The sequence below is a fragment of the Dromaius novaehollandiae genome, chromosome 4, assembly GCF_036370855.1.
Source record: "Dromaius novaehollandiae isolate bDroNov1 chromosome 4, bDroNov1.hap1, whole genome shotgun sequence".
NCBI classification, from domain to species: Eukaryota; Metazoa; Chordata; class Aves; order Casuariiformes; family Dromaiidae; genus Dromaius; species Dromaius novaehollandiae.
The window spans coordinates 33,600,851-33,672,939 of record NC_088101.1 but is presented as its reverse complement, the minus strand read 5'-3'; the positions used below and the strand labels follow the sequence as shown (position 1 = coordinate 33,672,939).

At 35.8% G+C, this 72,089-nt stretch overlaps 1 long non-coding RNA gene across 1 annotated transcript; it reads left to right on the top strand.

The window, feature by feature from the left end:
* The first annotated feature begins 34,160 nt into the window (after positions 1–34,160).
* On the top strand, positions 34,161–50,744 carry LOC135328385 (uncharacterized). The gene is made up of 3 exons (XR_010389216.1): positions 34,161–34,261; positions 43,133–43,226; positions 50,564–50,744. It is a non-coding gene; the product is annotated as an uncharacterized LOC135328385 (long non-coding RNA).
* The last annotated feature ends 21,345 nt before the right edge of the window (positions 50,745–72,089 follow it).

Genomic DNA, 72,089 nt, shown 5'->3' with positions numbered 1-72,089 from the left:
CTTTTTGTTTTATCTGTAGTATGTGGTCTATTTTCCATCTTTAATCTTATTTCTGTAGTGGCCACTGTGCACTTGATATTTATGTGCAGTATGATATATGTGTATTTAATTAAAATTGTTAAAGAAAAAATACATTTCAGCTATTTTGTAGAGATAACAGGACTGAACAGCTGAACGCACACCACTAGGTATTTTGCTACTAATGCAGCACAGCTCTGGAACCTGATATCTTCTGTTTCTGGGGAGACTTAAGGCATATATCCATTACATCTTGCAGTTCAGTTCCAGGTTTAGAGATGCATGAGCTAAGCCTGTATTGGTTTGGAAGTCAAGCTGCTTTACTGCAACAACATGCAAGGAAATTGATTTATGTCCACTGAGTCAACTTAATTGTTCCTGTCTCTCACTATGTGGACTGTTCCTAATTCTTGCACTGAAAGAAAATAAATATACCCACCTAACTTACTGGGGGTCACTTCTCTGGTATAGCTGAAAAGTCCTATTCAATCTATGTCATCCCATTACTGTGTATATATTCCATAAAAAAAGAGTTGCTTCATAAAACAGAAGAAAGGGAGAGCTAAAGATTTGAATCTCATTGCACTGAATAGTGAATTAATCCCAGGTGAGATGCTGCTCTAGCTGTCCCCTAAAAGGGGATGTTGTTTTAGACAGGAGCACCTGCTGGTTAAGGTGCTGCGGGTGGCACCAGCAGAAGCATGTACAGAGCCTGGCCCCTGATGCCTTGCTGGGTGTGGGTTGGGTGCCCAGGTGTTTCTGAGTGTTTCTGAGCATTTCCTGACAGTAGTGAGGCATCTGGGAACTTTAAATGTAAAGCTTTGGTGCCTCCAGATTCCTAAATCTCTTCTTCAGCAACAGTGAGAATTCAATTCCTTTTCATACTCTGGGACATGTTTTGGTAGCAAATCCGGACCTGTGTTCAGTATGACAAAGACAGCTTGTGGAAGCCAAATGATAGTCACCAGAAGTGTCGCTTCATCATTGACTCTGGTGAATGTTTGGGAAACAGAAGAGGAAAACAACTCAAACTAAGCTTTTAACTAGAGCAGGTCTCAATGCTCACTGTCAATGAAATTCCCTCTTTACAGTTGATACTATAATCTAAAGCTGAAAACTGCAGCCACTGTGGCAAACCAATCCCACTGGAATTAATTTTGGGTGTTTTTTTTTGGCATTAATTGCTTTGTTTCTTGTTGTGATCAAAACAGATCACAATTAATTCTAGTAATAATTAGTGACTATTCAGATAGATAAAAACCTTGACATATGGGGATGTATCACTGCAATCCAGTATTTGTAAAGTGCTGGTTTTACATAAATAATGAAATGTGGTTATTCCCATGAGAGCTGTTTTATTTTTTTCCACTATAATGTTTTAATTAATAAACTTGAAATTGCAATTTGTTAAAATGCCAATAAATGAAAACTCTCTTTTTTTCTGATGAATCCCACCTGTTAGTAGATATTTCCTTGACAGCAAAGAAGAATTAATTTAACTTCCTTTCTGTAAAGATCCTGTCCACACCTTGAAAGCACTCTAATATTCATACAGCCCACTCTGCCTCTTTGCTCTGTCCAGCTTTTTAAAGATGGTCCTTGAAGAAGAAAAAGAAAATCACACTTTGAAAATAACCTGCATTTGTGTTTGGAGAATAGAGTGCTTAATACCAGCATTCCCATTTTAACTTGCATGTTCTTCTGTCGTAGCTTGGGTGTCTTAATTGGACTTTGGAGAGTAAAGAGTACATTTATACAATGCATTGCAGACTGATGTGAGCTGGCTTCTGAACCAAAATAATCCTGTTTGATTGTATTAGCATAGCACTGAGCAAAATGATAATAAGACCTGCTGAGAGGTTATTGAACGTGTTGCCGTGGTAGCTAGCATCAGGTCATGCATATACAACCCACCATCCCTTACAACCCCCCTCCTCTTGTGTTCCTCTTGCTGAACAGGAGAAATACTGTGGATTTGCTGCTGCATATTTTGGGGAGGAACACATCATTTGCTAATTCTTACCACCACGAGGCACCAATTTGGGGGGTCTTCCTAGGCAATATTTTTCCTACTTCTTAGGTTCCTTAAAGATCTTAATTCTTAGATTAGCTAAATTTTTTGTTGTGCCTGAAACATGCCAAGACTTGCTGTAGACACTTATACCCATGGAAATATTGGCACAAATTGGAATTTTCAAGGTATTTAACTACCTGCAGAGATTCAAAGGAATCAAAATAACTACATGAAAAGATATTCAAGACATGCATTATTTGTTTCTCCTATCCCCTGAGGTAAGGAGAGGCAAAAGTTTAGCTTCTGTTTTGGTTTTAATCTATGCATGACTGCAAATTCATGCCTATACCCCTCACACAGTTTTTTATTGTGTGCTTTTTGTCTGTTTGTTTTCATGTTGAATGCTAGGCAGCCCACAGACCAAGTTGCACCATAATGCTGGGTAATTGGGTTATTCATTTTAAAATCATTAGCTGGTAGGAGCAAATAATTGTTGTGCCTATATGAATTAAAAAGGTGCTATTCCATTGAAACCAAGGTGAGACAATTTGTCTCTGGAATACCAGTGAGAACTGAGCTGCTGGAGAATGAATGCCTTTTGAGATAAAACTAGACTAAACAGCTTTAAGCTTCCCTTACTTGGTGCCTGCAGTTCTGAACATTTTAATTGAAGTTTTTCTTTTGCTTCACGTAAAAGAAAAAAAGCTTTGTCCATCTGTTCAAAATGAAATGTTACTATGCTTAAAAGAATACATTTTGATGGTTAAACTGTAATGCATTATTTTAAAAGCATTTGGTCATATCCTGAGTTGGTGTAAAATCAATACTTAAGTTAATAAGAACTATTCACCAGAAAAGAATCCAATCTCTGCCTTTACCACCACACTAAATTTACAGAAGGGCTGTCATTTAATAATGTCTGTAGCTAAACAACACCATTTTGCTTATCGTACAAGTGCATCATACATTTTGATCTATGGGATACTGGAGCCTTATACACTAATTAAAAGGCCTGGGGGAAAAAAAGCATGGAATGAATGATCTAATGTGTTTATGTAGTGGCATTATTTAATGTCAAAGTTATTTGTTGTTTTGAGGGCTGGCACTGTCACAGTCCCCAAGTTGTAACATCTGTCCTGGGAGAGACGAGCTCTGGCCTTGAACATGATGTTTTTTTTGTGCTTTACATTCTCTGGTTTCAGAACAGGAATTTATCCAAGCTTCTAAACAATGTTTATACAGTTATTAAGGAGAGGACTCCATGAATCTAAACAAACACGAGGTGTTGTTAAAATACATCTACCTGAGTTTCTTCAAAGTCTGTCTAAACTTCACTGCATGTAGAAGAATGTAGACCACAGAAGACAACACTAATATTTAAAGCTGAACATCCGAAGATTGGTTTTATTACTAAAACATTCTTGATATAACTAAGCAACTGAATACATTTAAAATCATTATTCAGGTGCCCAAGGAAAATTATGAAGTCTGAAGAAAGTAAGATGAGGTTGTTTTTAAAATAACAGACAAATACCTTAAGGGATACGTTTCTATTTCCTTTTTGATGAGAACCAAGTTCTCGCAAAACTGTACAGCATATAATGGGCCATTGAAGGGTGTGTAATGTTATAGAAACTAGCTATTGCAGTCATTGAGGATATTTCCTTAAATGTGAGTTCTCTAATATTACGCAGAGTTGATCATAATCTATATGGTTAATCTTTGGCTAAGTGAATCTTTCTTTGGAGATGGTCAATACCCTTGTTGCTGTTGAATAATACTGAATATAAGTAGCTTAAGAAATAGAAGGAGACAAGGTAGAGGAAGAATAAAACCAAGAACACTGAAAAACAGAGACAAGTTTCATTAATTCAAAGCATAGTCACTGGCTCATTGGTGAGTTTAAAGAGGTTGACATTAGTCCATAATATTTACTCTGTTAAAGTGAGTGACTAGAAAATGAACTGTGTATAATTATTTAGTAATATGAATACAGTGTTTGAACTGTATTACCTGAGGGCTGATGATGGTACAGGGCACTTAACCCATTCATTAATAATTAACCCATTCATTAATTAAGGAGTGTTTGTAAAGCTGCACTTACCATTATGAGAAGAAAAATAGAGATGCTCTAAATAAATCTTAGGTAAATTCAAGTCTCAGATAATGTGTTTTTATCTCAGAAAATAAAAACAGAATATAAAAACACAAAAACACTGAGGCCCTCAAAGCTACATGCTCTGTTCATAGAAAATACTGTCTTAATTACAAATAACTTCTATTGAAAAGCAATGAATTCTAGGTATTGTAAATAATGTTAATAGGGAAAATAAGCTCTTTCTAGTACCTCATGGAATTACCACCTGCAGTATCAGTTAAAATACATTACATTTGTGCAGTTAAGCTTCTCTTGTTTTGGGTGAACTGCAAACCTAGCTTTCCATGAGTTTTGCCTCTAGTGATTATGGTTGGCCCACTTTTCTTGGCCTTTATGGACCAGTGCTGACTGTCGGATTCCTGCCAGCTAAAGCCTAGCAATCAGCAAGAACTGATTCTGTCAACAGCCTGACTTTGATTTCCAAAGTCTCTCTCAAAAGAAGAAAGCTGAATGGATAAATTGCTATGCATTATCAAAACTGAACCACCTGTGATGGAGAGTATAACCACAGAATTCCTCTCCCATTTGAAAACACAGAAACACTGGAGCTTCTGGAGGTAAGTTTTTTGTTTGTTTGTTTGTTTGTTTGTTTGTTTGTTTTAAGGCCATTTAAGAATTGTATGGGAACATCTCAACATGCAGAGGGACTGCAGAAACTGATATTCACAAGAGTTAAAGAATACATATGGTTATATATATGCAAAGTTATTGCCTAGCTAAATGGTTCAAAAAAACCTTTAGATCAAAAGACACTCCACTTTTTACAGTCTTTCTCCTACCACTGAAACACTCCATGCTGGTAGAGGTAGTTGGAAAACTGATTAACTGCGTTCAGTGCAAGGGATCCCAGAGCAGAGGAGAGACCAAATGTGTTTCACAGCAGCTGGAAAACATGCACCTTGCCTCAGGGACATTTATTTAATACAACTCTTCTTCATTTCTGCAAAATCTCTCCTGATCTTTTCTGCGATAAGAACTTTGATCCTATACTAAGTACAGCCTAATCTCACACCTCCAAAATTCATGTTTTCCCATCATGTGGCCTGGTGTGGTGGTGTGCTCCTTAACAGTCATTTGATTCAAGTCATCTCATCCCTTGGAAGCAGAGAGCACGCCATGACCATTTGCCTATGATGAACGGTGCAATTTTAAAACTTGGCAGAACAAATAAAATACCAAGGACTAGCTCTATTTTTATGTAAATAGTGGACCAAGACAAGAATGCAGTCGTCTGAATTTGTATTTAAAGATACTATTCTCTCTAGGATGTGCTAATAGAAAGCTTTCTGGAACAGATCAAAGGATTAGCTTTTACAATAGCTACTGCTACTGAGTGAGAGAACAGCAATTCTAATTCAGCATATTTTCCCCAAGCAGTTAAACACCTGTATCATTCAGCTTGACTCCCCATAAGCCTACTCTGGTTCCATTTTTTTTGAAATTAAGGAAACAACCTTAGATTAATCTAGTTTTCAAAATGTCTGAATTGATAGAGCTGGCTGATGAATCTCTTCCTGAAACTATATATACTTACTAATTTCAACCTAAACTAGAACAAAAAGGTATACATGCTAAATATATGTATATTAGAAAGATTTCCAGAAATTATTTATTTTGGAGAAAGCCAAAATGTTCTCCTTGCTGGCTGCTCACCTGGAAAACTTTTGCTGAAAATCAATGAGGTTAGGCTGTAAAGTGATTTGTATCTTTGATAAAACTTTTAAATGCATTTCCACTAGAATTTGTTCTTTGAGTGACTTAAGTATCAAGAAATACTGAAGTCATCTTTTGCATACACTTTACAATTTGTATAGCTTTTCAAGGCTTATGTCTTGCTTTCATGCTGTGGGAAGCAGATCGGTCTGAATTCTTGTATTGCATAGTAACTCAAAGTGAAGAAGTTACTGAATATTCAAAGAAACAATGTGAGAGACTGACTATTAATCTGAGAAAAAAAAAAAAAAAAAACCCTAGAGAGCTTGGTAGAGTGATGTAAGAGCCAGACTGACAATGACATTTAGTGGTTGAGAAAGATACTGAGACTGAGCATATCTCCTCTGAAAAGAGGCAATGGAGGAAGATAAACATTGTCATGCTACTGTAGTAGCTGTATGATATTGATTTGTAGTATCAAATAATTTAAAAATGGAATTATCTATTAATTATTTAGTGAAACATCTAGACTTCATAATAAGTAAAATTTATTGAAAAAACACAAGTTTGAGAAATATTGCTAAGATACTTAAACTTTCAAGATAATAAGATGAGGATAAAACAATATTGACTGCAAAATCCATGAAAATATTGAAAAAAGGAGGTGATGCTAATGAAGCTGGGATATTGAATTATAATGCTATTTTAATTTGTAACACATTTTTCTTTTGCATTTTCAGTGTTCAGAAATGACTGTGGCCCTGTTCCTATGAGAAATAGTAGCTTCTCTTGGTGCTCAGGATGGATATACCTATAAGGTCCAGAAATCAGTCCAAGGAAAGATCCTGAAGTGTATATATTTTCTGAATTCCTGTTCCCAGCCGCTCCCCTTATGGAGGAAAGTGAGTATGTATGACCACATTGCAAATACGCTAAGAGTAAATTTGGATGTTTTAATAATGTTTCACCATTACCTCTGACTGCCTGAGACCTGTAGGGTTACCTGCAAGTGTCCTCCTACAGAAACTCCCCTACTGCTTATGTGGTGTATGTGATTTCAATTATAAAATTCATATGGCTGGTATTAAAGATTCTGCAGAATCCACCTAGATCTGTAATGCAGTCTTAGATTGCTGTTTACCATTACAAAAAAATCACATAGTATCATGATATTAGGTTGCATCCATATTAAGAAAGCTTCCATAGGCAGGTAAGCTAGTGAAATCTAAGTTCCTGGGAATTTTTACCTCATGACTGAACTCCGTTTAGTATGCCGTGAATTCCAAATTAAATTTCCCCTTATTGAAAATTTATAGTTCCTCTTGATAACTCAGCATCTTTGATGGAGAAGCCAGTGAAAATAACTGTGTGGTTTCACAAAATCTGTAGAAATTGAGATCTTTTGAGAACTAAAATTTCTCCCAAATTAGACTAAGTGTAACAGTGACTTCAAAGCTATTAGGGAAGGGAGACGCACTTATATCTGAAGAGTGTGATCAAATATTCTATATCTTGGCCTGCTGTTTAATGTCTTGCATGTGCAAAAGTCCCACTGATTTCAAAACCTGTAAAATGGCCCAGGGTTTTAGATTCCTTATTTCCAATTTTAAACTTACCGTAAGAGATGAAAAATGGTAATTCAGTGCAAACACTCAGCAAAACATGGAAAAGTAACTTTAATTTAATAAGCCAATTATTTTCCTATTAATTAAATGTGTATTGATTGTTGCAAGAACAATTATTGAGTTTAGAAGTATGAAAGAGATTAATCTAGTTGCAATCTAATTAGTTCAGAATTGCACGAGCAGTGCAAGTGCATGATTAGACTGCTTAGAATGCACTACACTTTTAAGAAAGTTAAGAATTTATGAAAAAATGCTGTGATTGTTATGAGTACCTATTAAAGGATTTACACAAGAATTCAGGGAAGTAACTGTTTTAGAAAGCTGTAAGTATACCATCTCTCTAGATGCCTATGTGTTTGATCTACCTGTGAGGAAGACAATGATCAGGTAGGTCGTCAGGCTTATAGCCTAGGTCTGTCTCTGTGCTCACTCCCCTTCTACTGCCATTTATATATGATACTAAAATTAGGATTTTTGGGGAGGGGAGGGGGGAAAGGCTCCTTTACACCACAGAGCTAGAAACCTGCTATAAAGCAGAGCAAAAAAGCTGTACTTCTAGTAGGTAAGCAAAGGAGATCATTCTTTAAAAATTGCCCATTTTTGGAGTATTGTGTTCCCTTTTCCAGAGTGGTTGCTGTGTAGAGAAGGAAAGTCCAGGGCAGCCAAGGTCTGTACTGCCAGAGGGACTGTGTACATGGAAAAATCTCAATAAAAAACCCCCTGAGAATGCTTGTGGAACAAAGGAAAAAGTGGTGCAGGCTGAACCTGGTGAAAGACCCTTTTTTCCCTGAGATTATGTGCATGTACAGAGACAGCACTCATGAAAAAGGTTACGCTGCTATTGCTAAATGTTATTACATTGAAATGGTTTCACTGACAAAGCTGACAGATTTTTATAAAGGGGATTTTAAGGAGATGAACCATAAATTTAAGCAATCCTAGGCAATATTTTATAGCTCTATGGGCCAGATGAGGCTTGTGGGTGATTTTGAAGCCCTTGCTAGTTGAACAAGCAAGCAATGTGCTTAACTCCATTAACAAGAAAGGAACTGTTGAGACATGTTCCTTATAGTACTTAAAAAAAATTTTGAACGAATTATGTTTAAAGCAAAACAAAAACAATCGAGAAAGGATGAAGTAATGTGGTTGCTGCAGGATCACTGAAAAGGGACTTAGTGTCAGGTAGTTCAGAAGAACTGTAGTTAAGCATTTAAACTTTTCCAGGGGTATTCAAACAGAGCTAGAATTATAAGATATGTCTTGTTTTTTACTGATAGAATTAATTTAGTTGTCTAGCTATTGAAAGCAATATAAATAGAAATATAGAATTTTCTTAAAAAAAAGGGAGAGGGAATTCTTAAAAATGTAGAGCATATTAACAAAAGAAAAAGGCTTTTCTCAGATGCATGGTATAGAAAAAAAGTCTCTGTTGAAGACAAAATATAGCAGATGATTAAAAAAAAAAATTGTGCCTGAATCCTGGAAGTATTTTGTTCATGGGTTTTTTTCTGTTTTAAAATCAATATAGGCTCATAATGCTTTCCAAAATGTGCTACAGCTATTCATTAGCCCTGAAAGTAAGCCTCTTTCAGGGATATACAAAAATAAAGTTGCTTGCCCAAGGTCAGAGTGGAACGATAGTGTCAGTGATTATAAAATCCTGTGAACTGTTGTTTTAGTTCTCTGCTTTTGTTACTAAACTGTTTCCTGTCTATTGCTTCAGCTATAACAGTTCAAAGCCAATCAAACAATCGTGCGTATTTTACCTTTGCTTTTCTTTTGTACTCTCTTCAAACATAGTTATTTTGCGAAGTAGAGTGAAATTCCATCTGTCTCAATTTGTCTGAGTTTTCTCTCCTTCAAACACTTCCTGATTAAATATTCCAGGTCATTGGCTCGCGCTGTAGCTTGTGTGTTCCTTACCCACGTCTTTCTCCCTGTTCGCAGCTTCAGTGCTGTGAGAGCATTGGGCAATTAGCAGTCTTCTGCAGCCGCTGTTTCAGCTGCTGAAGACGTAGACTGTGCATTACTGGCTTTTAGAGTGAGAAACCAAGTAGTGACCCTTGACCCATTGCTCATGTGTCAGGAGAAGAAGCTGAAACGGCTGTTTCTCAGAGGACAGCAAATGTATCAACAAAACACTTTGTTGAGATAGCTACCTTGCACAAATCTAGTGTCGGTACCTAGATGTGGCACACAAAGGCTATTTTGGGTTGACAAATAGATAATAACTCATGTGCAGAGAATTGTAAAAAGCAAAGTTTGTGCTGCACAGCTTCAGTGTTTAGGGTCTAGGAAAAGTTGGGATTGCTTTAGGTCAAGGAGATGTGTTTTGCAGCAGGGTTATTTTGTTTGTATTTTTAACAGGCAAGCTTTGGGAAGGAAGTTCAGATCCCTGCGCTCTGAAGCTTTGTGTCCTGAAACAGTCACTGCTCGCTCTCTCCTGCTTTTTCGTCTCACTTGTGTTTTTATGTTTGTTTTTTTCTCTGTCTATGCTTTTTGTTGATTAAGCTAAACTACTCTTTTTATTTTCATTGATGCACCTTTCTGCTGCTTCTGCGTTGTACTTGCTTGAAGATTTTATGCTTTATGTAGGTGTAGACATCATGTGGTGGGCTTGCATTTCAACTTTGCACACCTGGGTTCATACATTTATGTACTTTACATTAGAAGCCCCACCAAGAACACAAGCAGAAAGTGTCAGCTTCCGAATAACTGATTATGTATTTACCAGTATTCTTATTCCTACCAATTGTCAGAATATTCCTGGTGTAAGCTGGACCTAAGTGCCATCAGCTTCCTTATTTGATTGCGTTCCCTTTTAGCATCACTGGTCTAGACTAACATCTGTTCCATACAAGCTACATTCAAAGAAGGAGAACTCCTGAATCATGCTATTTAACACTTGAAATGTGTGCATCTCTAAGAAAATGGATGAGAAAAGTGAGAGAAAATAGCTAAACAAAGTTTTACTTTCTAAAAACACTGTAAAGTATTAACCATAGCTAACACATTAGCTATTAACAACCCAGTGCAATGTATGTGTGATATATTTCAATGGAAAAAGAGAAAAGAGATCTTCTGAGTGTCTGTTTCCTAGACAAATACTGCATTGATGGAAAGAATATTTGATTATCTTGGCATCTCTTTAAGTAACTGCTTTAAAGAAATCACCTCTCAAACTTAATTGATGCTTTATGATATGGTAAAATAATAAAAATGTATGACCAACTGTCTTATTATTTAGAGATTCTGCAAAAATCCATATCCAATTTTTGGATCATGATTAATCATGGAATCTCTAAAATTTGTTTAGATAAGAGTAGGCTTTTTGATTCTTATGTGTTCTTGCAGATATTCATTAAGGGAAAAATCCAAAATTGGAGACTAAAAGGGGCATATTTCACAGTGGGAATGTCTTTTGAAGAGCTAGTAAACGCTGTTTTTAAGAATACAGGTAGTAAAAGTTTAGCTAATAGTAACAAGGAAACATGTATGTATTCTCATCTATAGGCATGGTAGAATTTGTAAACCAAGGTCATCTTATCCTATAGTACAGAATATAGATTACAGGAATTCAGTACGTTTCAGCTGGGAATTATTATAAATCAGCTATTGTTAAATGCAGTAGCTTATCCTTTCTGAAGGTCTTAGTTGTACTCCCTAGAGCCAGTAGTGCCAATTTAGACTAATTGTTGAACACCAACTATGCATATTTTTAAGCAAATTAAATTTGGGCTGTAAAGACTGAAACCAAATCTTTTACAAAGTAACTGGACAGCAGAAATTTGCACTTTATTACAGTTTTTCATATTGCAACAGAAGGTCACATTATGTCTGATCAATGCTGTATAAGGGCATATAGTGGTTCTGATATACCCCATCATCTGTCAAAACTTCATTTAACAAAGGGTTTAAAAGTGAGGGAAGCTCTCTATGGTAACAGAGCCTCTTAAGCATGAAAGCTATCTGCGATTGGGAGAACAGTTGAATATATAGAAAATTCAAGAACACGTGGAAGGCAGAGCAAAGCTCAGTACGTACATACTGGTGAACAGTATGGTGCCTAGCTATTCTAATCTGATCGGCAGCACACCCTGGGGGCTATAATGGCTGTACAGTTGGGAAGGAAGATTGAACAGGCGCATGACTGAGGTAGTGGTTGTCCTACCACTACCCACTTTACAGATAACCAATGTTGCCGGTCTGTTTCTCTGATACTATGGTTCGTATTTGCAGGATTTGTTCCATATCTCAAAAATGGAATAGTGATTGTATGAATTTGATTGCTCTTTCCTTGGCACGGTTATACTAACTTTGTTGTTGAATGTGGCATCATAAGGGCTACTGATTTTAATGTGTAGTTCAGAGCATGTTTTGATTCATGGAGGATTTAAATCCTCTTGACCATCAGAAGTCAGTCCACTGTTCTAGCGGTGGAGTCATCCAGGGTGACAGGACAAGAACAATTGCAGGAGCAGTGATGGAGCTGAGAAGCAAAAGGGGCGAAGGGAGGAAAATCTTTGGAAGAGCTGAGGGGAGGTGGAACATGCTGACACCCTTTGATATGTTTGGCTGAAGAAATCCTCACAGAATTTCATTTTGGCCCTGAAGGTCCAGGATACAGTCTCAGTAGGTCTTTTTCTTTTTTTTTTTTCTTTTTTTTAAGCAATGTGTAAAATGTAAATGTTCAATTATATGGAATAATTGCGTGTTGTATGCTCCCCAGGAAACAGCTTAGGTAAGAAGCAGAAAACATCAACATTGTATCTGTAGCTGCCACTGCATATTTGTGCCGCTTGTCTGAAGGGTATAAAATACTGAATTTATGATAAAAATACCTAGATGTATGCTGCAGTAAGCGATGTCAAATATGTCATTTAAAATTAAGAAAGTAGACCACACAGAGTAAAGGAGACAAAAAGAAATGAAATTTGTGACTTTGAAGATGATTACATCTGCAGTTCAAATTGTAATATCAGTGTTTTAGGAAATAAAAGCGTAAAAAGGTCATCATTAGTGAAACATACAGGATATAGAGTATACTCCCCTACATTATATGCTGACTACTATTCTCATATAAATTCAGTAACAGACATTAAATTCTAAAATCCAGTGATAGATAATAGTTTTAAGTACTAGAATGAGAGAGTTTTAAAACATTCTTCAGAATGGTATGATGAAAATATAAGAGCTCGGTATTTTTTTTTTTTTCTAAGTATCCCTCAACTTATAAATAGGGTATAAGAGTTGATTTTTACAGTTACTGCCCTCATTCATACAGAATATTTTCTTTCTTCTCTCTTGCTGTTGTATGGGAAATTGCAGCTTTGTTGCATGTCACTTCAGAAAGGTGAAACTTCCCAAATGGCTTTCCAGGCTCTCAGTGAGAGTGGTATAGTAGTCTGTCTGGTTGACTTTAGTTGCCATCAGGAGAGCAACACACATGGTAATGCAGTATACCATGTCTGAGAGTCCATCGCTACTTAGAGCTTCTGTTTATGTTGGTGAGATTATGGACAAAGTCTTCTGAGTACCCCACCTCTGGTTCACTACAAATGTTCAAAGACTGGAAATTCTTTATTTTGGGTTATGTTTTTAGCAAAACTATTTGCCTTCCTCATCTTTACTCTTGACATGCAACATTAACAAAGAGAGTATTTGTGATATCTATTGCCATACAAGTAGTTTTGAAAATAGATGCTGACTGGATAGTCAATGCAGCTAACAGATGGTCTTGTAACACATTCTTTTGCATCACTAAAAAAGAAAAATAGGTTCACTTGAGCTTTTTTCTCTCAACGGACGTCCTCTATGACAAATGCTAGATCCTGCTGGTTCTTTAGTCAATTGAAAAAATACATTCTCTGTCTCTAGAAGACAAAGAGAAAAACAAATTTCCCAGGAAACAGAGCCCATGGGTGATACCTGCCCTCTTAGTATAACTCAATTTTGCTTTTCAGAAACATTGAAGAGCACAGACCTGCAGTACACCTATGTTATTGCCATGCTATGTTGCTTTGCTAATGTTTCTTTTATTTGTGTTTTGAAAATAGTGATTATTTCTAATCACAGCCTGCACACAATTGATCATTGTCAACTGACAGATGGCAGATGAGTTTGAAAAACATTCACTTTATAAGCACTCTGGATACAGTCATATATTCTTTATATTTTATTGCCTTTTTCTGTCTTCATAAAGCGAATTAATACAAAAACAGGATCTTTTCTTTTTGGGGGTGATTGGGTCTTGATCTGATCTGATGTTCATAACCTGTGGGATTACAGCTAGTCACTGTTTTACAAAAAGGATGGTAATGAATCTGGATTAGCAAAAGGAGAAGATATGAAAATTCCCTGAACCTAATTTTCCCATACTAAACACATGAAGTGACCATTAAGCAGCTGACTTTTATAAATGAGTGAATGATACACTGTGCTTTGGGAATGCTTTCTACTCCCTCTGCATAAGTGCCAGCAAGCTCTGTAGTGACAGAATGCATTTATCATCTGATTTGTCAGAATATAAAATTAATGCAACATAAGGCTGTCCAGTTACTAAAATGTGCTCAGCCCTTAGTTCATGTTTGCCAAGTGTCATTTTTTCAGTTACAAAGTTAATAATTTGAGTATGGCTTAAGGAATGCAACATTTTGGTTTTTATTTTTGTATGCTTCTATTTTTAATAGAAGAAACAGGAACATTGAGAACTTTTCTCTTTCTTTTTTGTTAATTAATATAAGAGAAGCTTCAAACTTGATTAAAACAAAAGGGAAAAACAAAAATCAAGACTTGATTTGATTTTATTATTATTGTTTTTTAATAGTGGGAATCAATTTTAATTCTGCTCCCAGAGCTGTGGACAGCAACAGAGACTCTGAAGATGGTATATAGACTTAATAAGCAGGCCTTTCAATACAAAACTTCAGACTTTGATCTGAAAGAGGGAGATGACTTCCGAGTTAACTAAAACATCGGTTTGTTTATGTTAGTGGGTCATTAAAGAAGTCATTTGCCAAGGTAAAAGTGCTTTTAAAAAGCATTATTTTAACAAAACTACCCTGTTTCGCTTTGTGGACTTGGTCAGTGAGCTTCATCCATGTCTCAGCATAAATTGCCAGACTCAAGGGAAATGCAAGGCAAAATGTCTGTATTGATTGGCAGACTAAGCCTGTGAAGCTATTACAAGCCTGCAGTGAATTTCTCTCTTGGAGGCTGATTGGTATCTTTGCAGCCATAAGCAGCTTGATGAGGGCTAATATGGGGAGGGAGGGAGCATCCAGTACATGTCCTTGGTGATATAGGTTTATAGCTATTGATTTTGAAACAGGAATGACAATGTGAACATGTTCAACGTGTGCTATGTATAGCAGATTAAGGAGCTGTGTTCCTCCATTTTCTGCAGTTGGAGATACTTGTCTCTCTTTACTCATTTTGTCATTCATTCTCTACAGGCTTCATATTTAGTCCAGAGAATAGTTGTAATAGTGAAATGCTTACAAATGTAATTTCAAGAAACAAAATTTCATCTTGATGTTTGTCTCCAATGAGTTCTGAAACTGCTACTGCAAGAACGTAGTGTTCATAGTGGAGAGATACACATACCTAGTTTTCTGTCAGAAAAGATGCAGATGCTACAAATGTGAAACCTGTATCTCAGTGCCAATGTGACTTTGAGAGGAAAATGCAGAAAAAGTTAATTAAGCATGCAGTTCTGAAATTTTCAAATGAAAATTTATTCTTTTGGTTTTAGATTACTTTTCATTCCAGAAGTTTTCTCTTACAAAAAAGAAGCCTCAAGAAAGGATCAAATTGAAACAAAACACACGGATTTTGTCAAAATACTTTTTCCAATAATTCAGTATGATCATTGATTGATATTCTTGCATTGAAACCTGCATTCCAAACTGGAAAAAAAAATCTGTTGAAATTTTGGAATTACTAATAAACCAAAAAATCTGGGCTTTTTTATAGAAATAACCTAATATCAGTTTCTGTCATATCTCCACTGTGTAAAAAAAAAAAAAAAAAAAAAAAAAAAAAAAAAAAAAACCACCAGACTTTGAGGGTACCCATTTGTGGGTAGATACATCTACACCTGTTTTATTACAAAGATATGCTGCATGTACTGAGATAGTAGCCTTTTACCTAGTTTTCATTTCTTCAGAGTTGTTAGTTTCTAAAAAGGTGATCAGTGCATTAACATTACAACTTTATAGATCTAGACTACTGATCAGTACAGACGTGTATTATTTTGTGTCACTACCCATGTCCTTCTCCTGCTGTTCCAATTCTTCTGTCACAGGAAGAATGATCATCTTTGACATACTGTCTGTACTCTTTATTTCATCATGAATTTCAGCAGTTGCATTGAACGAGCAAAACTATTCTGCTCTATACTAATTAGGAGTCCACAGGACAAATGTCACAAAGCTGCAATGGATTCAGGTCCCCCTTTTTTGTCTGAAGTTCATTCATTTCTCCTTCAAGTTAAACTTTTGTCTTGGAGGGGAGGGGGACCTATATATAAAGAAAAAAATCCTTAATTACTAATCAGGGAGAGGAGATTCTTGAAGGAGATATCAGGGAGGAATAAATACTATGCAATAATAAATGCACTTAAAAATAACATTGCATAACTGATGCAAGGAGAAAAGAAAAACATCGTTAGGAGATTAATCAAGGAGATTCATGATTTTGTTTTTTCTAAATATGATGAGAGTAATGTTAACATTTATCCCAAACATTTTTTTCTGTTACTGCAACTTCGTTATAAAAATCCAAGCTGAGTGCAGTACTTCATACATTGTACAAAATATATCCCATTAACCTTCCTCTCTTTGTAGAAAATCAAAATGATCCTTAGCCTCCTCACAACCTCTGCCAAATAATAGCTCTGCCACAGAAGTTTGCATTTCATAGGCTTGGCCCCATTTCAGATGATTGACCCTGGAGAACTTGGCTCTGAGTGTCTAATTTATCTAAGAACTTTCTGCCATAGGTTTTATGGAAAACTCTAAGATCAATACTCAGATGACTCATTTTTCCGGATTCTCAACATATTGTAACCTTTAAAAAAGCAGAGATTTCATTAAAAAAAAAAAAAAAAAAAAAGCTGCTAATGATTAAGATCTTTGATTCTTACAATAGAGAAACCTGTTTTAAACTATTAGGAGATATATTGACATGTAATGTGAGAAAGTTATGAACAAAGGAGTGTGTCCAAGAAGTTCACTATTTGCTGAAAGTTATTCATGGGAGGACAAAGCAGTACAGAGCAGCAGCAGACACTATTCTAGATGCATCTTCTCAGTTATCTGAATGTCATATTAGTATCAAACTAACTTCTTTTCCTCATTTTTATGTGGCCCAAATTTGACTTGTGCTATATTACAAGTAGGAAATTAGAAAGGCATCTACTCCTGGAATAACTGTGGGTTTTTTATGCTGCTCTTGAAATCATTCTTACCACTTCCAGCACTACCTTTCCTTACTGTGCACACCATGAGAGTGGAGTAAAGAAGGAAGTGTTTGACAGTTCAGATACTACTGTCCTATCCCTTTAAGCAATTTTTCTCATTCTTCTTATTGAGTAAAATTTGCAGTAGTAGTCTGGGAGATCCTGCGATGTCCTAGTTGGCTCTTACTGATAAAATGGCACAAGTTATTTCCAGCTTTAACTATCATTTTCTTAGCAGTCTGGGAAATTGAAGTTAGTTCTTTTGACATTGGCTTCCACCCAGATGTGGAGTTTTAAAAGTTCTGCATCTATCTTCATGCCATGTTGGTTGTCACTGGCTTTCAAAATGGGTAAGTGTTGCAATCCTACTGCCCCCAGACTTTCAACCAGTTTTGCAAAATGTTCATAGACACTGTTATATGCTGAACTTTTTGAGGTTCTCCCATAATGTCAAAATTAATTCAGCTGGTAAATATTTCATCTGAACCTTTGCAAAGGTTAGGATTCTGATTTCAGAATACAAGTTACAGTAATTGGAATTTACCCTTTGAGTTATTGCTGTTCCCTTCTGCTAAGGTGCAGACTTTGTTTTCAGAAGGCAAAATATGTTTTTTAAGAAATCTTATTTTACTTCATCCCCCTCCCTTCCCCTAGAAAAACCCATCTTCCCAACACTTAAGGCAAGCTTGAACAAAATAGAGCTAACGAAATGTACTTTTAATTTCCCACAGAAAAAAATCATGACTTCCTGCGTAGAAACAAAAACTGCAAAGGTGTGATTGTGATTATTGCTCCTTATTGCTTAACATCTATCTACAACATATTGTTTCTCCCTTCTTCGTCTTAACCCATTTATTTATCTCATTTTCACATTACATCTTTCCTGTTAAGATGCTATGAGATATTGCTAATTGCCATATTCTCCATGTCAGTACAGTGACCAACATCTTGGGACTCAACCTGGCTGAATGCTAAATTACGAATCAAACCTGAGCTCCTAAGTGAATGATCAAATGAATATTTGGTTGCCACCCTCTGATTTCTATATCAGCTTAGGCAAAAGTCCCACAGATGACAGTCTCATTCGCTATGCAGCCCTAATTCATCCCTGGAGCACTGTCCGTCCTACACAAAATGTAATTAAGTAATTAAAAACTGTATCATAATGCATACACGCAGGGGTGCAGGGAATTAAAAATGCACAGGCAGTGTTAATTTTAGCATTTCTTCATTTTTCAGTGCTTGATTTTGCAGACTTAATGATCTTTTAACACAGTTTTTGCACGTAACTTGCTATGTTTGTTAAAAAGTAAATTGAAAGAAACTCAGAATAGCTTTCATGGGGGACCAGTATGGAGGCCCTCTAAGCAGCTTAGAGGGATTGGAGTCCTTAAATCAACAGTTCCGACCTCTTTTGCTGGAGCTAACAGAAATTATAAGTGGTAGAAGTTATAAATTGTCACCCTTTATGAAGATCAGCCGCAAGAGGAAGATGTGGCATGTATTTTGCCAGGGGGTTCTACACTGTTTGCTGATAGAAAATGACATTATGTAATAATTGTAGTTTTTATTACAGATATTTCCGGTCACCTCTTGCCTTCACACAAACTCCGGGTACTATACGCTCTGTTGGTCTTCTCTCTGCCACCTGAGTTCCTGTTTTCTTTTCTGACTCTTTAAGATTATTAATTTTAATGTGATTTTCCCTATGTTCCCTCATATTTTAATCTAATCACAACTATGCATGCCAGGGGGTGCAGTCCTCCTCTGATTTCACAGGTGCCTAAAGTTCTGAGGAGGAGACTAAGACCAGATTCAAAATGAATGGCATAGATGAAGCAATATAGTATGTGAATACATAAAAGTAGATGAAATCAAAGTAGATGAAAAGAAGCTACTTAAAGATCTGGTTTTATTTATAGAACTGTTAGAGCAAAGTGGCATGCGGTGAACATTTATCAACATGATACGTAGAATAAATCTCAATATTGTTAAAAACAATACAGTGAGACTACTGGGACTTTAGTGGAACATATAATGAAAGAAAAAAGCATCTACGTGCACTGTAATGGTAATGTTGCAAGCATCAGTCTATGACACAGCAGAGATTTGGACAGTAAGGCAAAACTATTTTTTGCTTTTTTCTTTTTCAATATAGTTATATAATTCTTGTGTCCCTCATAATACACACTAAAACTACTTGCATCAGAAAGAAATAAAAGCCTTTATATTTCTTGTCCTTGTAAATGCATTTGAATTATTTTCCTACTTTTTTATTCTGTTTTTGAAGCACAATATCTGACCTTGCTGTCCAGTAGAATTATAGTTTAAACAAAAACCCGTGTAATTTTTCATAGATCCCTCCAGGCTTTCGGTTAGAACTGTATGTCAGTGTAGAGTGCAAAGTGCAATTGCTGTGTAGTCCATCAGCTCAGTGACATTGGAAACTCTTTATTTTTAAGCTTCTTTCTTTTTTAAACAAATGATAACACTTGATTTAGAATCTATTGAATCAATAATTGTAAACAAAATATTATTGACTCTGAAAATAGTCTGCAACTAAGCATGAGAATTGTTTGCTGTAGTACACAAGATCATGAAATGCCTCGGAGAAGAGACATGGCTTCACAGAGTAGCTTTAAAAGAAAATAAAATCTAATTAAATAATTATGATGTCAACAAAGTATTTATAGATATAGCCTGTCACCTAAGTAGTCTAAAATATTGTAGGGGAAAAAAAGCCTTTTGATGTCTGCTGATATTTTTTTGTTAAAATATTGTTTTCCTGACCTAGGTCTTGCTTTGGAGATTTCGAAATATGTAATAGCCCTCCAGGGAGACAGCACTGTTCTTGATACATGTGAGTTTGAGGCCTGTAGCGATGTTAAAAGGAATAACAGACAGATGCCTCTTCGTATGCTTGAGTGTAATGCTGTTTAAAAGAAAATGCAACATTTAAATGGTCCCTGGTCGTCTTTTTGACATATTCAGATTGTAGCTGGCTCTGCAGGGAGATTTAGCTGTCTATTCTGTCAGACAGGAGACTGGGGACTGTACAAAAGTTAGCAGAAGCCACAGATGATATCTGCTTCTTCAATTACACGGTAAGTTCTGTTCAAAAGAAAATATTGCATTTCACTTTCAATTTTTAAATGTGAAATTTCTTTTGTATTCCCATCTTCCTAGACCCAGTGGGTAGCATCCCAGCTGGAGGCTGTTATCAATGGGAAAGGAGGTCTAAACACTGACTCCAGAAATGGGCAAAAATTAGGGACCCTAAAGGCATGAAGAAGGACGTTTACAATGTATTGAGTTTTAGAGGTTAAACTTAAGTACAAAATACATTTTTAATATGAATATTTTTGAGTGAGGAATTTTTCATAGCAGTGAGGATTATTCTAGGGCACTGATTCTAGGGCATGTGCCTCCTACACAGGTGTGCAAATATGGCATAAAATGACCATCTCTGTCATGTGGTAATAACCATGCAGCACTTCAGAGGCATTGCAATAACAAAAGTATTATGAACACTTCGTTTATATGAGTTGTATGTTAGTTATACGTCAATTGAAGAATTTGCATGCGGTTCTGCCTTGGAGTTCTGAAAGTGATGCTTCCCTAAATGTTCAGCACTTCTCTGAGAATATAAATAACTTGTTCCAAATAGCTTTTTTCTTTTCAGAAAACTTGTAGTTAAGAGATGTGCATCTTGAGGTAAATCCTAATATGGCAACAGTGAACAGAATGAGTGAAAGATGTTGCCTGGTTTTATTTTTGTATGCTTTTTTAAGATGGAGGTAGTGTTATAAGAATAAATGGATTGGTAAGTATAAAGATGCAACACCTGGCTCAGAAAGTCCCCAAGCCACACACTGTTGTGGTCTGGATAGTTTTGCTTGGGGAAGTAACACTAAATCCTTGTTTTGTTCTTACATTCTTAAACTAAGCAGCTGGTACTCAGTTAGGTTCATACATCCCAGTTTTTTGTTTTTGTTCGTCAAAGTCACAGCAGAAATAACTCCAGAAATGTTACATTTTGGATATGTATGTGAAACAGCATGTATTTGTTTTTATACATAAAAGAACATTGTTTTTATACTTAAAGGAACAGCAATTAGTTTATCAAGTTAAAAGTATTTCCATCGTTCTTCTTTTAAAGGAATATTTCCTTGCAATTAGCTATATCATCATTCATTGATAACAGTTAATATTCATAAAAGAACTGTAGATAGGTGTTTTTATCTCTCAAACATGCAAAATCACAAATGGAGGTTAAATGTTTACATATTTAAACTCAGGCATTCTTTCTTTACTTTATAGATTGTATCTTACATGGTGACCACAATTGTCTGCAGTGACAAAGAGAAGATATTCCAGCAATGAAAGAAACAGTGAGTTATAAGAACAGCAAAGAGCAGGGATCAAGGAAGAAAGAAGAAAGACCCGTAGTAAATTCACAGAGAAATGTGGGTCATGTGTGTCAGTCACCATTCAATTGAATTGCGTCAGTCACCATTTATATTTCTGTTACCTGATACTTTGTGATTGATTCACCCTATTTAACCTATCATCTTCAGTATTTGACTTGATTGAATTTTCTGTGCTTTATGAGACAGCAGCATGAGGAGCAAATCAAACTTAGAAAAATCTTTCCAAGTTGTCTGTTAGCCAGGAATGTCAGTAGAGCATTAACTAATGCATTTTTAAATGTATATAGGCTAAGCTGTGAGGTGGGATTTCTCTGCATTAATTATAAAGCAGGTTAAATAGTGTCTGTTTTAGAATGGGTGCAATCTTTAGCTTGTTGGCAAGAAAAGAGGTTCTAATTCTGCCTGTAAATGAAAGGACCTAGGGTTTGCCAATTAAATCAAGCAGCTGTTTCACAGACAGTACTGCTAATAGCTACCAACAAAACTCCAAGCCGTTAGTCTAGCTTGCTTAATGAACTGCTTTTAGTACATAGTAAATGCTAACCTCTGTCTCTCAATGTGTTGAGCAGGGAGGGATATTTAAAGGCACATCTCCATTCAAGCTTAGCATCATGCAACTGTGCCAATGAAGGACAGTAATCTTAGACGATTTCTTGAATTATGTGAATTTAGAAGAAAAACCCTGGAGAGAACAGTAGTAGTTAAATTGGTTTTGACAGGGTATGGTGAAATCATAATCTGATGCTTTCTAGTGACCATATTTTTCTTTCGTAAGGAAGTATTGTAGGCATGTTAGGTAAACTTGTACCTTTTAGTCTTTTATGTTAGCCACACAAGACTGGTGACAAAATCAAAATATCTCTCTTATTGGACATTCCCTCTTTTGAGTGGCAAATTAATAAAGGCATTGAAAATAATGTATGTTTTTCAGCCAGATATATTCAATATTTGAGAATATACCTGTGATATTATTGAGAACCTTTTTTTTTTAATGCATAATCACTGGTATTGTTTCTCCATTGTAGAGCAGGCCTCCTCTATTACTTTTCTGAGTACAAGGAAATGAAATGCCAAAGCTGCCTTTGCTTGAAGCACTAAAGTAACTGGTTCAGAGCTCTGCAAAGCAAAGAATTTCCTGTAATAGACATTACTTTGCTATCTAGCTCACTTGTACTGACGTTGCTAATAATGGACTTTTTGCCTCTCAGCTTATGGCTCTTAGAGTTTACTAAATTAGGTCACAATGGGTCATCATCTTCCAACCCTAAATATTGGTGGTAAGAATCTTTGTTACACCCACTTGTATGTATGTCTGCAGATGTTATTATTCTAGATGTACCCGTAGAACCTTTGAATAGTCTAAAATGCTAAATCGGACTATTCTATCTTACTAAGCTTAGATTGTCCAGGAAATAACAAACATCTCTTGAGTCAGTGTGATTAAAAGAGAAGTCTATATTTTGATTTGCAAATGTAGAAGGAACAGGAGACTGAGCTCAAACAAAAATAAGTACACAGAAAGTGAAAGCAGGAAAGGGTTACTCAGGAGGAATATAGAGACACTGGGCATGCAAGGACGGAGTTAGGAAAGCCAATGCTTGGCTAGCCTAGAAACTAATGAGGGATGTAAAAAGCAGCATAAAATGTACGTTGGCACCAAGAGAAAGGTGAAGGAAAACATGGACTCATTCCTCAGTGGGGCAGGTGGCTTGGTATTAAAAGATATGGAAAAGGTTGAGATACATAGTACCTTTTTTTGTGTTGGTTTTCACTGGTAAGGTCTGTCCTTTGGCCTCCTAAGTCCCTGAGCAGGAGTGGTGTTAACTGTGTTGAGGAGAGTTAAGCAGTTTAAATGTTCCCCAGCCTATGGGACCAAATGGGATGCATCCAGGGTGCTGGGGGAAGTGGCTGAGATTGCTGTGAGACCACTCTGTATCATCTTTGAAGGTTCATAGCAATCTGAAGGTTTCCAGTGATTGGCAAAAGGCAGATGTCACACCCATCTTCAAGAAGAAAGATCCAGACAACTACAGGTTATCAGCCTGACCCTGGGAGGATTATGGAGCAAATCCTTTGCACTTTCTCCTGTAGCATCCACACATTCAAAATCGGTGATAAGTAGATCTGATGGGCAAATGAGAAGGTGAGTGGAAAGTTGATTGTGCCACCAGTCTCAACGGCTTGTGATCAGTGGTGCAAATCCTGCTGGTGGCCAGTGGTGTTCCTTAGGGGCCAATATTAAGACCAATACCATTTAATGTCTTTATCAAAGACCAGGAGGAGGAGATGGCGTGCGCACTCAGCAGAGTTTGACAATACCAAATTAGGGGTTGCAGCCAACATGTTGGAAGGCAGAGGCTGCTATTTAGAGGGATCTCCACAGGCGGGAGAAATGAGCTGATAGGAAACACACAGAGTTCGACCCAGGCAAATGCAGAGTCCTGCGTCTGGGATGGACTAACCCCGCAACAAACCTGACAAAACACATCTTCATCACAGTACTGAGGAGCCAGTAAAATAATCAGTGAGATGGTTACTGTGGCTCTTTTGCCATCAGATTTTTTTAAAGAATGCCCAAACTCACTGATTACAATCCGTCCTTTTCCTACTAAAATATTTTATGCTTTACAAGTTTCAAAGTGAAGTTATTACCGTAGAAATTATAATTGCTGAGACTTCCAAGTCTATCAGCTTCAAAATCATAGTGCCAACACATAAAGCAGTCCACAGACTTTGATATCATCACACTGGCATTCTCAGAAAGTTTGTGGCAATTATCAAATTTGGGAGAGCCGCCCATATGCTGGGGGGCAGGGGCTGCTACTCAGAGGGATCTCCACAGGCAGGAGAAATGAGCTGGTAGGAACCACACAGAGTTCAACGCAGGCAAATGCAGAGTCCTGCGTCTGGGATGGACTAACCCCGCACCGCAGGGCACGGGCATTGCTGGGTGGGCAGAGAGCAGGTTGGCAGAAAAGGACCTGCAGGGAAGTCCCGGGGGGCACCAAGCTGAACATAAGCCAGCAGTGTGCCCCTGCGGCAAAGATGGCCAGCAGCGGCCAGGGCTGCGTTAGCAGGAATGCGGCCAGCAGGTCGAGGGCAGGGACTCTCCCGCTCTACTTGGCATTTGGCACTGCCCGCACATGGCACGGCGCAGCCAGTTTCAGGCTCCTGAGTACGGGAGAGGCATCAGCATCCTGGAGGGTGTCCAGCAACAGGCCACCCGGGTGGTTGGGGTGGGAGCATGTGGCCCGTGAGGGGAGGCTGTGGGAATGGGGCTTGCTCAGCCTGGGGAAGAGGCAGCATAAGGGCAGATCTTGCTGTCTACAGCTACCTGGTGAGACTGCACAGAGAAGATGGAGCCAGACTCTGAGGTGCACAGTGGAAGGACAAGAGGCAGTGGATGTAAGTTGAAACACAGCAAGTTCAGATAAGAGTTGGGGGGGGGGGGGTTGGTTTTGGGGGCGGGGGGTTGTTTTTTGTTTTTTGCCAAGACGGTTGTCAAAAACAGGAACGGGTTGCTCAAAAAGTTGTGAAATGCCCATCCTTGGAGATACTGAAAACTTGACTGGACGTGGCCTGAGCAACCTGATCAAACTTGAGCAGGGGGATATCTTTGACCTCTGGAGCTCCCTTCCAACCTGTATTATGATTTCGTGATTCTAAATCTGTTAATGTGGCCTTACTCTACATCCTTCTAAAACTAAGGTAATTCTTCTTTTAGAGCCCACTTTCTTCCAGCCAAAGTCGTCCTGTGAATTAGTTCAGAAAAAATGTCGATGCTTTGGTTTTAGAAGGTGGTGTGTGGAGCATTCAGTATTAGTTTCAGATTTATTCTGCTCATATCAATGCTTATTACTCCTGCAAATACAAGTTCACTAATACTAGTGCCAAGTGTTCGGCCTTTGATTTTTTTTCCAAGTGTCTTCAGAGGATTTCTGACTGAGTGAAACTGCCTACACAGAGCATCTCTATCCCAAACCTCACTTTTAATGCTGTGTTAAAAACACCTAAATGTGTTTTGATTCATTTTTCCACATCTTACAGACAGCTGTTACATCCACTTTTGCAAGCAAGGCTAAGGTCAGTTTTATTTCTATAGCTAGGCTTGGGCTTAGTATACACACAGAATTTAGAAATGAATGGCATTTTTTTCCTCTCTCAATTTTGAAACTCAAACAATGAAGCAATTTTGAAAAATAAAAGAAACTTTTGTTCCTGCTGTTTTTTTCATTTTGTGCATCTTTTAAGTGCAGTAGAGGGTGAAAAATATAAATATTTGTTAGAAACCTTCTTCTCTTATTCTGAGCTAACATCTGTCAGAGAAAAGGGTGAAACAAAAAAAGGAAAGGAAAGGAAACATTAAGGAAATTTCAAAAAAGCTGTTGCAATCAGCATTCTCTGTGTTTTCCCTGTTAACTGTCTTACAAATAAATCAGATTAGAGAAATTACATTTATATGTGGATTAGAAAAAAATTCAAACCAAAACAACAAAAAACAGAGATGCAAACTTCAGAATTTACAGATGGCTGTTTTTCTTAATTATATGGATAACAGTTTAGAAATACCTAATTGGTCATGCTTGACAAGTAATAGCGGTTTTTCCAAGATAAACAAATGTTCACATTTTTCATACTTAATCAGAGTTTATGTGCAAAAATGACCAAATGTATCATCTATTCTAAGCCTCCTATGTGATTTTGTAATAAACCACCATCTGCACTTTGATTTTAGGGAATCTGTGTGTGATGACCACAGAATCTGATTGTATGGCAGATGGTTTTGGGGAAGAAACTTGATTTTTTTTTTTTCTTAAATAAACTACAAAACCTCACTTCATTAATTTAGAGATACCCTGGAAGCAAGTTTATTTTGCTTTTATCTGGCTGGTAGTTCTTTGAATAGGCACTGTCTTATTTGTGCTTTCCTGTGTGTTCCAAACTCAGATATTACTTGATGAGTGTATTCAGCTCGTGATATTTGTATGTTTCTATATTGTATATTTAAACATTATTTTCTGAGGTATTTTAGTTTTAAGGAATGAGCTTGTCCGTTATGGTTTAGATATTAATTTACTCCTATACTGAGAGCTTGGCAATGTATGTTTCACAAAACTAGCTACCAGTTTTATGAAACTTCAGAATTCTGCAGGTTTTGTCCAAGTGAGTCAATATTCCTGAAATTACTCTTCTTAACCAGCTTTCTCAGTGAATGCTGCTTATTTCACACTAATAGTATGTCTGTGTTTTGCTGTTTAGGTGAATTTTGCAACATTCTGCTGGATGAAGCTGTGCCTGGATAGAGGCTTGCAGGGCCAGGGCATGCAGCAGTACAGCTGTGTCCCTGGTTTCCCCTTGGGAAACAGTGAGTGTGCCTCACTTTCCTTCCTCCTCGTAAGTGCTCTGGCCAAGACTCTGAGCCAGAGTGGGGCACGTGTTACACTTTTATGCTATGCTATGCTTTTAACCATTTGTGATTTAGGAGCATTTATGTAGGAAGGTAGTGAGGATTACTTAATGGAATCGAAAATCATGTGTTACTCAGTAATTTCTCGATTCAGAAAAAGCCTTAGATATCTCAAAGAACGCAATCTGATACAGGTCCTCCCTTTCCCCACTTCTCCTGACAGCAAAAAACCAAAAAAACAACAACAACAAAAAACACCTCTTCTTGCTGCATTAGAGTGGGAACAACTCCCTGGAAAATAGAGAGATGTTAATGAAATGGGGAGGATATACAGGAAAAAGTTTTCATATGCTCAGAAGAAACATATGGTGTGCTGAAAGTGACTTATACTATCTTTCAATACATCTTTTCTAGCCTTTCTTCTTGATCATCCTCAGTTTAATGTAGAAGAACTTTAAGGGTGGCCCTGCCTAAATTGTGCTGCTTAGGGTGCCCAGAGCATGCTGCACTCGGAACACTTTTACCACATATTTCTGGCATACTCTTCAGGCTTACAGGGAGGACAGCTAACACTGAGGTAGATGTTAATAAGATTCCCTGTGACTGAGAAATTGTGGTCAAGTGGGAGCTCCAAATGGGTATATATCTTGTCCAGAACGATCCTGAGAATGTAATGAGAATGTAGTTTTCTCCACTGTCATGAGCTAATTTAAGCTGATTCAGATAGTATAAAACAACAAGATTGGAGTGGAAAACTATTTTACCATGTTACAAGATTTAGAACAACTTTTAGTTGGGCTGAGTTTTGAGAAGCAGTCTATTTCCAGGGTATTGCAAAAGCATCTGCTCTTGAGTTTTATGCCCTACATATTTGCTATTTTAGAAATAGTGGATGTGAAGAAAAGAGGAAAACTGTCATTGAAGCTATTCCCAAAACAGACATGTCTGTAGCTGGTGATGCTTCATTTTTAACTGGTTTTACATACATATATGTGTGTGTGTGTGTATATATATATATATATATATGTATATATATTTTTTGCTTGGTTGGTTGCTGGTTTGCTTTTAGAACTGGGGTTGGTTGGGTCAATTAGATATTCGCAGCTCTGAAGAGTTGACAGGGTAGTGCCCCCTATTAGAGAACAGAAGAATAAAAATTAATTACACTCCCTAACATGCAAGAGAACAACTTCATTACTATTCCTGCTCGTGAAAGTCACTCAATCTGAGCTGCAGCTGCAAGTACCCGTGTCTGAGGGAGTAAGGATGAAACACCAGGAGAAGATCTCTAAGATCATTGTCTATCATACACTTCTCTCCTATTGCCTTGAGGTCAGGAAGCCTCTAAATCTAGGGAATGTACCAACCTGAAAAGGTTTGTTTCAGACTTACTCAGAGCAATAGAAATACATTTATTTGAGCTTTGAGTTTATTAGATGTTGAGAACTGGCTTGAACCAATTTCATGAGAATAGGCTGTTTTCCAAAACTGTTGGTACCTACTGTTCCAGGTCATGTTGGAACAGCTACAGGCATTAGCTTTGTTGTGGTATTTCAGCACTTTTACTTCCAATCTCAGTTGGAATCAGGGAGTATAAATGTATGCAAAAGGGAAACTGGCTATTAAAAACGTGTCTTGGTTTGCTTGTTTGTTTGAAAGCTTTAAAGTTCAGTTTGTACTAGTTTCAGTTTATGGGCTAGGATTTGCATTGCTTTTTATTACATAAAAATCTGTATGTTTCTTCCTAACAGGACAAAAGTAAAAACAAATCCTTTATTCTTTCTTTTATCCAAGAATATTCTAAGAAAAAACCCTCTAGAAATGTAAAAAATACCTACATACATGTTGAGCTTTTGTAATGTGAAATTTCCCAAATCAAACAAGAAAAAATACTAGGAAATCAATAGTAGGATATTAGGAATACTAGGAAAATAAAAATAAGATGTAGGAATGAAAAATCCTATATGGAGAATTTGCAATAAGCATCTCTTAGGCTAGTTTGTATGCTGGCTGAACTTTTATGAAAATCATTGGATCTTTCTTCAGGTATGAGGCTAGTTGCAAAGAATCTCCGTAGAACTGAAATCCAAGTTCTGTATTCATTTTATTCCATTAGTAACTGAAAAGGGGTTTAAACTGCAATTTAATCTAATCTTTTTAAATCTTCAGGATTAGACAAACTGCTCCCAAGTGGATTAAAACCATTGAACATAATTTAGATATTTATCAAAGATTGGAACACTAAGGAAAATGCCAGAGGACTGAGCAAGAGCACTGTTGCACTAATGTGTACTAGGAAAGCTTAAATACAATCAACTTGATGAAGATTGAACAGTTAACTTGACTTACTGGATAGAATTACAGAGAAAACCTTTTGAGATGTAATCAGTAAAGGAAATTAGTATGATTAATATCTGTCACAGTTTTCTGGGAGTAAGTCTTGTTTAACACATTTGTTAGTATTTTTTGATGAGATTGCAAGGTGATATGTTGATGTTGACTTCTGCAAGCCATTTGAGTTGTTCTTGCATGATATTTTGACTAAAAAGATAGCACTAGCGTACTTGCATTAAGTGGATTTTTTTTAAGTGTTATAACAGGAAATCTCCCTCCAATAATGTTTTCCAATTAGATCCTTCAACAATCTATTCTTAGACCAATTAAATTCATTATCTTTACCACTGATCTAGAGAATATATAAAACAATTGCTTACAATGTTTGTGAATGATATAAAAATTGGTGGAATGATGAACAAAAATAAGAATGTACAGGCTGAGCTATATTATTCCATAATATAGACTCATTTAAACAATATAGACAAATTCATGGTCATGTATTTTTAAAGTCTATGCGGTCATTCTTATGTGATAGACCATTATAAAATGGAAGTGATTTAGGGTATCATGTGTATGCATGTATATATGTGATTATATATATATATCTATACCTGATAGAAATAACATCATAATCAAGAAGTTTCTGAGAGCAAAGGGATGTGGTGGTGGTGGGGAAGGAAGACTTACCAAGATCCAGACAAGATCCACTTTTTGGAAGATGAAACTAGCCAAATTCAGACTAGACATGAACAGCTGTTTTTCTATAGTCAGGAAAATTAAACTTTGGAATAAAACAGGGATGCATAGAATATTTAGGTGTCTTTAAGACCTTATATACTTCCAAAGTGTTGTCCCAAGATAAAATATAAATTGTCAAATACACAGAAAATTTTGAGTGAGTAGTGTTAAGATTGTCAGGCCTTAACTGATGAATATTCTGAACTGGTAAAAACCTTATAGCGAAGTTGTTCCGAAAATGTAGAATAAGAAAGAATCACAACAATACTCAGAAGGTAAAGAAGGCATTATAAGGTTCTATTTTTCTCATGAGCTTTGAAAAATGTGAAAATATAGTTTAGAATCACAAAGTGAAAAATACAATTACAGACCAGAATTAAAACTGTACAAAACATGAAGAACATACTTCTGGAAAGAAACTAGTCTTGATCAAAAGCACTCCCGGTTACTTACTAGAGTAAGCTACATTCTGCAATGAGCAAGTATCTGTGAACTTGAATTTATAATTTTTTGAACTATATTTCCTTGGAGGAGTCTCTAATTTCCTGTTTGTTGTTTGATTTTTAGAAGTTGTGATGAAGCTGTTTATACAAAAGGTCCTTTGTATTTATTTAGCTTGGTATTTTTTGTTGGAGGGGCATAAATGAGGGTTAGAATGTGAATGAATTCTGGTTTCATGTGAAATCACTTGGGACAAGTAATTTTGCTTCTAAGAGTAAATTAAAAAAAGGTGTTTGCAGACTCCCCCTCTTCCTCTCTCCCTCAGTTTAAGGCCATCAATATTTGTTCCTTGCTACCACTGGCAATCTCTGAAAGAATTAAGAAAGAAATTCTGATCTGAGTCCTTCAGAGGTGCAATGCAAGTCCCACAGCCCAGGAAGATGACTCAAACCAAGGTTGTCAGTTGTATGGCAGAAAATCAGAACCCCAGGTACCTGTCTCTGAGACACACAGGAGGTGATATGAGCTGGCAAGAAATCTAGCAGGGTTAAATCTTCCTGTTACTGAACTTCCTGATCAGTAACATTCAATTAAATCAACAAAATCCTTAAAATTAAAAAAATCAATTTTCTATTTTCTAAAGGAAAGATACACTACTTGAGTCAGCTTTACCCTGAAACAGAGTTCTAGCCAGATAGAAGTAAGGTAAGTGGAAGCTGGCTCTTGGAGCATCTTTGCCCCTCACAAAGATGTATTGACTGTGCACGTGTAACTACAGGAACTCTGGGTTAAGTAATCCATGGCAATTAAGCAGCCTTTGGCAGCTTTTCATCATTTCATACATTTCATCAATGGAAAGAGCAGCAGTCACTGCCTTTTATTTGGTCTAGTCATACTAGTGACACTATTCATATTATTAATCATAACTTTGTTTTTAAAAATATTTTAATTTACCTGCTGGTTCAGAAACTTAAAAGGGAATAATGACTCTGTGTAGCATAATGCGAACTACAAGAAGGAGATCTCTGATTCAAAAGCCATATAGCTGTGTGCTACACCAAAGCTAATAAACCCTGCCTTAAGCAGTAGAGAATTCTCAGCAGCATGTTTCATGATGGGGAGTAAGGAATTTCATGGGGGATCCTAAATGCTATTTCTGTCCGTGGGATATCCTTTGTGTTTTCACAATAGGGAACAAAAGATGTCCTTTTTGTAGCTGACTATTAGCTATGTGATTGCACCGTACATTGCATCCATAGAATCTGCTGCTTCTCATGTTTGTCTGTGAGAAGAGCTGACAGTGCAATCTTTGGAGGTTTCCTCTGTTTTCATGGTTGCCATATTACATTCCTCATTTTACCCACTTTGTCAAAAGTTGTTTTAGATTGCTAACAAGTCTGGACGTGTAAACATGTCCTAAATACCAGCCTCACCTGCTGATGGTGTTCATCTGATAGTGTCCCAACTGCTGTTTTCAGGCTGATTTTTCCTGTGCTTCCTAAAGCCCTCTTATGTACTGTACCATGAGATCATGCCTAAAAACAGGTAGAATGGCTCACTTTTCTCAGTAATAGAATCACATAAGCTGAGGGATGCCACTTCTTCCTAATTTTTATCTCTGTAAAGAGTAAATAATAGGTCAGTAGACATGCCTGGTAGCTGCTCAGCAGTGTATGTTGTCAGAGTTTCTCTGAGTCCACAGGGCAATGACAGGCTCCCCAGGTGATGATCTGTTCCCATTAATGGAAACATGGCAAGTCATTTCCCTCTTGCTGTTCAGACTGGGGAAACATGGCCTACAAAAACCTGGCTGGGGTGTGTGTGTGTGTGTGTTTCCTTAAGTGAATTAGAGCTATTTGTTAGGGTAAGATTCAGTTGATGTGTAGTGAGTGGCCTTTCCTGGATGCCCTGTGGTGTCCAAGACATCCATATCAGGCTGGCCAAAACATCACAGGATCTACAAGGAACCCACATCCCTCTAGCAGGGCAGATGGAGCCAAAGTAGAATACTCTAGGATAGCTAAAAGGGCAAAAAATATTTCCTAGATTCATTTAAAATTAAATTCCTATAAAAACTTTTGGCTTTCAGATTTTTTTCTATAGTTTCTGTATTTGCATAGATCTATTCATCTGTGCAAAAAACCAAAAGCCATGAGAAAGCAAAATTGTGGCCTTTCTCCTACCCTTAAGTAGCATGTTCAAGACTCCGGAAAGTAATGGGCTAAAGAGAAAACATTTCATGGAAGATATTTTTAATTTGTAAACTGCAGAAACCTGCACTATCACAGATCAGCCTTTTTTAGTTATTAATAACATGTAGGATTAATCTTTGGCATTCAACAGAAGGCTTCTGTCATTTTATCCTTTTTTAGCAATCTGAATATAGTTTCTTTTGCTTGGTATTTCTAATACTAGTCTCAGTTTTTACTGCTATGGGTATTACTGTTCAGTAAAAATGTAGCTGTTACTAAAAAAGCTGCTCCTAGGCAATTTTTAAGTTAAATTTTTCATCCTGTTTCCCTACCTTTTTTTAAAAGCCTACATTTTAAAGCGAAGTTGTCTTGAACAAAAAGCTTGCCTCTGAAAACTATCAAATCTTGTTAAAAATTTAGTTCCGAATTCTCCTAATCAGAAAGTATGTTCTGTCCTATGTGTTTTGTTGCTTAATATAAAGAAGAATGAATGTTTCTGTTGTCTGAAGCAGACATTGGCTTAGTGATATTTTCATACACTTTGTACTTTCATATATCATTTGTACTTTCAAACATATTTTGTGTACCCTTGGCAGCTAAAAGTTCAAGGTCACTCTGAAATTCTGCTCTCCATTTCTGCATGGCACAATTTATATAATGAATAGTCCGCTTCTACTAATTACATAAATTTATTTTCAACATTTCTGTCATGTAAAACCTAATTCTAAATTTCAGGGGGGGTAGGTGGTTAAGAGAAAAAAGAGACAGGGTATTGCAAATGTATTTTGATGCTGTATATCTCTAGGAGGGAGGTAGGTAGTATGTGTGCCTAGATTTTAAATCCATGAGTGCCCTACTTAATAAGGTAATTTGGACATGGACCATCTCTTACTAATGGTTTGTACTAGCCTAGCACAATATGTCCTGGTCTTGGCTTGGCTATGAAGGTGCTACTGTGATACAAATAACTACTAATAATGACATTTTAAAGCCACTCGTCTTGCTGAACTTAACCTATAACATCCCATTTCTTTAGACATAAGGCCAAGCTCTTCTGCACTAAATCAATTCTTCCCCTCATTGGAAGCTTCTTAAAATTCTACATGCAGATTGCCAGTTAAGTCATTGCAAGGACGTATCCAAGAGTTTTAGGCATTTGAAGGAACACAGAGGAATAAGGGAAGCTTGGTACTTGCCTTGATATAATTTTATTTACTGATCTGCTGTTTAGTACACTTAATTCATGTCAGATAAATCACCTGAATTCCCTTCAAAGATCCAGTGAGGAAAATGTCATAACATTAAGCATAGGTATCCATTTTATTCCTAAAGGTCTTATTGTCCCTGGGTACATGCATGTAGAAAGTTCTTAGAGACAGACGCATACTCTTTATTTTTAACCCTTGTTGTGTGATTTTTTTTTACAATATTCTGAACTCCTTCTTTATAGTTGGAATCAAGTTGTACAGCTGAAGATGAGCTGCTTTGGTTAAAATAAAAATTGCTGAGATTAACTGTTGAAGAAGAGAGATCTGCATCTATGCAGGTAAAAACGTATACTGTTATTTTCTCTCTATTGTCAAGACCAAAGTCACCAGGTGGTGCTATTACATAGTACTGCAAAATCTTCCTTAGTAATTTGATTTTTTTTTCCCTCCTTCCAGGAAACGTTCTATAGTCCCTTTGTTTTACGGTTGTCCTTAGAGAAGCTGTAGCAGCTCATTGACTGGTGGCTTTCTGTGAAGATCTTGGGAGTAGAATAACTTTGTGGGAGCTGGGAGTTGGTGGGTAAGATTGTCTTCCTCAAAAACAGTGTGGTTTGCATGCTGTTTGTGGCTGTCTTTGTTCCTAGCCTGGAATAATACATAGGTGGGTAAGACACTGAACTTGCTTTGTTTGGCCTCTTGACCTGCAAGGAAAAGAAAATAAACTTGGCAGTGGATCAACAATTGTGTTAGGAAGAGAAAACAGACATCAGAACAACAGCCACATTGTTGTTTGCATAGAGAATAATATCACATCTTTGTATCATTTTTTTCATCCCTTTAAGAAAATGACTTCATGATTAATTTTCTGCTTTCATTGGATTACATTAGGGAGAATAACCATTAGAGTAACTATTCATTTAGGTTGACATTATGAATTAGACTGTTATCACTAAGACCAGTTGAAATTTTTACAAATACAACTTGGAAAAAAAAGGAAAAAGGTAAATAGTCATTATCTGGCAGTGCATGCTGTAGCATAATATAGTGATAAAGAAAAATACCTTAATGGGAAGGTAGCCATCTGGACTTTGAGAATCATGATTCAAGTTACCTCAGAAGATTCAGTGACTTTAACATAAAAAGTCTTGTTAGTGACTGAGATGAGGATCTTCTATCACTCTATACATGGAATGTGGCTGGTGCTGCTTATCTCACCTCATTAGCATTTGAAGTAAAAGTAAAGAGAATCTTACTCCAAATAACAAGCTTTCCTTGTAACTGTTGATATTTATTTAGTTAGTTTTATGTAGTTCACACAAGCACTGTACTGTTCATCCTCCAAAACAGCCTTTATTGTTGAAGATATTTTTGGTGATGTTTGTCTTCTTCTGATGATGCTGAACTGCATATTATGTTTTTGCAAGGCTGAATGCAGTCACTCTTAAAAGTACCTGAAATTAATGGTGGTGTTGCATGATGATCAGCATGAAAAATTTTACTCTTTACAAAATTTCAAGTGATGTTTTGTAATGGTTTATACCTTTATGCTCTGTGACTGTGGTAGAAATGAGAAAAATAGCTTACTAATACCAAAGTCTTTTCTTGAAGGATATCTAAACTAGACTTGAAATATCATTCAGCTAAATAGATGCTTATTTATGCTTTAAATATTACTTAAAATGTCCTAAGATTTTTCTAGATATGTAATATTTGTCTATGTCAAACCAATAATAGCAGCTGACATTTTGCATCTTCCAGGATGGTGCTTCTGTTTTTCTTTTACTACATAGGTGCAATAAAGTTGGGATTATGTTCGATGGGCTAGGATACCAGCTGAATGCAAAAACTGTTCTTGGGGGGAAAATATAATTTGTTATCTTGCCTGACCATTTCTCATATGTGTAATAATAGCTGAAAATTTGAGGGTCTTACATTGTCTTTGTGTGTTGTGTTGAAAAAAAAAATCCATGAATCCATGTGTTACACTAGATCATTCCCACTAAATGTACTTTTGGTAGTTCACCTCATTTTCATTAACCTATTGATATCTTAGTCATCACCATTAGAGTGATGTCCTACAATCAAACCAATAGAAAAGCATGGACACCTGTCCATTAATTTAGAGAAATAAGTCATATAAGAAAGATTTAAATGAGATCAAATGTTCACCTTCTTGCTTTTCACCAGTTTCCTCTACCTGAACCTTTCTTTTTATTAATTGTACTGCTGTTTTGCCTTCCATTCTGCTCTGTTGGTTATCTAACTTACTGATACTGAAAACAGGAACTTGAGAACAGGCTTAAAGTTGCAGTGCTAAAAACATCTCAGAAGATATAAAAAGAAGTAGTTTTAAGTAGCATTTTGATCTAATACTGATTTACAGTACTATTGCTCTGTTAGGTTTTCCCTTTTCCATCCCTACCTTTACACCACAAGAACTGAATTAGTTCCTTTGGATCCAAGAGAATGTTTCCTTTTTGATGATTAAGTTGTTGCTATTTTTTTGTTTAAAATTAACACATCATTAGTTTTCAAAATGTCAAGCTTTATTTTGAACCATATTCCTTAGTTTTTTGCCACGCGCTTTGTTCTGAATCTTGAAAATAATGTGTGACTCAGAAATCAAATCCTACAAGGATTTTAATAAGGAGGAGCTTGACAAAGTGAAGGCATATCACAGAACAAAGAAAGGAATGCTTGCTGAATTGGACAACTGTTAGATTTACACTTGCTCTTTAGCTGACTGAACACAGAAAATATATTTAAGATTATAAACACTTTCACAGATTTGTTTATTTTATGTCTCTAGATAAACATGCACTTCAAGATGTCACAAATATATTTTTTCATCCTGAGAACATCAGGGAGATTTGTCCTGTTGGGAGGCATTCCAAATCTCTGAGTTTAAAAGAAAAAAAGTTAGATGTAATAGCATTTTTATATATAATAATGGGCGGGTCACTTGCAACATCTATCAGTACTCTTAGAACAAAAGAGGTCTTAAAATAAAAGAGCTTGAAGTGACTTTGGGCTAAAGGGATTAGGAACTGAGACACCTAGAAGAAAGAGGGAAAATTTCACACTCCATGTTGTAACAACTCTAACAGGACAGACGCGCTGCTATTGTATTTTATTTCTATTATGTTTACCATTCTTCTGAAGGCCTCTTTCTCTTCCAAATGCCAGGGTGTATATGCCAGAGAAGGCTAGAGGCTGTTGTGCTTATTTTAACCTCAAATCAAATGGAACTAACTTTTCTTCAGAAGGCTCAATTTCTGAGATGGAATATAATGAGAAGTCAGGCCCCAAATGGTCAAGGCAGTGAGTTCTCTTACTGAAGGTTAAAACTTGACATAGGTAATTTTCTCATCTAGCAGTTGTGAGGAAGAGCAAATGGATGGACTTTTGCTAATGAAGAGTTTCATGAGATGTATAGGTATCTCCACTATTAATCCACATCCACAGAACTCTATGTATTTTATTATTACCATCCTATGTCCCCCTCAGGGTCTGTTTATCTGGAATCTGTTGAGGCACCAGATGAACCTGAGCATGTTAGTGCTCCGTATGGTGTAGCCTGAGATTTTTTTCTTTTTAAGTTCATAGCCAAACAGGATTAAAAAAAAAAAAAAAAATCAGTCACATCTCCTGGCTCTAGCATCTGTATTTCTGCTTTTCTCACATACCGATACTTACTGGTCCTGTTACTTCTAGAGGGGCAATTAAATTTTGGAAAGGCTAAGAATGTATGCTACTAAATTTTCCATTTCTTGCTCAGCCACACAATACAATTAGCTTACAGTTAAATAAAAAAAGTATTCATTTGGCCACTTATACAGGGAATATTATTAATACTGTTTGAGAGATTTCAGGGGGTACATAACATATTACAGATGCAGAAAGTGCAATGTCTTGCTGCCCAGAGTTCAAAGGTCCTGTTTTTTCATTCCTGATATGCAAAATTTCCTGCTGAAATGGGGGAAGGTTTTAAGTACAGAATAGGAGATTGGTAGCAAGGTTAAGAGAAGATCCAACCAGAAGCTATGAAAGCTCTAGGAACTCTCTCACTGAGAGAGCACTTCCCCTTCCACCAGAAACAGCTCTTGAGAAGGCTTGCCAATGTGAATTCTCTGGGAGCTCTCTTCTTCTAAGAACAACAGGAACTAGAGCGTGAGAGTGGTGGGAAGAAAAATATGTTCAGTCCTTGCAGGAAATAATACAAATCTCCACATGGTGAAGTTCGTTATGCAGTCTGCAGCATATAAATTCTGTACTTTATGCTAGAGAATTGCAGCTCTCTATTGAGCCACAATAATCATCATAAATCATTCTTTGTTCTTGAGATATTCCCTTTCAATCTTTTTTGACTTCTGTAGAACTAATTCTTCTCCCTCCCCCTCACCCAATTTGTTATGTAATTTTTTCCAGATTCGATTTATTGAATCTAGTCCTAAAAAAGGACAGGCAAACATAAATAACCAAATTGGATAAATACGATCTGTGCTTATTTTCCATCTTCGGGAGACCACCATTTCTCCAGTGATATTAAAGCTACTATCAGTAAACATTTTCAGGAAATCAGAAATAGGCTAATAGAGCATATGAAGTGTCTAGATGAAGAATGAAGAGAATAACTTCAGATTAATAATATTATTGATATCACCAAATATATCAAATGTATACCTTTCATGTAGAGGACATATACAGAAAGTAAAAGGCATTTCAAATCTAAGGAAGATAAATGTCCTATATGAAAAAGAGTAACCAAGAGATGTATCTAACTGGACTAGCTTAGAGCTACTTTCCTTGGACTAGCCTGTGACTCTCCTATAATTTCTATTCCTTTCTTTAATTCGGCCCTGACATCACAAACAGATCTCTTGGCTTTAGAACTTTTTGCTTATGACTGTGTCTTGTTTCCAGAATGAGTTCAGTATTTTGTCAGCCCACTTCCCTTAGATGTCTCACCTGCTGTGGTTCGCATTTACTAGGTGAGGCTCTCAGACAGCAGTTGAATCCAAGATTCTCCAAATTCACCTTTCTTGATTAGTGTTTTGGCTACACGGTCTCATAGTGCTGCAAAGAGATGAGCAAAATTTTTTTTGCGAGAGGATTGGAAAGAGAAGAATATTTTAAACTATACTTCCTTAACAGGTAAATTGGAACTACATTGCATATGCACAATTGTATTATCAACACATTTTAGCATAATCTACATAGTCTATCAAATGTGATGAGTTTAATGTAATTTAAATCTGAAAAAGTCGTAACAGTCTTAATTCATGATATACTCTGAATTGTATCTCTTCAGCTGATGTCTTGGCTTTAATTTTATATTCCTTTAACCTCCTCTTTGGGTTTAAAATCAACACTCTACTGATTTTAAACTACAGCAAACACATGCACTATTTTTGGATTAAATACGTCTGCAAGCAGCAACAGGACATTTTATAAAATGATAAAATATTTTTATCTCAGAGTTATAAAATAGGTAGATGCTCTTCTACTGGCAATAAGGGATATCAGCTCCATGTACATTCAGTTATCTTCCAGGTTGTTTATGAAGGCTGGTCTGAGAGCACCAGGATTTGTGAATATTGTTTATGGAGTTAGCCCGTGTTGAGGTACTTAAACCTTTTAATTAAATACTAGAAAAAAACTTATTTAATATCTAGTTTATATTAATATTTCAGGAGAAAAATGCTATACTACTTGCATATTGAATCACACAGTTCTATTCGTTATGAATTTGTCATGTTAGAAAAATAAGCACTTAAAAAACAGAACAAAAATAAAAATTCCAAGCTTTATTTGCCTAAATAGTAATAGCTAGATAAAATTTAAGCAAATTAATAATGACCTATGATTATCAGAAGATAAAATGCAAAGACCTTCATAAACTTAGTATACATAACACTAAGATAGAAACTTACATAATAACATTGTTGAGATAGAGGTAAAAACAACTACAGAATAAATATTAAGCTGAAAGAAAGCTTATGACAAAAAACACGGACTCTTTAGAGTAGTTATGATAACAAAACAGATGACAAATGACAACGTGCATGTTAATGAGCTCCAATCATCCTATGTCCTTTAATCTACTTTGGCTTGAAGGACATCACATCAGGAAGGTCCCTTAGTACAAATGACAATCACCTGACAAGTAGCCCTTTCCCTGGAGGGAATTCATATCTAAAACAGCAGAAGTGTTTGTGGAAAACAAAAGAATTTACCAAATGAATCAAAATTAAGCAACGAGCAAAACTTCAAAAGGACAAAATTACTGTCGGTGCAAACAGGAAAAAGCAAAAGCTGGCAAGTTAGCTGGGGATGATAAAAATATCTTGAAATTCATGAAACAACAACAGCATGGGTTTTTTTGGAATTCAGTACATGCTTTTACTTTTTAAAGCCTGAAGATCAAATTAGCTGGTTTATGTTGGTCCTCTGACACAGAACAAGATGAAAATGTATATTTTCTTTTATTTTTTCCTTTTGTTTTATATGGTATTCTGTTTTTAAAAGGTCAAAAGAGGTATTTTTAAAGACATAAAAGGATCCAATCTTGTAAATACTTATGTTCATTTTGTTTTCCATGTATGTGCAGTCTCATGGACTGCAAAGGTAAACTTGTGTTTAAAATTAAACATACATGTAGATTATTGCAGTATCGGGGATTTAATCATTTCTGTTCAGATTTGCTCAGAATATAGATTTCAAAGTAAAAGTAAACTTATTTCTAACATTACGTATCAGCCACATGTTAACACATTCAGTGAATATAAAACTACTCGGAACATCTAAGAGTGAATTACTCTTGTATAGCACGACCTAGCAGTCCACTAACTCTTAAGTGCAGCTTTAATTGTTCCTTTCCACTGATGCAGGAGGTGCCATTAATCTTTTAATCAGCTGTCTCAGGTAAGTAGCCAGATCCCACACTCTTGAACCTAAGAGTAGTCACATGGGCTGATTCAGCAGGCTTAGCCAGCTAATTAGGAACTCAGGAACAAGTCTAAAATATCTGTAGAAAGATAGTTTCGAGATGTTGCACAGGATCCTACACTTCTGTAGCTTTAACTAGAGATGTAAATGTAACTTTAAGTTAAATAACTGCACTATACTTTGTTTGAAATGGTTTACTGGAAGAAATATCCAGTCGTTACTTTGTCTTGTTTTCATACATATTTGAAATGTGAAGATCTTCAGACAAATAAGACGATATATTTATTTCTTCTTTTCAAGTAGGGGTGGTCTGTGTACAGAAGCACACAAGCTGTTTTCATGTTCTCTGAAGTAAATCATAATATGATGGGTGAAACAACAAGTGTTCAGTGCATAATTGCCACAGTGAAAATAATTTATTATCTCAGCACAAGTCCCATCAGACAGCACAGAATATTTACTATATTTATTATGAGTCAAGGTATCAGAAGAAAAATCTTATGAAATATATAGTTATCTTTGCTACATTCAGGTATGCCTAGGTAAATTCTATCTTCCGAGCATTTTGTTTATTTATTATATATGTTGATAGATATGTAGATCATCTTTTGCAGAATAACTTGGAAGGCTTGAGAGGGAGTTTCAATTGAGTTCTGTAATGTTGAAGAGGGATTAAGCTGTAACTTCTTCAGACCTGCTTTGAATCTAACTTTTATGCATTATTCCATAGGGAAACATAAGATTCTTGATCGGTATCTTTTGACCCCACAGTGGCACATTTGAAGAATTAAATATCTAATAATACGTTTATAGATAGTTTCTGTAAATACAGTAGTGCTTCAATAGGATAGTAGGAAAGGGAGAAGAAAGGACTAATTCTGCCTTGTAGGGCTTAAGCACTCATCAGGACTGAAAATAGTTGCCTATCTCAGTTTGAGAGACTGTGCTAAATTAGATGCTTATGTCAGCTCAGTTCTTAGTAAAATAAAGGAATATAAACACAACGAAACCACAACCGTTGCTTAGGAAAGGAGTAGGTCTTTATTCACTTAACAGTGGAAAAGCTAGTGTCCAGTGCTTGCTTCAGGGAATAATGGGGTAGATGAATCTGGAGTGTGCAGTACCTCAGAGTGACCGGCCTGAGACTCATTCCCCTGAATTACTCGAACCTAATGAATGAGACCTTCTTTTACAGTTTAGAAATTTAGATCAAAATTCTTTTCCCAAAATAAACAGTGAGAAGAAGATTGGGAACCAGGGACAGGTTGCAAGAAGATTTCCCCCTAAGATGCTTATAATTTTGATCTAGCCTCAAGTTTCAGCTTACTAACTCAATGTACTGCTAACTGAGGCTAATCTTTTTTGGTTGCAAGGACTGGCATCTGGTTTCCTTAAACAGAGGCAGAATGTACTTGTGTCTGTCTGCCAAACTCCATATATCCATATTAGACTTTTTGAAATTGGTATCCTATGTAATTTTTGGCAAGTGTAGCTTTTCTGCATCATTAGGGAACTTGTTGAGTCAGTACTGCAGAACCGCGTTCAGCATCAGTGGTCATGCATTAATCCTTTGCAAAGACCAGGACCAGGAGTTGACAGCACACAAGTATCTTGTTTAAATCTTTATTTTGAATTGTGAAGCAAGATTGACCTAGGAGGGAACTCTGTGCTTGCACCCTGAATGTGTGTGAACTTCACACCATATGTTTGATCTTGGCAGCCTGTGTAAAGGTAGCATATATGCGCTGGAAGGACTGACTTCCATTTTATAGTTACTAAGGGATAATAAGCAATAACATTCTCTGCTAAGTTCATGGGGCTTCAAAGGGCTCAATAACTACAGTATTATGCTAATAATGTTAACCCTACAGTGACAGGTTAGTCATTCATAATGAGTTAAGATTTTGTGTGCTGTGTGTTTCCTTTTGTAAAATATTTAGGCATGCTTTGCTATTAAATATGAAAATATACAAAAAAGTTAAAAAAAAAAGTCAAAAAGATGCAACTTTAAGGTCTTTTGGTGATAGATACACTCTTTCTGTAAGATGATAGAGCCCTTACTTATTGTTTATTAATTCTCATTTATATTGTCTGGGTTCTCAGGATAACTTATGTGTTATATTGCAATTATTCTATTAGGAATTCCTTTGATGGAAAAATTTAAAATTAAAGTATTTATTCAGGTATGAAACAGAATCAGCAAACTCCAAAGTACTTGATGATAAAAATTGGTTTTAATTTAATTAGAGCTGTATAAGCTGAACCGTCTATATTTATATGCGCATACCCCAAAGCATAGTTTGGTATAGCTGTAGGTGATTATTGTCTTTTAACTGGCTTCAGACACTTTTTTAAAGTCCCATAAAGATGTAAAAACTGAGAAGCTGTATTGAGCATGAAGAGAATAGAGAGATAAAGAGAGAATATACATATATAATGTATTTTTTTGTTTAGTTTATTTTTATATATGCATACTTATTAAATCTATTTATGCTGTTTCCAGGCTGTCATTAAAATATTGCCATGCTGTACTTCTGTGAATTCTTATACAATGCACAGCTGAAGAAGTGACAATGACCTACCTCACAGGATATAAGGTACCATTAATGACATATATACTTTGAAATTTCAGAAAAAAATCACTATCTCTGTAAAACCAGAGCAATATTTTAATTCAAGATTTGTTGTGCATTTTCTTTTTATTATACTTTATTTCTTTAATGAAAATCCCAGAAGAAATATTGCAAGATTATAATACCAAACAATCAAAAATCAGGACTCTCCAGAAGTTAAAGTCATTTGGCTAAAGTCAGTACATTTTCCCATGTCTATACCAATTATCTGTTTCTCTTCCCTTGACTAAATTAATGTTTGGAAAATGTATATCCAATGTGACATCATATTTATGCTTATGATGGCTTTATTGCACCAATATTTTAAAATTTTCCGATGTTTTCTAGACCTCTGAATTTGCCAGCTCACAACTTATTATAATGAATTAATAATAGTAGTATACTAGGTTTTTATTTTATGTCATGCACTTTGTCTTTAAGCTTTGGGCATAACATTGTTAGATTGTTAGAAATATAAGCTAGTCGTAAGGACTCAAAATCTTACCATTTTGGACCTTTCTATTCAGAGCATATTATTCAGATCATGCTAATGACAGGATGGCCATTGAACAAAACTGTTCACTGACAGCGTGGAGGTCCTGAGCTTTACACTCGCCCTCTCCTCTTGTCCCCTCACTTCCTTCAGAAATGTTGTGGAGTTCTCCTGTCATCCTTCCTGCCTGACATCTCAGTTTCATCTTTGACTGGTCTTGTGCTTTGATCTGCATGTCTCAATCCTGCTGATTTATCTCACCCAAGCATTTCAAGATCTGCTATTTCTTCTCTACTCACACTGCAAACTTGGAGCCAAACCCCAACTATCTTCCCTTTTCAGAGTTGTAATTTCCTTTCCTGCCTTGATGGCTGTGTGTGTGTGCTCTCGTGTGCGTGCGCTCTCTCTCTCTCATATATTCCAAAGGATGCTGCTAGAATTAGCTTTTCTGGATCGTTGCTCTGTTTCATCTTTTTCCCCTATTCCCTCTCTTTCACTTGCTTGCATACAAATTATTTGTCAGATACTCATAGCCCTGCAAGCTTGTCTCGATCTCTCTTCTGATCTGCTTTAACTTACCCTTTACAAGGCAGGCACATCTTCATCAGTGAAGCTTCATCAGTATGACCAGTTCTTTATTTCTCTGATAAGCATGTGTGAAGTTTCTCTCAGGCTACACTAAAGCATGGGTATCCATCTGTTATGTCATCAGTTTATCTTTTTCTGTGCCCAAATGTGATGCTATTTCTGTAAAGTTTTTAGTGCATTGCAAGCTAATAATGGCTGGGGAAGAGGTAGGGTTGGCTTTCCATTCTAATAGTTTTCTTTCCTTCCTTTGTATTACAAATGACCTTCAAATCCTATTCATCTATCATATCATTGAAGCAGGGCCATTTTACATATCTTGTATGGTGCCCAATAGAACACATCTCAAGACATTTCACCTCCATACTCATCACAGCTTTTTCTGAGGAGCTGAGTTTGAGCGCTTTGTAGAAGTCTGTATTTAGGATGCAGTTTTCATTTACCTCTAGCAATCTCATAACACTGTTCCTAAAGGTGGGATGCTAACTGTGATTTCCTAATATTTCTCCATTTTTTACATATCCAAGTGAAATAGAATTATTGTCTAGAGCCAGCCAAACCAAATTGCAAAGAAAATACTTCAGAAACATTTCAATTTTAGAATATTTTTTGTGAGTTGAAAGACTCAGATACTTTGTTTCAAAGTTGCAGAAATACTTTTTCAGTGGTGTTCTTCATTTTTTTTTTTTAATCGACATTACGTTAGTATGTGTATGATACTTAACTGTTCAAATTTGTGTATTTAACACATATATTTGTGTGGTAGTATACATTTATATATTATAGAATGCCAAGTGAAATGTTTTTGATGTTATCACAGTGCTGAATTACACTTTTCCCCCCCTCAAATAATGCTAACTTTTGAAGGATAATGGATTTTTATTCTGGCATCTCTTTCTTAATAGTGTAATTTTCTGGATAACAGAAATTTTTAGCGCTATTCTAGTTCTTCTGCTTTGTGTTTTCCTTTCTTCATTGTGCTGGCTGTTATGCCTGACAATAAGTCAATCAGGGTAGATTTCTGTTACTGAAGGAAATAATATTTTATTCCACAGGGATTTTTTTGCCCTTGTTCTCTCTACACAAATGTTGGTACATAAGCCACATTCACATCTTAAAATTTCAAGAACACATAGTTCTGAGAAGTTCCTGTATAACAATATTTGAAGATGTAAACACAAATAAGGGCAGAAATTGGTTAAAAGTTACAAATAAGAAGTGTGTGGGGGGGTTGCTTTCTCTTTCTAATAGAATACAGCTCAAATTAGAAGGTATTGATTAAACAGCACTTGGCAAATTGCTATTAAAGGCAAAGCATTTTTTATGTTGCTTTAAATATTCTGCAGATTTAAATGAAAAAATCCTATAAGAATTTGGAGTCCATAATAAAATGTGGCTGAATGTAGCATAAAAAGTTTTTATCCATGTGCAGGGACCTGTTTGTTCTAACAAAATTTGTCAACAATTCCCAAAACAAGAGTATAGGCAGGTAGGTAGGTAGATGGTGTAAGTCTGCCCCCAGGTCAGTGTGCATCCCTTTCTCATGTGCAGTATTGGATGTGTGATTTATTCATAGAAATCAGCTTTGTAATGCACTTGCATAGCATTTCCCTTTAGTGCATCAGGCTTCCCTTTGTCAATAGTTTTTTGTATTATTATCTCTGACAGAACAATAACAGGTGATTGGCAAGAAAAAAAAAGCTAGCGTGCTATTTCTTGTAGGGAGGAAATGGGTCCTATTGAATGTAAGTGTTTTTATTTGATGTACTATTCCCTAGATGCACAATAAATATTTTAAAAGTTTTCACTGCATTCCTACTCCTTGGGTAGTTGTGTCTTACAGAAAAGTCCCCCCCCCGCCCCCAATCACTTCAGTCACTATTGAATTATTTGGTCTCTGTTTAAAGCCTGCTGCCTTAACTGCAGTATATTTTCCCCATTCTTTGTAAGCAAGAACTACTCTGGTAGATTTTTCTTCTTTCAGTTTATTTTATTGTGAAAAGGACAGTCAGTGGTCAAATATATGTGTAGTTTCGTTAGCCTTCAGCTTACTTTGAGGTGTTTCTTAAGTATATGATGCTGCAGAAATAAAATAAAGGGATGAATGTCTGATTTTATAAGATAGACTTTTGTATGACTTTCTCCAAATGCCAAGTGAATAGCTAAATGGAGAGGCAGATTTATGTAAATCTGAGGGGCAATTAGGAAAAAAAAAAAAAGAGAGACCTGAGATTTTTACTATTATTAATTGCTTTCATGAGTAAGGCATTAGAAATGCAAATCCCAGCTGTATTAAGCTACCCGGGCAGGAGGGGAAGATTCTTGTATGCTGAACTAAACAAAAAAGTTATGGCTCTGACCTTTTACATTAAAGACTTTCCTTAGTTTCTTTAGGATAATCCATAGTCTTCCATTTTTCAGCATCATTTTATTTTCTGTGTGAGAGAAAGAAGAGTTGTGTCACGAAGACACCTTTTTCTTCTCTTATAAGATAAATACAAGTAGCAAATTCTGACAACATATTGTACTTTCATGTGCTTACATTTAACATCATTATTGTTAGCTGGTAGAGTATTAGCAACAATAAAAGCCATACTATTAGCATTTTTAAGATGCAAATATAAAAACTGTCTCCCTGGAAATCCAAATATTTTAGAGATTCAAAAATGTTGCAGTTATTCAGTGACTGGTTCTCAGAGAGATTACATTGTGCTGTGGTTAAATTCTACCCTTACTTTCTTCTGCTTTTTTATTGTTTTCAAAGCTTGAAAAAATTACTAATGAATTTATATGAAATACTTTAATATTTGGAGTTCCCCACTTTGGGGAAGAGATGTCTTCATCCTTAAAGCCAAAAGTCTTTTGAATAGGACAGAAAGAAGTTTCAGTATTTCCTGTGGAAACAGAAAAGGGAACTTTCTTGCTGCTGGAGTACTTCTGCACAAGTTTGCAGAAGTACACACATTGCAGCCCAGGTTGTAGCTGAAAGTGCTGTAAACTTTTGGGGTCATCAAGCAAACTGACAGCTAGGAAGTGTTGGGGTCACAGTTTCTGTTATGAAATGGAAAATGGACATGGAAATCTAAAGGACAAACATATATATTTAAAGTCAAGTCCTGGGGGTTGGGGGATCCAGGTTTGTTCCCTCAGGCTGTTATAGGCTTCCGGTAAGGATGTGGCCTTTGTATAACTTGGTTCTCCATCTGTAAAATGGTGAAAATAGAGAAGCCCAGTCCCCACAGTTAATTTCCAGTGGGTAATGATTGCAAGGCAGCCAGAAGGTATGGTTGGGAGAGCCATAAAAGCTCCTGTGATATACTTCACAGCTGTTTTCCCCAGAATGCTGACACTGGGAATTTAGAGAAGCTAGGAAAATTTCTAAATGTTTAGTTTTAACAAATGAAATTATATGGATAAATGAAAAAGACAAAAAGCACCCCCAAAATGAAGCAGTCAGCCAATGTGCCTTCCTTTATTAGTGTTACTCTCACAGACAGCTACTTTTAAATCTCACTTCAAAATATATGTATGGAAAATATATAATATAATGCTCTATCTTATAGAAAGAAGAAAGGGAGTTTATTTTTCATTTTTTTGCTTTCAGATTACCATTGACAACAACAAATGCAACAAATGAGTCAATGAGGGAGTCTTTGCTATTTGCAGTAAACTTTTTTAAAATAAAATCTGAGTTAGGAGATTTTCAGTTTTTATACTTGAATAATTTGTAATTCTTAATTTATTCAGTGAATCTCCCAATAACATCTACTGACTTTAAATTAAAAATGAACTCGACTATCTCTTTTAGTTCTGAAGTTTATATTCTATTTGGAGATTATATGCAGACTCTATTCAGCCAAGTTCCAACAGGAGAAAGCATTTTTTTTTTAATCCTGCAGAAGAAGGATAGTTGATCTGGAGGCCTCTACTGAGAAGCTCCATAGTCAAGGAATAGATAAGCTTGCTGCCATTATGATCCGACTACTCCTCATAGGTAAAAGATTATCCTGAGCTATCAGCACAGCAGTGCCTATCTGCAGAATAGGGCTCCTTCCCATCAAAATAATTTGATTTACTTCATTCATCAGCTTCTGAGAACATTGACCGAAATGCTGATTCTGTTAGAGCGAATGCCACAAACTCCCGGTGAGGCCAGGGGTTTCACCTGAATAACAAACACATAGACAAGTTCCAAACTGGACTGGCCTCTCCCAAGTCACATGACGTGCTGATTTTTGCATAACTTTTTTTTATTCTATGAGAACTAGAGGGCCATATTGTTTCAAAAGACTCTGCAAAAAATACGTCACAAACTGCAAAAAGTTTTGAGCTAACAAGAAGTCTCTGTTCTGGCATCTTTAATGAACTTAAGGTACTTGCCTAAGATGATATTCTGTAAGCTTAGGTTAATAGGGTGTTTTAAAACTGGTCTTTTCATATCCAGCTCACAGTGAGGATTTCTGAAGCTTATAGATTAGGTGATATGTAGGATGTTTAGGATGGAAGATAGGTTAGTTGGCTGGTGACAAGGAGAAAGGTAATTTACAAGATAGTATTATTTAGTGAAAACTTCTTTCATAGTGCAGGTGTAGTACAAGCACTCATCCAACTAAGACTACAGCCATCTAGGGATTAGAAGTGACCATAATTAGAAGAGAGCTGCTTTTTCTTTTAAACAAATGATGCTTCTCTGAAAAAGTTTCAGCATTCGTGCAAGCTGGTGTTACACGATTTACTGCTATGGACTTGAATGTGTTTACTACAGTTCTGAATCTGATTGTGTGTGCTTTTGCAAAAATATAATTCTGTGAATTTGAAAAATGGAGGGATTAAAATCATCTAATGGATAATAGTTCATTAGTTTGGTGGATTTACACAGGTACTGTTGTATTTGGTTCTATGCGGAACCAATGTGTGGGGTATCCCTGTTCTTGTTTTATTTCAAAATTTGATGGTTTTCTTAATGTTTGTCTTAAAAGACATTGTTTTGCCCTTGTGCAGTTGGCAGAATGTCATGAAGTAACTAAGAAATTTGTCCCCAAATCAAAAAACAACTCGAGGATCTAGTAATAAACTCCACTGTTGTGCATTTGGCATTCAAATCTACCGTGACAGTTCAGCAGTTCAGTTGAACCGCTAGTCCATGGACACAACGAGCTCAGAAGTTGTATGGCAGAATCCTAATGTTCCATTTGGAAAGGAAATGAACAATTTAAAAACCTGTGATTGTAAATATATGCTATTAGGAAGGCTATGAATTTTATTGCACCTGGAATTGAACAGGCTGATACATAAAACCGTGAGTTTCAAGAAACCTTTTCTCCCTGTCTGATATTTGCATAGTGCTTTTATCAAGCACATTTGTTGTCACAGGGTTTTGTGGAAGTAGTTATAAATAATGAAATGTTAGATTTAAAATATAGCTAATGGTGTGTTGTGGTACCTGATAAAAATTATCTGTTGTAACCTCAGTTAGGGTCTATTGAGCATCAATTTCTGCTGCAAATAGGATACAGACTGGTAATGCACGTCAGAGTGTATGCTTCAAGGGACATATTCTTCAGACTTCAGAGTCCTTTCAATGCTGCTAGTCAGGCATTAGATAGTAATACGTCCACTAGTATGTTGACACTAAGACCATCTGTATGTTACCTTAAAATATAACTTCAGTAACATGAGCAGCAAATGTCATATTTCTGTATTTTCTAGATTACAGATTGACTCTGTGCTTGTATGTGATCACAGATTTTGTGAGAATAGAAGAGCACAGACTTTAAAAATACTCAACAAATCCTAAGGATTTATTTAATGTTCAACAGGTTTCAAATCACAATAGCTGTAGTTATGTAACCTTCACAATATTACTTTTGTTTTAGAAATTGTTCTTTTTAGGTAATCAGCTTTCTCCACGTAAAGGTAATCAGTTTTCTCCATGTAATTCTGTAGCTTAGAATACATTTTAAGATTCTTCTTGAGCCTGAGTGGTAAATGAAGCTATTTAAGAGGAAAAAAATGGAGTCAGTCTTTTTTTTTTTATTATTTCTTAAAAAAAAAAAAGAAAGAAAGAAAGAAAGAATTTGATCATCTTTCAACATGATTACTTTTAAAATAAATTTCCTGACAGAATTGAATGCTGTTCTGCTTTTAGATTTCCTACTGTTGCTGTTACCTACATAATGCTAAAGATTGATTTGGAAAACTTTCAGCACATACCTCTTAATTTTTTTTTTTTTTTTAATTTCAGTGTCACGTCAGTGGAAGTAAAAAGTAAACATGAAAGGAGGAGTTAATGGATATCTTTTCAACTGAGGAGAGAATATGCAGATAGGTCCCACAGCTTCAGGAGATGTAAATCCCAATGTAATATCATGTCAGGATATATATTCATGGAATGTTGTTTTGAGAGTTGCCCTTTTCTTATAATCATTGCCAAAATACTGAATGAGAGAAAAGAGTGGCAGAACAGTCACAGTGAAGAAAAAAATAGAAACTTTTTGTGTGCCACTGTTTCAAAATGTTTGCTCCAACAAGGAGAAATTTCTCCTGGTGAAGACTTCAGATAGATAAAACATATATGAGGAAGAATTACCTTCTTTGAAGGGGGAAAATAGCATTTTGAAAGACTAAAGGACTTAGCAAGCACTGTTAAATGTTACGCATTGCACACAGAGGCATGTGCAAAATACTGCGGTGAAGAAAATGGATCTTCAGCTTTCTTGGTAGAGGCATGTTGGCTGCACAACTTCCTTATCACTGTAAGTTGTTGCCATATATACACCAGAATTTAAGAGGAAAGAAGAGTGCACTGAAGATTGTGTAATATTAAACTCAAACTATCAGAGCTCAAGAATGGTTTGCATTGATGCAGTATAATGTCTTATTTGTATGATAGATTGCAACACCGATTATTTTGCATCATGTTTCCAGAAGTCAGTAAGCACAGAAGGAATTTTGCATTCTGAAAATAAAAGCACTGTTCAGACTGCATTCCTTGGATCACCACTGCAATGTTTCCAAAAAGCTATGGCTGGGCGGCTGATGCTGAAAGCAATCTGAATAGTCAGTGCATGATTGAATCATCCAAAGCTGTCCTGGATTTTAGGATTTCCTTTGGGTCAGCTTGTGATGAAATATATTTGGGTCTATTCTTGAAATCTGTGTACATAACATACACGTGTATGCATACATGTAACAAATTCAGGTGAACAGATATGTGCAGAGTGTACACCTGTAATGATAAAAAGGCTTATGCTGAGAGGAGAATATACAAAGTTATTTCAATGATGTTTTAGAGAAAAGTGAGGAGACTTATGAGGATGTTTGAAATAATATAACTCTTCTGATTTGCCCCTTACCACAGAAGAGTGGTATGTTTTTATGATATGTTGAAATGACAAATATATTTTAAATTCTTGTAGTAAGATTACTCTCTTACCAGGGAATACTGAATTACTGCAATCCTGATTTAGAATCAGACTAATACCTGGCTACTAAGATAGTAGGATGAAAAAATTCTTGCCAGCTAAGATTCATCTTTACTTTCCATCATAACACGTATGCACAAAAGGGCTGAGCTGTGAAGGCAGCCTGAATTTAACTTAATTTCAAAATTTCTGAACTTTGAAATTGTGGCTTTGTTTTTCACTATGTTCATGTGTGTGTATGTATATATATGTGTGTATATATGTATATAAAATATATAAGCATGTATTTTTTCAAGGACTTTCATGCAAGCATGCGTGTCTGTAAGATAGGTATTTTATTAGACAATGTAATCTGGTAGCTCTTTTGGGCTATTGGCAAGGTTGTTACCTTTAATAGTCACACATACTCGTTACCTAAGCTAATGATGTAACCAATAACAGTAGTAAGTTAACCTTTATATGGACTAGAATGAAAAGATTTAGAACAATTTGCTAATGGATTTTCCAAATATTTGTTGACAGGAAGCAAAAGGTGAGATTTTTAGATATTATGTTCCAGTCTGCACTCTAGTAAGGATCAAGCCTTTTATTTTATATGATGTTCATTGGCAATTAGCAGCTCACTTGTTCAGCAACAAATGATCTGATTTCACCAAGAAGAGTTATAATTAAGAGTATTTTATTTAGATAGCTTCCAGTTTGGTAATTCCTTCCTGTTCCTCTTCTTGTTCCCTTTCAAAAAGGTCACTTTGCTGTAACATTGTATTTCTGAACTGGAGCACAAAAATACTTCACTATTTTGATAACATAGATCAAGGTGCTCTTGTAGGTAAGAGATGTTGATTGTAGGCTTGCTGTAATTCATTAAGCTAGTACTCTTGTTCTATCATCCTATTTTATCATTGTTCCCTATCCATTTAGACTGTTTCCAGCTTTTCTTTTCTTTTCCTCACTTGTCTTAATTTCAGGCTTTTGTCATCACTCTTGGTATCAAGACTCATTATTTTGCATGAAAGAATTATGACATAATTGCAACAATTTAAAATATTTCTTTCATAATTTTAAATGAATTTTCTTAAATTAACATAGCTCTAATCTCCATGCATCACAGAAACTCTCAGTATAATCTCCTAATCTAGAATTAAGGTACGAGAATAACTGAAGAGTTATTTATTCTCTTTTCTTAAAGGCCAGAAGTTTAATGATCCCATCTATTTGCTTGCTATGTATAGGCATCAAATCCTGGAAACATTTCCTTATTGCATACTAATTATGTGCTTTTTTCTGCATGGCATGTAACTAAGAAAAATATTGCCTTATATGATGATTCTTGTGATGTGTAATCAAATATCCACATAATTACATAGCGGTACTAAGTTAATATATGTGTTAGGTAGCATCGAGCTGACTATTACTGATTTGCAGATTACTTGCTACCTGAAAATCTTTTCATTACAGAGTGACAACATGCAGTGCATTTACACAGTTGCTTAAACCTGGAAATTTCTTTCATTATACAGGTATTATTAACTGATGAAAGCAGTCCTGAAAGAAAGAAAAAGAAAATTAATCTCTTATGGGAAACATCCACTTTTGAATGTTACTTACTCTCCTAAATTGTTGTAGGTCTGATTTCCGTTTCCAGATGAAAATGCAAGAAAGCTGGAAAGTTCCCCGGAAGGTTCTGTGGCCAGACCCAGTGTTAGTGTCAGCTGTAGCTCTGTTGATTTCAGTGGTGTTAGAGTGAAGTTGACAATTACTTCTGACTATCCTTGTATGACTTATCATACATAATCTGCTTGTTGTTAGGCAGAGGGAAGGTAACACGACATCTAAACTGTGCCACGAATAGAGAACTACAGGAAACAAGCAGATTGTGTAGAACTTGAGCCAAAAATGGGGAATCCATTTGCCTAAATACAACTCTCGGCCCTCCTCACCTTCCCTTGCCAGGAAAGTGCTGGCAGCGAAGCTGCCTCCTCGCCTTGTTCTCTGTGGCTTCAGGAGTGCAGCTGTGCCGCGAGGCTCATGAGATGATGATTACAGTCTCCGTCTGTGCTCCAACTACTGCTCTATGAAAGATTAACACCTCCTCGATCTGTGTCTGATACATAAATTATTCACGGGACTATGTCACAGAAAGGTATGACTAAGCTCATTTTACAGTGTTACCTTCAGTCCTTTCCTCTTACAAGAGGACTGGTGTTGGTCACATACTGAGAGAGGGGAAAGTATTAGCACGTGATCATCTTTCCCCTCCGTGAAGTTTATGCAGTTTGGCTTCAGTTTGCAATGCACAGAATGGTGGAACAGAGACTCCTATAGAGTGATGCCTAGCCTATACTGCTGGTATGGTTAGAAACACACATAAATTTTTTGGAAGCTGTTACTACCTTGGAGTTTGCTGAACAAAGAGAATTCAACACATAATTCTCTGTTTAGGTTATGAAAAGATCCTGACAAAACCCTTTTAAACCAGTAAATTCAAAATTAAAGCTAACACTCTGTCTTGGATGTATTCTACCAAGAGAAGACAAAAGAACTGGAATGAATTAAATATGGAATGTCTACACCAATTTCTGGGTTTCTAATTCATTTTATTTTGTCATGCATTAATGGTTTTTACACTTTTATATTTAATTCTTCCATTTCAATTTTAAACAAATCAACTATATTTTATGGAAAATTATAAACTTCAGCCTGCACATACCAGGGCTATAATGACTCTTTGAAGTAATTTCTGTTTTTTACGGTGTGTTCTTTATTTCCTCCATTTATAAATAAGTACTTTAGAGATCATATTCCTCTAGGAATTTACTGGTTTTAAACATGGCTCATTAACAATTAGTGTATGAAGTTATTTCTGAGCAGAAACAGAACTGATCCGTGTAGTGCAGACTCCAAATGCCTCAAAACTAGATCTTGATGACTGGATCTTCATTTGTCTTGTCACTTGAGTCTTTGCACACCTATTAATAGCACTTGACAGTGGTTGTCTATTCTTTCCTTCTGTCTCTTTTTCTGTTAAAAAATGATCATGGGAATTGCATAAGGAGCATTAGCTCTTTCTAAATGCCAAGGAATCTATTGATGATGATTTCTGTTTTCCCTGTGTTAAAAATAAAATAAAATAAAATAAAAGTTTATCTTCAGATATGTGTACTATTCAGGGGCTACAAGAAAAGCATCCTCCTTGCATCCAGATCCATTAGATGTAAAGGATTATATTCCACCTAGGGTAGGCCATGTCATTAGAGCAAAATTTGTGGGATTTAATTAAAAGAAACAAAAATATTTTTTTTATCATTCACTTGCTTCTAATCTTTACTCAACACAAGTGCGGATATCTTTGCTCTAAACTGTTCTTAGTATTCACAGACAACTGAAAGAGTAATAACAAGGGCTTACCAAGTTAGGGCTTAAACAGGGTTTATGAAGATAGGGAGGTTGTTTGTTTTCTATCTGTGGTTTCTGGGAGACCGATGGAAGACTTGACTCCTGAGCTGGGGATACTTTGCTTAGGATTTTCTATCTTCAGCCTTTCTGCTTCAAAAGTCAGCTTGAGCATGTCAGCAGATTGTATTTGATGCCCTTTTCTGTGCAAAAAAACCACTAACAGAAGTGACATTAATGCTTCCTAAAACATTGTTCCAGAACCCAAAGCTCCCCTGTCAGCATGTCAATATGTGATGCTTATTTAAGAAAAAACAGCCAGCCAACCCCCTGCCCCAAGGAACTGCCAAAGCGTGTGGATCGTTGTGCATGCGGTGTTAGCACTGAGCTGCTTTTGCTCTTTCATTTCCAACGGCTGCAGTTATTTTGACACAGATGAGCTAGCTCTGAGTTAAGCATGAAAGTTGCCGAAGTAGGAAATGTAGTTTGCCTGTTGTATAGAAACCTGGGTGAGGTTCCCTGCTGTTCTGCCAAGCCTGGGGTGATCACCAGCTATCCCTCAGGCTCCCTCTGCTCTTCTGGTGATAAAGACGACGAGTGATTTGGCTGCCTGCCGATTATTTTGCTGTTTCATTTGCTGATTTAAGGGAGGGGTTGTTTGATCTCTCTTTTCAAAATTAATTTTTGTTTTCTAGAGTTCTTGATGGGGATGAGGCTCCTCTATGAGTAGTCTCTGCAGTCCCAAAAGCTCTCAGTATTGTTAAGCACTGCAGGACCTTGGCTTAATATAGGAGTATTTCAAAACCGCCACAGAGAATTCATATACAAGAGGTGTGTATATACATACATACACGCACACACACACATGTATATATACACACTTCTGAAAATGCATCTTCTGCAAATAATGCTAGGTAAGCTTGTAGGGTATGAGTTTTTTCAGCTTATTATTATTTTGTTTGTTTATTGTTGGCAATTTGCTAATGAGAACAAGCAATACATTTATGTGAGCTAGGTGCTCTTTGTGTGGAAAAGGAGAGAAGGGTCTGGATTTTTCTCGCAAGGTTCATGATGTTGTCCTCCTTGTAGGTTTTGGCAGTTTAATATGTGTTCCTATTTGGAATTAAGATTTTGCTTAAAACCATGATCGTTACTGCATTGGTATTTCAGATATGAATTGATTATCATTGTAGCTATATTTCTCATAGGGAATGCAAAAGTTTTTATACGGTGTCGTAACTGTCTTGTAATTAAATAGAAAATGTGCTCACATAAAAAAATTTGGCAAATATTATCTTCTGGTTTCAGTAGATGAATTTCCATCAAGTGCAAGTTTACTGAAGTGCAGCAGGAAAGAATTTGGTCAATGACATTTTACAGAGGGATATAAACAAGTGGTCTTGAAATGGCAGTTTCACATACAGAGATGCTGCATGTATAAATACTTCAAATCTGGGGCAGATTTCATTTCCACACACAGGTAAATTTATATTATTAATCTATTACGTCAACTACTATTAATTCTTAACAGATGTATTCTCATGTGGAAACACGTTGAGATGTATTTTATAACTAGTTTTTAAATGACTGGTCTGCGATATTACCTGAAAACAGTGAGAAAGGAATTGTGAGCATTTTAATCATTTTTGAATAGAAAATTGTGTTCCAGTTGTTTTCTTGAGGATTTTAATTCACTTTTTGGAACCCTGATCCGCGTTCAGGCTATAGGAATGCTTCCAGAAACTGGTTGTAGAAACATAGACATCTAAAAAGATAAAATAATCCATCACATTGCATATCATAAAGCACAAGGCTGATTTTTTAATGCTTATTCTTGCTTGCACCCCACTTTTATGCTGGTGTAATCACCACTTATTTCTGTTAGTATCAGTCCTTGTTTTGACTCAAGAAGTGCATAATTATTCTAACATTTTGGGTTTATTTTAAACTCTGTACAGTTTTGCATCCAAGTGCTAAGTTTGCTGAAACCACCTCAATGGACTCAAATATTAAGTGCACTTTTTAAATATAACATGATGCAAAGCCTTCAATCGCTGAAGGATTTTAGACCACAGTTAATTAAATTGGCATTTAATTTATTCACCTATATCATGAAGAATAAAACCTTCAGTAGAATAGTCGAGGTAAAGATTTTCTTTTAAATGTTTTTTTTCTCTTCTCTAGGTTATTGTCTATTGTATATTATTGATATATAATATCTTGAGCTGCTTCTCTTGGCTTATACAAAACAAGAGATCGCTTCTTCTACAGTTCAATGGGAATTTCCATGTAAGTGAAGTTGTTGAAGCTGAGATGCAAGTCCAGCATTAAGTAGAAGTGCGTACCACAGAACTGTTGACTTGCTGTCATGCAATTAATGAATCTTCTTGCTCTAATGCCGGCTAAAACTGTTATCCAAAACAAAGCTATATCATAGCGACAAGAATCAGATGAAATTAGATTTACTAATTTAACTCTGTTAACAAGAATGTAAAGCAATTATTTTCAAAAGCAAGAAGTGAAAAAAGAAGCAGAGTGGCCCATACATTAAAATATTCAATACAAATAAAGTCTGTAAATAATAATTCTGATTTTTTACCATTGCTTAAATACTGCTCATTAAGTTAATATTCAGAAAAATTAAGTTCAGTATTATTGCATTAAAGTTATTCATAGGCGCACTATACGTTCATGGATGAGAACAACAGTCCATCTTCTCTGATGAACACCTTATCGTTAACCTTGGCAGTCCTATTCATGGCCAAGGAGACATCTAATGGTTTAATGCAAAGTGGAGCGGCTTCAGAAGGATGGATGGAGTGAGCTCATTCTGATTGCCCAGCCTGGAGTTTATGGTGTGTTTGTTGAAGGTAAAAGTTTTTAAATCCTCTTAGAGAAAGAATTGAACTGTGATTTCTGAATCACCTTTTAAGTGCTTTAACCATGAAACTGTTGGATAAAAAGAGAGAGTGTACAGTTGTCTAACTGACACTCCTTGGAATAAAAATCATTTGTGCCAAGGCCAGCAAATTCCAGGTCTGAACCCCAAGTATATGAAGATGTCTCTGTATAACAGAGGCTTCTATGTCCTGAAGAAGGATTCAATTTAGATAGTTGTCCTTCATGGTGTTTTGGGGTTGGCGACTCACTGTTAGTGTGTTCAGTCTTGTTAATCCTATTCTGAGTTGCCTAACTCTCCTAATATATTCTCTACGAAACCTAAGGCCAATTTAAGGCTGTGAATATGGTATGGGAGTCAGGCACATCTGAAATATGTTGTTATGGCAGCCTAGTCTCTGTTCTCTTTGATTTCTAACACTTTCCTGATTTTAAGAAAAATCCTTCTCCAAACTCCAGCTGTGGAATGTACTTTATCAGTTGTTCTCTTTCTGTCTGAGGCCTATCAGATTATTATCTACTTAACATTCTTGTTTTTCCTTTAATAACTTAATATGTGTCAAGAAGGATATTGCTTTATCCCTGTCTATCAGTAGTTTTCTTTGCAGGAGAAAGTGTCATGATTTCCAGAGCCTGGCGCTTGCAATCTGTTTACTTCAATAATGAGCAATATGAATATAAGAGAGATATTAACAGATTGGATTAAAGATGCCTTTTGGGAAAAATGTAACACAGTTTTATGTGGTCTCTTGTAATTTTATATATTTAATCCCTTCAAAGCTACTAGGTACTTGCACAATCCCACCGACAAGTAAAATCCTGTCTATAAGCATGCTCTAGAATAACCCTTGATTTTTTTTTTTTCTACTAGCTGGCTCCTTCTTTGGAAACAAATATAAGCTCTCATTTTGACATTATGGCTGAAACTGTTAATCCTTGGGAATTCACACAATAAATCACAAGTGAGTGGGGAAAACAGTGGCATTATTTGTTCTGCATCCCACTTTCACGTTGGCCGTTCAACAAAAGCTGTAAAGATGTCTAAAGGATTTAAATAGATACTTGACAGTGAAAATATTCCAAATTCAGTTTACTTTGTTCTCTAGCAAAACAGTTCACAGTGACCCAATGGTTAAGTAAAGGGGGAAGGAGAATGGTGAAAAGGCTGGTATGCCAGTAGACAAATGAATAATGAAATTCCATGACGCAAGACAAATTCATAAAAGCTAGCATACGGATAGTTAGCTATGAGGCTGATTGTCCATTGGCTTGACTTAGCCATATAGTTTCAGATATCCACTACTTCAAATCTGTAATTCAGTACTCAGAGAAATTCACCAGCTCACGCTGTGTATGAGGTCAAACTTTATGTTCACAATGATCATCTGTGAATAACTTGTGAATCTATATAGTGAATCATTTTCTTGAGGCATGATTTACTTTACCATTTTTTTCTGAAAAACAATTCTTAAAACATTGCATAAAATATGAACTTGTCTGATGCCAAACTTCTTGAAACCAGTCATTAAGATTTACTATTTCCATTATGAATAATGTCCATTATAAAAGAACAAAAACATGACTGTAAGGCAAGCATATATTTTCTGTCATAGCACAGCAGTTTGTCTTCAATGACTGATGTTGTTTGTAGTTTGGGAAAATAATAATAGAGAAACAGCAAGTAAGAATTGCATTTTTAGCAGAAACTCATTGTTCATCACACATTTTGTTTCATTCCTCGATAAAGCGAATGCTTATTGCTGTCAATAATGAAGACAAAAAGCCAGCCGACCTCTTCTCATAGCTTAATAAAGCTGCAAACGTTGATGAGCAAAACATAATGAAATAGCCATTTACGATAGGCCTCACCAAAATGCATGTCATGGCACATGTTATGCAGACAACCTTCCTTAGTAATACACAGTTGTCTCATATTCTTTCTGAATAAGAAACAATAGGAGCATGGCTGTTAGATACACACTGAACCCTCTGTGTTTCTTAGACTCTTTGAGAACACAGCAGTAGTTTTGGCTCCTGAGTTAGCAACCTCGTGAGCTGGCAGCAGCTCAGCTCCTCTGGAGTTAGGATGCAGGCACTTTTACCTTTTCTTCCAGTCTATTCACATTCTGTTCACTCTTTGTCTTAAGAGAATCACCTTCCAAGCTCTTCTTTCCCTTCAGCCTTTTCTGCTTAGATCCCTCTGACAACTGCAGTCAGCAGCTAAATAGCCATTTCCTGCCTAGTGCAAATGCTTGAAGCCAGTAATTTAAGCCTGCTCTCATTTCCCCACCTCGTTCTTTGAGGATCCAAACTGCTGCTGACTCAGGGGAATCTGAGCTGCTGCTGACTGCTGGCACCTCATACTTGGAAATATTTTCAACCTGTTTTGTGACCTCGGAGGGCTGTGATCACCTGCTTGAGGAAAAAAAAATGAAATATTTCCCCAGAAACAAAATGTTATTATCAAAGTAACTGATGTTCTGCACAGTATCCTGCCAGAGGAGATTGTGGCATTTCCTCACATACTAACTTACTAAGGCTTACCAAAGGTACTAGAACCTGTACATATTGTGGGCGATGCAGGACGGTACAGACCTGCAGGAGATCTCTGAACAAGAACAATTCTCCATACCACATAGCAGAATACACAACATTTTATTTCCAGTACCCCTCTTCTCCTTGGTCTCTCCTGCTTGCTTTGTTGTTAGTTGCAAGGCAGAAGAAGCTGTTGCAATCTCTTTTGCCTCTCTGATTCCTCTGGGTTTGACTGTACCCTTCAGAGACCCATCCTGGCACGGCCACAGACCTTAACAGAAGGTGAGTGAAAAAGCTGAATGGAAGAGGGACAGAGAGCAACAATGCTTTGTATCTTCCCACCTCTCACCCACAGTCCAGTTCAGTCGATATAAGCCCTGGATGTTTAAAGATCATCCAGGGCACAGTCTGTGCTCCCACACTGTGCCCAGGTTGCCTGTGGTAGCTGTTAGCAGGAACGCAGACAAAAAACTCTTCAAAGTTAATACAAATATTTCCTTCCTAAATACAGTTTAGAAACCCAAGAAACTGAAGTCAAGAGGCTTGGTAGTGAACTGTAGGTAACTTTTTTCTTTTTTTTTTTTTCTTTTTTTTTAGTACAAAGCTGCTGCTGAGGCTGGCTCTTGTTTGGAAAATATTGCTTATTTTGTATAATTAACCTTGGTTGAATCACCAAATACTTCTGCAATAACTTAAATTGGTGTGCCAGCATTAAATTTCATTATATATAATTCAAACAGCTACTTCATGATTTTTCTTTTATTTTTTTCCTTTTTTTTTTTTAGAAACTCCAAAGACCATATATTTACCATCTGTCTTGTGTGATACTACAGATGTAAAAAAAAAAAAAAAAAAAAAAAAAATTGCAGCTGAAAAAATCATTATGATATAGAAAAAAAAAGTAAGACTCTAGGGCTGAAGGACTGAAAATAGATCAGCTGTCTTAGGCCGTATTTCTACTCCCTTAAAATTATGCTGTATACCATTACAGTATATATAGCTAAATAGATGAAACATTTTATCAGTCCTAATATGAAATGTATGGTGATGTAATTTTTTTCATATGGATTCTAGCTCTTCTTTTTCAGTTGAAAACCTGTCAACTTCATGTGAACCCTTTTTAATAAGTACCTAAAATAATTTTATCTAATATGATCAAAATGATGTTGTAGGAAACTTTTACTCAAGGAATTGCACAATAGTTAATAGCTACAGTATCTTTCAAAAATCAATGTTTCATTATCAGTACATCTGTAATGAGATGAAGATTTCCTTTTGAACCTTCATGATAAAACAGTTTTAGACAAGCTTTCAAAAAAACAAAGAACACTCTAAGAGTAGAGGAAAGAAAATTTGTAATGAAGACTTAAGTGTTCTGTACAGATAGTGAATGAAACTCTAGGAGCATGAGCATTTTTCATAGTAGAGATGTCATTGTAATAAAAATATCTGTTTAAGTTAGTGACATTTGCAAATTGGTCTCAGATTTGTGAGAGATCTGTGCTGGTGGGAAATAACCCAAGAAAGAGAGCTCAAGAATCTGTTAATTACGAAGTACAATTCTTGCTATGTCTTGAGCTGCCAGAAATATCTGCTAATTGCTACCAGCAATCCCTTTTCACTTCATGCTGATCTGATTGATTTCAAAGCACACTTGAATCTCAGGTCTCCATTTCTAGTTTTCAGAAAATTTATTTCTTCATGAAGACTTTAATAAAAACTTACGTATCATCTGGATCAAGTAGATGCTTTCAGATATGTTATTCAATAACATGTTTTCCTTCCTCTGCCCTTTTTTCTTTAAGCAAAACAATTCTGATACAAAATTTGCTTGATGTAAATGTTACAAATAACTATGCTTCTGTGTCAGAAATAATATTTTAACTGTGTTTGTATGTGGGAAATGATAATTTAAAAAGAAAGTATTCTTTTTAAGCAGCATCTATTGATGCATATTTTTTTGTTAATCCCCATCTCATGGTGAAGGTGAACTACTGCAAAAATTAACTGCATGTTTATATTTGATGCAGTGGAAGAAATTACTGGTACTAGCTGTGTACCTTTCTAAATCGATAAGCAGTATCTATGGATGCCATCTCATAAGGTATTTATTTATATCTCTTGTCTTGTAGCAAAGATAGATGAAGGTGCAACATTTAACATGTATTAGTATTTTCCAGTCTGTTTTTTTTTTTCAAATACAAAGACAACCATGAATCAAATACTCTCTGTGGCCTACCAGCACCAAATGGAAAACAAAGATACATTTACGTAATATAGTTTATGTAATACAGTGTAATATAGAATTGCTTCCCAGATGGATACAGAAACAAAAAGAATTAAGTATACTGATTTTGGAGTAGTCCTTTGGCTTGGGGAATTCTGTGGATTTACCATAAGATTCCCATAAAGCTATACAAGTAGTTTCTGCTACAAAATGGCAGTCTATACTAGAGTGGTCATGACAGGAAGAGATTAAAGTGAAAAGTACACCACAGCTTCAAAGGGCAGCATAGCTAAAGATTATAAACGTGATTTTATTCAGTTTAAATACATTATGGTGGAATTCACCTTATTTCAAAGGCTTTTTGCTATTGAAACTTCTGTGAATGAATTACTAAAGTTTCTCTGAATACCATGGAGAGTTCGTTATTTATAGCAGAATAACTTTGGACTAAAGAAATTGGAATTGCATAATAACATCAAAAAGGAAAATCTAGAATGAAGACTGAAATATATTGCATTCTCTTTCTTTAGCAGGACTATCCCTTCTCTCCAGCTTTGGTCTTTTTTAAAAATTGTGTTTTGGTTTTTCTACTCTATCTCATTATAATATTACAAGTGTATATGAAGGACAAATACTGTCGATGTAACGCTCAGTAGAACTACTGAAGATGAGGCTGGATTGTAGTTTGTTACTGGTTTATATGAGTATATTCAAAACATAATTTCCAGGAGTTAAATCTGTTTGAATAGCTTTTCAGGTATCTAGTTGATGTCTTTCAAGATCTTGCTTTTCCTTCCAAATAAATGTGTCTTCATAGGTAACAGAAAAAAAAAAAAAAACTAAATAGAAACAGAGTGGCAGATCTAGCATAACAAGAATTAATGACTCTTTGTTCTTAAAAAAAAAAACCTTTTATCTCTGTGTGGTATAGTTAAAAAGTAAATCACATGTTTTTTGTAAACTCTTACTTATCTTCTCTCTGTTTAGAATTGCCTAACCATTTTTGGTGTCTATAAACAAAAAATAATGAGATGTTTTACAAAAAATATGGACAAGGGGAAATGATTGGCCAATACATAATTTTCCTGAATCCACTATTTTCTCTTAGTTTTCTCTCTGATAGATTTTTAAGGGTTATAACATCATTTAGTTGAGAAGGACTTTTTACGTACAGAGGCTTGCTCACCCTCCTTCAGAATTGGGAAAGTTTAGCAATATCTTTTATTGACAGCAAACAGCAAGTACCATACTATCATAAACACATTTTTCTGTTTTGTAAATGAAAACATCTTGTACTGTGTTCTCAAACATCTTATTTAGATCTGCCATGCAACCACATGCTGTTATATAATACTCTGCAAGTTAACAGCAATCTGAAAATGTACGAAAAATGTCAGGAAGTTATTTTCATGTGTACAATAACAGGTTGTGATGTTTATGGAATGTGCTCACTGTTTCTGTTCAAACACTCTAAACATATATATACAGTGATGTGATGAACAAATGCAATGGATATCCAAAGGAATCCATACACAGTTTTGAAAACTGGAGTCAACCAAAGTATAAAATGACTAGTTTCACCTGAGTATAGTGTTGGACCAAAAAACTATCAGCTGTCACTTTGATTACTATTTTATCCCCAAAGGCAAATCGATTTCCTTATATTGTAAGCTCAAAGAGATTCTTAAAGTGAGTTGAGGGAGCTGCAATATTGTTATGCAAGAATTTTTTGATTTCAGTATTTGACTAATTATTGAACTTCTAGAAATGTATTGTTATCTCTGAAGAGAGAAAAAATCACCACCAACAAAAACCTTTATCCTGCCTCCAAGGGACCTCAATCAGTTAAAACCAAATTTTAATTCTTTAGAAAGTAGCTGGATGATAGAATGTCACCGTATATCCAGTCATAACTGTACCAGGTGCATAATTGTCATCAGTATACACCTTTGCTTTTCATGACTGCCTTATAAGAGTTTAAAAAGGTAAGAGAGATGCCCTGACTGTAGGTCAACATCCTCCACCAGGATAGCATTGATGTGTACTTTGCGCATCTAGCAACAGAAGGCTGACACTCAGATTCCAGCCCAAATACCTCGCCCTTCTTACCCACATTTCTTCACTCAGTGTCACCTTCGTTAACCAGTGTTTTCTCTAGATTGTGGACATATGCTGCTAGCCAGCATGTTCTTCATGAACTGGCTCAGCAAGGTGGTTCTAGATGCCTGTATAGCCAAATGTATTTTGTACTCATGACACAGAGGTGACATCTTTATCTTCCAGAGTGAAGTCCCTAAATTATCTCCACTCCAAACTCACAAATATTTCCATCATGATATTACAATTCCCAACTCCAGCATTGACAAAAATACTGTCTGAACAGAAACCCATAATCTGGTACACTTTCTTCAGCAAAATCAGAAGCTGTTCAATATAAGTAGATCATCAAAGCAAGTGGGACAATCCTGCAAAGAATACTTATGGTACTCATTTGATCATGTAAGGACAGAATCTGAGTGAATGGCCGAAATACCATATGCATTTTTTATAGTACTAAAAGAAAACATAAGCTGATTAAATACCTATCATTGTCAAAAATCATGCTAGTCTGGAAACTACTTGGAAAAATAATCAAGCTTTTTAAACCAACACTTGATGAAGTCTATACCCTAAGAGATTTATTCCTGCCCTCCAGCTTCCCATCATCTGTGCATTCTCTATATGACATGGCATTAGATCCTGCCAAAATAACAAACTGAAGATTATTAATTCATCTCCACTAACAGAAAAATGCCATACCAAGAAAGCATCACAGCCACAGATCTTGCGTTCATACAGAATGTAATGCATTTTACCCAGGCAACCAGACACTGCAGCACAAATTCTGTGAGTAAAAGCATTCAACCACAATGTAACAGAAAACATTTATACAGGCTAAGCAAAGAAAAGAAGGAACATCCTGTAATAATGGGATTTTTTACAAACCAGTTTATTCTTCATTCTCTTCACCTTTGTCCTTAAGGGAAACCTACAGATTACTTTCAAAAGTTGACACTAGATTCATAAATTTAAAAGAGATTAACAAATCACAAGCTCAACAGACATGCTTGTTTTCTCACATGCCATAAATTTTCTCGCACCCATCTTCAACTAAACCTTCAGTGTTCTAAGATCAGTAGCTTTCTCCCTTTGTCCAGGAGGACTAATGATTTAAGTATCTCCCTCAAATCTAACAGTCCTTTCCATTTTCCAAGTTCCAAACACTATTTCACCGCAAATTGTTTATTTATACAGTAAATTAATCCCACTGAAAATTTCTTATTTGATGTCTGCTGGTTTTGTTTCAGATCTGTGTCAGTTTATCTGAAACAAATATCCCTAAGTTTAAAAAACAGTAAGAAAGGTAGAGTCTAGAATATAAATTTTTAAGGAATTTCAAATGATATTTGTACTTTTCTTTCTGCCATTATCATTTTCCAAATATCATTTCCAATTCCAGATATCATTTGTTATTTACTTGCTAGAAATTGTGATAACTATAATTTCATAAATGTCACATGTCAGAAAATTGTTCTAGCTGCATAACACTAAATAATAGCAACTCTTTTCAATTGGATAAATACTGTGAAAATATTTTAGGAGTCAGTTTCATGCAAAGAAGTTATACCTTATTTACCCTTTTTGTGTGAACATTAGCTACAAAGTTACTCTTTCCTTACAAATTTGAAAGTGCATTCCAGGTAGTCTGTTAAAACTGAATTTTTACAGTTGATGTATTTTAATTTCCATAACTGCTTTAGTTACTATTTTCATTCTTGATTAAAATGCTTGTTATATGTTTCTGTAGAACAAATGCCTATATTAGCACCTCATACTGTAAAATCCAGTATAATTGCTATTGCAATGCTTTCACTATTTCTGTGAATCATCTAAATCCAGCAAAGTTTAATGAGACAGTCTTGGCCTTGGATGGATTAGTGTGAAATTTAATTTGTGCTAATCTACTTTACACAGGAGAAGCATGAAATAAACTGTAAGCAGGAATCACCTGTTTTAAAGTACAGCATTATTATTATTAAATGTTTGGTCTTAGGAAGCTATTTTATGAGTTTTGGGGGGATCTAATGATGTGACTCCATTTGATTTTATTGGATTATACATTTTCAAGGCTTCTTTTTTATTAGTGTATATTTTTTAGCAGGATTTCATATTTTTCAGAAAAATATTTTTAGTTGGTCGACATTACAGCCTGCATCACAGCACTATATAAGGCTCTGCTTTCAGGAATCAATGAGGATTAAAGAGTTTTCTCTGTGTAGAAATGTAGTAAGTTAAGAATTTTCAAATGTGGAATCACCAGTTTCCCTAGAGTCCCTGAAAATAGCTAGAAAAAACTGGATGGTATTAAAGCACTCCAAAGTTGCAAGGGAAGTACTTTGCTTTAACAGATAGTATCATTGGAATTTAGAAAATTAAGATAAATCATAAACAGGTTCATCTCAAGGAAGTGAGTTCACCTCTTAGAAGTACCTGAGCAGCTCTGGAATCTCTGTTCCATTTTCTAAATGATTCAAACAGCATTTGCTGTTAATAAAACTTAAGAGTTTTTGAAATTTTGATCAGCTTAATGGTAGACATTTATACACGGATCTTACATTTAGAGGTATTTGAACAGCTTATACTGGATCTTTGACTGATATGTACACATTAAGAGCACTGTAATAAAGAGACTGCTATGTGCATCCATTAATTCTTACACGGCAAGGTCTGTCATTTTTAAAAAACAACAAAGCATTTCAAAACAAATTCAGGTTGATGGTTTTTGCAGACTTCAGGATTTTTGAAAGGGATACAAGGTGAAAAAGAGTTTGCCTCATATAGGTATGTGAGAACTGCAGACATTTTCCCACCTACAGTGAGAATTCATAGGTTAATGTGGGATTTCAAAGATGGATTTTTCAAGACTGGCTGTCATCCACTGACAGTATCATGGAGTCTCTGCATCATTGGAAGGGGAAGCAAAAGCTAACAAGCATGAGAGAAGATAGTAGATGAAAGCTAACCAGGAAAAGTATTAAACTAAACTTGCAATGACAGGAAGATTTGCCCAATAAAACTTAACAGGCAAAGAAAAATGAAAAATTTTACAAAATGTTTGAGAAGATAGTATTGTACCTTAAGGAAAGACCTGCTTCAGTTGACATAGTTACAAATCAGGAAGGCCTGAAGAAGAACTAAAAGATATTATATTTACTGGTTTTTTACATTGACAAAAAAAATCATTACACTTTTATCATTGTGAAGAAGTAGTGAAGGTACTTGTTTTAAAGAACTGACAATAAAATATTTTTAAATATTATTTTGAAAGTTCTGAGGTCGCATAGGTGTTGTGAAAACCAAATACACAGGTAATGAGAGATTGCTATAAAGGTCTGAAAATGCAAGGCAGATGAAAGTCTTTGTAAATGGCAGCCCTTTCATTATCCTCTGTCTGCATGGTCTCCTTTGGAAAGAGAAACTCCAGCTCTAATTAGACCTGCAAATAGATAGAAGCTGATAGAAAAAGCTTACACTGATACCATTTAATTCAGTGATTTGAAGTCTAATACTGGTACATTTTCTGAGGTATATTTCTGCTTTTGAACATAGTCTGACATACAGGACCCTTGCCTTCAATGGATGCTTCAGGGGCTAATATGGGGTAACCGCATACGTATAAAACGAAATACATACAATAATAAAACAGTGAAGGGGTGGACAATTTTAGACAGAAGAGCAACAAATTATCTAGTTAACAAAAGAATATATAGTGTCATTTTGTCTTTGATATCATAATTCATATGCTTCATTACTATTTTAGTCATTACAGTTGGAATATGGATAAGAAGTTCATGAATTCCTGTGTAAGCAGAAATTGTAGCTATAACATAAATAGTGTAATTTATTCTTAACAGCACATTTCTCTCTTCAGCAATGAAGAAAATGCCTAGTATGGGAAAGAATTACAGTATTCTCTGTGAGTATGGAATCCAGCGTCAGGTTTCTTGCTCTAACAACCCAAGACAAATACTTACACAGATGATTTGTTTAATTGACCAAGTCAGAGAGCAGTCAGCTTTGAAGAAAAATCATCTTGGAAAGTTTATTATACCCAGTTTGAAATAATAAGTGAAATGAACCTTTGGACGGAGGAAAAGAGCACCGTTGCTTGCTGCTAGTCTGAGGGGATGTGCACATATTTTGCCCAGCAATTTGTCAGAAAAAGATAGAGAACTGTTTTCAAGCATTAGCAACAGCTACATTATCCTGGCATTTTGGAGTTGGACATCAATTAAAATTGGCAGAGCTGCAGAATTATACCAGATAAAGTGAAGCATCCGTACCAGAACTGTCTGAAGAGGAGGCCATTGAAGATTAGTATGTCAAGCACATCTGGATGTCTCTGAAGACCTCTGAACTACCTTATCTAAAAGGCCATTTTTTAGATGCCCTACTGATTAAAAAAAGACTCTGCAAATAAACCTGCATTCTTTGGTAAACACTGTTAGAATCTTTGGAATATTCTTTGAATGACACTATTCTATTTAGCAAATCTCTAAAGAAAAAAATGTAATGAAGGTAAATGGGTTGGAGAAATAGTTGGATCAGATGCATAACAAGGTAAAAGTCAAGGCACATACTAACAACAAAATGAAAAACAAGAGGAAGAGCAACAGCTCTCATTTAATCACTGTAGGAGGAGTCTATATTTCAAATATAAAGTGAAGAATTTTTCTAAAAACAAGGCGGGGGGGAGGTAGAGGGGTTTCTGGAATACCTCCAGAAATACTATCTGCCACCAAGAATATCACCCATTCTAAAACCAAGTTGCATACTTTCCATTCATTTAAAGCAGTACAAGTACAGAAGAGATACCTTGGAGGAAGGTAGTGGTTTTAGTAGTAATCGCTTTAATTTTGGTAGTAAAAACCTTCCAACTTGGGAAGTGTGGTATTTCCATTTTTATAATATTTATTTTCCTGCTTAGTGCTATCTTTTACACTTTGACTATAAGTTCACAGAGGTTTTGTTACAATGTGACTGAATGCATGGATACTGTATGTCTGATTTTACAGTATGTCATGGTCTTTGTGTAAAGCAAAGATTTCCATTTGTATCCAGTCAGTTGAGATAAAGTTTTTGATTAGTTAAGAATATCATTCTTTTTATCTTGCTGCAAATGGAAGTCATCTTATACAGGTAAATGAGAAAATGTCTAGGTAAATGGGGAAGAATTACGCTGGTTGAGACACTAACAGTATATTCCAATTCTAACATACCAGTTAGTTGCTGACAACTATTGCAGCTAGTAGCAAAAGTACATGAATCATTTTCATTTAAAATAGAAGGTATTTATCTAATTATGTGAAGGGGATCTGATATTACTGTATTTATGAAAATCTAGTTTGTTTTTTCATGTCATACTTGTTATCATGCTGAAATTACATATATAAACAGAAGTAAAAAATCCCTTAGTCCTTTAATTTATATCTAGATATACATTAAAGAGAGGAAAAGAAAAACCCCAAAGATAACAAAGTGCCAATCCCAGAGAAAAGTTTTTGCAGTGTATTTAGCATCTTGTCTGTTTATCATGGTATGAATTTAGCCTGATGAGATCATATAATTGAGTTATATATATACATGTAATATTTTTACTACAAGTTATTATAAAAAAGAAGTAGGGGAATATTCTGGACCAGACCTCTAGCTGGTATAAGTTAATTTAGTATATGGATTGATGCCAATTTACACTGTCTTAATATGTGGTCCTAAAAAAAATTGATATGTTATTTGCGTTTTTAAGGAAGATAACTGGAAATAAGCTATGCAATTTTCATCAGCTATGCAAACAAGATAGGTGTTTTCTTTATTTTCTTTAACTTTTCATTTAACTTTATATAAATATTTCACAGTGAAATTTGAAAAGTTCTAAAGTGGTGATTAAAATTCAAATTCCCCTTTTTAATCAGCATTTAAAAATCTTCCAAATAGCTGATTAATAATAAATGCAGGTTTATTCATTGCTGGGGAAATTTGATGCTAATTTTTATGAATATGTTGGCTTTTAAACTTCCATATTGTTTCCAATCATCCACAAGCAAAAAATGACAGAAAGAATATGTGTGCTTGCATACACATACACCTAAGATCACAGTAGAAAAGTGTATAATCTTGGCATGATACACAAATCCTGCCATACATTTTCCTGCTAGGAAAAACAACTTCCAGTCCAAATATTTGAATCAAGGAGGCCATTGTGTTATTTTGTTGAATGTTTAGTATTCAGACCAACTAACCTGACTTCAGTAGGCTCTCATGTTTCTCTTCTGATTTATGTGAAAGGAGCACGTGCTGAATATCTTTGAAAATTAGGCCATGCTGAATGTGTTCATATAGATTAGGTGTGAGGGTATGAATTTAGGTGCTTACATTATGGCATTTGATCTTTCTGTAGTTGTTGCTTGTTTTACTCGTTCCTCCAATGCGAAGTATGAAGTGGGATCTTGTACTTTCCCTTTTCAAAACTTGCAAACTCCTGGCAAGAGTAAGGTGATCTCCTGCTTTTCTGTATTGGTGCTTGTTATCCCTGTTAGCTGTGCAGACAGAACCGTACCATGTGCAGACAGAACCGTACCATGGGGGCTATTCAAACCAAACTGGACAATCAGTGAGTTTGTCTTTGACAGAAAAAATTTCACCAACTGGCTGATAGCTATAAGTTTTCTGAAATAAGGATAATTTTAAATTATTTTCTAAGTGACCAAACTGGATTTAGTATTATCACTATATGTTTGGTGTATTTTCATGAAGACAGAAATTTTTTTTAAAAATCAACAAAATCAAGCATATTGTAAATATTCTTAACACATGGTATTGCTCCTCTGTAGACTACTTTAAAAAAAAAAAAAAAAAAAAGGCAAAATGAGAGAGGAGGATTCAGCCTTCCTGTCCTGTTCCTGTGGAGACATTCCCATCTTTCAACAATCTGCTCAGCACTCATAGGGGAGCACAGAGGTGGTGAGAGCACAGAAACTCAGCCTGGAGAGCATATGTACAATGCTCATGGCACTGCAGCAGCTCAGCAAATAATGCTGTTTATAAAGAACCAGTTTAGTTTTACAAGCAAAAGCCCTTCTTGTTTTGTTCCCCAGCAGACACAGTACATGAAAAAGCGGCTGTTAGCGTAGGAGATCCATGGTAAGGAAAACTGATTAACAAGCACGCTGAAGCAATAGGAACTTTGGATTGTG